The sequence below is a fragment of the Cimex lectularius genome, unplaced genomic scaffold (assembly GCF_000648675.2).
Source record: "Cimex lectularius strain Harlan isolate CLEC.00 unplaced genomic scaffold, Clec_2.1 scaffold134, whole genome shotgun sequence".
NCBI classification, from domain to species: domain Eukaryota; kingdom Metazoa; phylum Arthropoda; class Insecta; order Hemiptera; family Cimicidae; genus Cimex; species Cimex lectularius.
This window is the reverse complement of record NW_019392747.1, coordinates 594-72186: the sequence shown is the minus strand read 5'-3', so window position 1 is coordinate 72186 and position 71593 is coordinate 594. Positions and strand designations below refer to the sequence as shown.

Here is a 71593-nt window from a genome sequence, read left to right as displayed (position 1 = left end):
TAGTTTGAAACAAACAACAAAACACGTCCGGTGTCCGTTTTTTATCTTTAAGTGTATTTTATATATCGTAAATAATACGTGATGTATAATAATTTGTATTAATTTTCCTGATCCGTTCCTATATTGCAGAAAATCAGAGTGATGTTTCATCATCCGAAAATACAAAATATTGAATCGGTCAGCATTTTCATCCTTTTCGAATGTAGAAATCAGCGTATGATATATGCTAGATACACCTCTAGTTATGTGCACTTCATACACCAAAGTTTTTATGTTCACCGTTAAAATCTAGCGGATCTGCTGCCATTGCTTCCATGTCTTCCTTATATTCTTTCTCATACATTTCCTCGTACATTTCGCGAATACTCCTGCGATATGCACTGTTGTATCGTTTGTCGCGTGGCGTGTACTGCGTCGATCAAATGGTCACACCCCACCAACATGCGATAAGGCGTTGGGTCACGTCATGTCGCGTTGCGTTGCGTCGGTAAGTGTACCCAGCTTTATTGTAATGTTTGTTTCTTGAAAACTGTCTGAATGTCTATAAAACACGTTTGTTCTGGTGCCAAAATAAATGTTTTATTATGGTACTGCACCCTCTCGGATTTACTTTTATCTAGGCGCTGCTCTTTTATTCTCTTCTCGCTTTGTCTGTAGTTTTACTTTTCATCTTGAGAATTCCACAATTTTGCCTTATCTCTTGCGATTATCGCACCCAAGGGGGCTCGGGGAGATTGACGTTGTAGCACAGCCTCCCGGAGCGGGCGGAAGGGCGGAATGCACCTTCGAGGGAGGCCGTCCGGATGAAGACGGGGATGCTGGAGAATGTAACGAGGTGCTACCCCGACGGGATCAATACGGCCCGACAGTTCAATATTCCCTGGCCGCAAACCCGCAAGCGCCGACGTCAGCCCGGTCGACCCTTGAATTGTTTAAACAAACATTTCTCCTCGCACATAAACGTCATCCGATTGGAATCCAACAGGTAGGGATAACGACGACCTGGAAATTTTTTCAACTTTTTCCATTTTCGATTTCCAACAGATGCATCCGTCGTTCTCGCCTCATGCTAAATAGTCCTAATAAATTAACCCTGTTGAAAAGAATATAACGTTATAGCCAAACCTGCGAAATTCTACCCATCCAAAACATTTAAGTACTTGGATTAATGCAGATTGAATAGTTACAATAACAATATGAACATTCATGGACCGACCAGAATTACGCACTAAGAACAATCAATCCCCTGCGACTATCCTAATATCCTTACCTATTTTTTTTTAATATTTAAAAACTTTATTCATGCAAACATATCTAGAGGAAGCAACTAAGGTGTAACTTCTTCTTTATAAACGAATCATGATAGAAATTTGCATGATGTTTGTGTGGATGTTATCTCCGGTTCAACTGGTTCAGTCGTTGATGTATGGTGAAATACAGTGGATTATTTTCTTGCAATCAACAACGTTCAACATTCAAATTTTGGTTTAAAAAATCTGACATAATAACACTTGTCTATCTATCTAATTAGCGGATTGGTGGTCCAACAACCAAGAGGAGATGCTGGCAATGAAAATAAAAGGTTTAAAGTTGCTGTTACCCCAAACACCTTTCAGAAATAAAATAGTAATAATATATTTTTACATAACTAAAAATCATATAAAACAATAAAAACTTAAATGAAATGGCCCATGTAATAAGACAGTATATAAATATACTAAATGATAAAGTATGGAGAACAACAATGAAGGATAAAGGCGCACGCAGTTCATCACGGAAATGAGGAAGCAGAAAAACATGTTAAGGAATCTGCCGAGTACTTGGAATTTGAAGTTACCTATGCAAAAATTCTAATCGGTTACATTAAAAAGAAATGTGCCGAAAAGATATTTGAAAATTGGGAAAATATATGGAAAGATTTAGTCAAGGGTAAGCAATCAAAAGAATATTTCTAAACAATTAAACGCTATCTGCTCCAATATTGTTGCACCATAAGCTGACGAAGATGCTAAGCTGCCATGGGAGACACCTTGAATACCTCTATCGGTTTAACACCGTAGAACAACCTAAACCTCAGAGATTCAGAAACTCTTTTTCTCCTCCTCATTTTCTCTTTAGAATAGAATAAAGCGGAAAAGTGTTTATTATTATTTCATTCCAAAAGATACATTTTCTTACAAAAAACAGTTAAATGCTAAATGCAAAATAACTCAAAACACAAATAGGCTGAGCCCGTCTTGTGAGTTGGCTTAATTTAATAAATTATGCTGTTTTATCAATTTTATGATATGATTTAGGAACATATTTGCATTATTATTATTTGTTTTCTGTTTATATCTCCTTACTTTCTCCCATCGATCTCTATTTAATTAAACCTTTTTACCACTTTTCCATTTGTCTTATTTCGTCGCTTAGGAATACCTCCCTTATCTCACGCTCTCCTTTTCACAAACACCATGTCTCTTTCCCTCCCTCTCATTCTCTCAATCCGCATATCTTTTTATCCATTTTAAATCTTAAAACAGCTTTAACCTACTTTTTTTCATTAGTTTTCTTTATCTTCTTTATGTGTCTGTCTATATATGATTTCCTTTCTGACACTTCCTTCTTTCTCTTCCTCTATCTTACCCATAACTATTTCCTTGTCGCTCCCTCTCTTTATCGATCATTTCATTTGTCTAGCCCTCTTTCTACGATTTCTGTAATTATCAATCTTCCTACTTTCCTCCTTTACTTATTGCCCCTCTTGTGGTGTCAAAGATTTTTTCTCTTTCTTTTTTTTTTTAATTTGGACATATTTATGTGAAAAATTGGCCGCTATCTACTCTCATTTCTCCCTATTCAACTTTTTCTCTACGATATTATTTTAATTACAGTTTAATTTTCGTGTCGAAATGTCTTGGTGCAAACAAAACTTAGTAAACTGAATATAGGACGGCTTAATGTCCAATAACACGTTGGCTTCGCCGCGAGGAGTCAGCTCACTGTATAATATATTTTCCATAATAATAATAATAATGCATGGATTAGGTCGGGTTTCGAACTCAGAACCGTTAGGGTGGCATATACTAGTCGGACAACCATCCACTCGGCCACCGCGGTCCTCCAACTTGGCGCCATTGTCGTTTCAATGAAGTCTCCTGAGATGCAGTTATTGCTAGCTGAAAACTTCAACCTACTCAATTTTTTGTCATGTGTAATTTACATTCATTACCAAATTTACACAAGGTTTTTTATTTTATTTATTTGCGTTATTGTCATAATAGAGATTATATTACTGTGTTATTGTTTGATGAAGGGACTCGGACCTCTTTTTACAACCTACGTAACATTTTTATAATATATTCTATACATTTCTGTTTCTTTGCATTTGCCAAATGTCTCGGGCTATAAATGTTATGGTATTCTTTAACTGACTCCCTAGTTTACAGATAAAGGGAATAAATTTAAGAGGTACAAAAAAGGGAAGAAGAAGCATCATACCGCTCCTCGGCTTTAAGTGTTTACCAATCTTTTATTCCTGAAAAACTTTTATAAAAATCCCTGCTCACATTATTGTACTTGTACATCAGGGGTATGTTACAAGCTCGGGTTAAAATCGGCCATAATTATGGTTTTTCCTAGTTGTAAAATTTGCAGGTTTTCAATTAATTATTCTTTTTATCTAAGGCCTTGGTTGAGGTGGAAAAGTCGGTGTCACGAGCGGGATTCAAACTCTCGAACGGCTGAATCCGAAGGTCGTGGGTTCGAATCCCGCTCGCGTGACACTGACTTTTTAATTTCAACCAAGACTTAGACAAAAAAAAATTTAATTGAATAATTAATATGGCCAATTCTGACTGCTAAATATATATGGATCAATTTGTAGTTTTGTTAACCAGTCAGCTAACATTTCGTTTCTGTAGATTTCTTTTTTGTAAACCTAGTCGCTTCAGGAAAAATCTTAAAAAGGTTTACGTCCAAGAAAGTCTTGAACCAAGGATCACTAGGGAGCCTGGTGTGTTGTAAAAACTGCTCCGGTTCTCTTCGATGCATGTTTTTACGGACATTAATAGCGCCAATTCCAGAAAAGGATTTTTACACATGGCTAACACTAATGAGCTTTTAAGAATGCCCGTTAATTCAGTAAATTTAGGTTTCTTTGGTAGGACATCATAGTTTGAACATGTGGCAAAGGGATATCGGCGTGCCTAACCTTACTCACGGCATGACGTGGCTATCATATTGATTTTTCCCTTCAAATCAGACAATCCTGCGCTGACAGCCCGTGAGAAAGCCGTTGAACTGGGTAACGTTTCAATAGCGGTTGCTTTGTTCACTGTATTCAATAGTCAAATCTGATAAAATTATTTCCTTCCCAATAAAAAATATTTGGTAACCTTTACATCATAAATAATTCTTCGAATGACAAAATATTTAAAACTACTAATATGAAAAAATTCATTTAAAAACTATCCAATATTACTTTTGGCTATCTTCTTCGTCTACAGAATACAGGTTCTTTTCTCTTTGATTTCGTGTACAATGAATGAGAATTTGTTTTTAAAAAAATTAGTATAATGAAAGTAATAGACTTTACATAAAAATAATAATTAATTGAAATAAGTAATTTGATCAATTAGACCATTAAACATAAATGGATTAATAGTAAAATATTTGACTATTACAATATTACGGTACAATATTCAAATAGTACGTACATATAGTACATCGAGTTTTGTTTTAATTTCCCGAGCTCATCATTTTACGAAATACCACGAGATAGAAGGACTTACCACAGCCAGATTTTACTTATCAACAGTGTTAACTGTTGGCACATGAAAAAGTAATTGTGCAGAATACCAAATCAGGGTTGTATGCCGGATGGTGAAGAAGTTCGAATTCAGTTCGTTTATTTTTAAATTGGTCTGACGTCGAATTGTGCCTTGCTGTCGTACTGCTTACGAAAACTTGGTATTTTTTGATTAAATGATCTGATTAGTAAAAGATTTCCGAATAAAGCTTGACCCGAGAAGCAACTCAATCCTCCCACCTGACCGTTTTGGCAATCCCTCTTGCCTATTGATTGGAATACCTTTTGAGTTCCAGGGCGGTTAAAATGCTGTACATCTACTTTCCATCTATCTAGGAAATAAATTTATATTATAAAATTTCAATTAGTTGGATATTCCAATGTGTCGTGAGACCTCTTGATGTGATAATTCGTGAGGGTTTCTTCTGCTACAACAAAACAATCCGATGATAGGAGCATGGGAAACGTCAAATTCACCTACCAGTTTCCTAGTATTGCTTCAAGTTACAATAACCATGGATGCTCTAAAAACACCACTGTCAATAATGTGTAGAGATTAGTGACCGTTAATCGATAGTTATTCAGATATCGTGAGATGCGGTCGGGTGTGATGTAGGTTTCAGAAAAACATTTTCTTTATCGTGCCAACGTTTCGATCTTGTATTGAGATCATCTTCAGGGCTCAAAGTGTTTGTCTTCTGTGTAATTGTGCCATCCTTTCGTGTCTTGTTGAGAGTGCCCTACTGTCAATAATCTTGAATTTTCGAGGTTTATATATTGCTGTTTGCCAAAGAAGTAGATTTTTGGTCTTATGTGCACTGTCAAGTTGACATAGAGTTCCAAATCTATCGCTCGAGTACTAGGAATCAACTCATATTGAATCAATCCTTGAACTAGATGCAATATATTTTTGGATGCTCCACTTTACCGCCCCGTCGTCTTGGAGCTCCCATGTCGAAGCAGATATGTTTGTGGCCTTCTCCAAACCCCTCTGTCAACAGCCTAGGCAAGCTCTAATTTACTTGATTTTTAATGTTGATGTCCTACCAAATTGTTGGTGGTCAAAGGTTGACTGAAGTTCCGAATAGCTCGCTGAGTATCAGGAACCAATTGAAATTAAATCAATCCTTCGCCAGACACAACATGACCTTTTCGTTGACCCTTTTCACTTTTCAGGAACAATCCGATGCTCATCAGTGTTAGATTTGCTAGCTAGCTAGCTGAGGCGATAACGATTACTTTACGAACGTAAAAGATGATTCCGCAGATTTTAATAAACGTCTAAATGACTTCACAATGCCTGTTTACCGTAGTGTGAACTTATGAACTACAGTGGTAGATTCCGGAGACTTGATTTTAAATTGCTAAACAGTTTGCCTGACCTATCTTTACATTCATTGTTAGACCGGCACCACACTAGACGGAATGCGACGGGAGTTTACGTGACGGAAATTTCGCGACGAAAAATCCGCCCAACCCGAGAACAAGCCGGAATACAGCGGAAATGAACGGAATGACTGCAACGACTGTTTGGATATGCAGTTGATAACGTGACTCAGTTGATCGTGGACAATACAATGAAACCACTTTTCGTATTGTGTATTTACAAGGCAATGGAGAAGCAGCAGAGAAAGAGAGAACATTGTATTCAACCATTGAATATGAAAAGGGTCAATTCCAATTCTATGGGATGACTGTAACTTCATTTGACGAGCGTCTTTAAAATTACACAGACAGAGCCTGTTCTGAACTTCCACAATAAATTGGTCCAAGTACAACCTAGTTCAGCTTCACTTGCAGTTTGTCTGTCCGACTTTCTACCTCTTCCATTCTACACTTGCCCGTCGTCAGTGTGGCGCACCCCACTTTGCACTGCTTTGATCTGTTTAGACGAACATTCCGTGATTCCGTCGACGGACGTTGGTACACCAACGGAGCTCGACGGAGACGTTACGACGGAGATTTCAGTTAAGGAATTTCCGTTCAGTCTGTCGCTGGGATGGTTGGGTGACAGGATTGACGTTTTCGTGTAGACTATGAGCAGGTCATCGTCGACAGTTTGAATGGATTGAGAGATAAACCAATCCTTGAAGAGATTCAGAAAGGCTTTCTTTTTCGGTGGTCCATTTTTTACTTAAATTTTCTTTACCAGTATATTCATTATGCCACTCGAGGGATCAGAGTCAAATGAATATTTTAACACTGAAACTTTTTTGTTCAAAAATGTCATATTCGAATGGATTAAATTTTGATCATTAAAAAAATCCTGTACAAAATCTCTATCCTCTCCTCTCCTTTCTATTCCCTCCAAACGTGTATTGTGTGACTGGACAACATTCGTTGTAGGATCCTTCAACCGGTATGGATTCTATCTAGGTTCCCCCTTCAAGGCGGGCTGCGTTGCGTGTGAAGTTATCTGTCTGTCGAGGACATCTGAATGTCGTGAGGTAGAAGTCGGATTCCGTGACTCGGCCCCATTCATCAACCTGCCCTTTCCTTACCATGGCACATTCCCCCCCACGTATCGCCCATTCAACCCTTTTCGATCCACGCCCATAATTGATCGAAAAATCTCGAATACTCGGTTCTCACGGGTACCGGCGAAAGTCTGACGGCGGCATGCAGGATGTTCATTTATGGGCTGAACTTTATTGAACTTCAGGCCGGAGAAATTTTCTCCAAGGTTGTTCGATCGGATGAAAGAGTTTGAAAACAGAGTATCAGACAATGGGTTTTTATTTTGAGATATAAAAAATAAACTACTGTTGTGTTCACATAATAAAAATGAGTTAAGTGAGGCTAGAGTCACCCTCTAGCCCCAGGTAAAGGACTGGGGATTATAATTTGCAAAGCAGTGGTTCTTACCTACTGCGTCAGTTGATCATGAAGCTTTAACTTTTAGATATTGTTTAATTAAAACTGTATTTGAACGGTACTACCTAAACGAATCTGCTATACAATGTTCTTGGTGTTAAGTTCTTGAATTACAGAATTATCAGAAAATTGCTCTCGATTACAATTAAAGCTGACAATGAGTCCATTAAAGTAGCCAAGCTCCACTTAAGGGGATGTGAAATACTCTAAACCTTTCTGAATAACTTAATAATAATATGTGTGGTGATTAGTGACCGTTAATCGATATTTATTTAGAAATCGTGAGATGCGGTCTGGTGTGATGTAGATTTCAGAAAAACATTTTCTTTATCGTGCCAACGTTTCGATCTTTATTGAGATCATCTTGAGTTGTTATATGTAAACAATGTTTGTAAATCCCAGGCCCTGAAGATGATCTCAATAAAGATCGAAACGTTGGCACAATAAAGAAAATGTTTTTCTGGAACCTACATCACACCAGACCGCATCTCACGATTTCTAAATAAATATTAATAGTAATAGTTGTACAATTGGAGACCTGAAACATGTGGATCCCGTAGCCACAGATTATTGCAGCTCCTACTCCGTGTTTTTGGATTCCGTATTTATCTGTGGTCAATGTAATTGGCTTGAGTTTAGCAAATTTGTGTTGTTTCTTTTGCTGAAGTGGTTAATGAGAGAAATAATCTGTGCTTTTTAATTATGCAAGGCTCGATGGGAGAAAATAGAACTTTTTATAAAAGTGTACACACATATTAGCAATATAAATTTGCCTCATATCTTAAAAACATGTCCATCTTGAAAAAAATGTCTACCAAGTGGGTGGGCAGTATAGCTTCCTCACATCATGCACATATATTAATCCGTTTATTATGAAATTCAAAGGGTCTAGAACCCAACCCGAACGAGGATTTTTCAAAATTTCATAAAAATTAGTCTCAAGGTTCTGGAGTTTTGCAAGTTATATGGAATTGACTACAGACAGATAGGCATAGAACCAAATAGGTTCGCAAAATGCCGCATACAAAGCTTCCCTACCTTCAGTAATTAGGCAGTAAAAGTGCAAACGTATTGCCAAAAACTCCAAAATGACTTAAATTTGTGCAAAAAGTTCTATTGAAAGTACAATTAGGTGATTATTTATTGTCAAATCCACAGTACCACTTTAAACGGTTTTTATTAACCATACCTTTGGAACTTTGCTAGATTTATCTTTTTTAATACTTCAAAATCCATTTTTTCTCTTTGCAGGCATATAGATGTAGTTTCAAGAAATTCTTCATCTTCAACTGGTGAAAAATTCAGTCATCATTCACACTACCCCCTTGATAAATATTTGGTAAAATGAAGCTTGAATTTTAACTTGAACATCATTTAGATTGATTTGTATTTTTTAGTCTAAAGATGTACTAGCAGATTTACCACAAATCAATGACTTAGCATTAGGTGAAAACAGAACCAAACAACATGAACTTTTTGGTACGCTAAGCATATTGACAAAAGAGCTTGAGAGGCTGAAAGGACCTGTTCTGAGGCGCTCAGTGTCAGACATCACGACAAATTCAATTGGGGACAGGTATAATGCCTAAAATACCAAATATTTATTTATTTTTATTTTTGCACGGTTTAAGAAAGATTTTTGTTGATTTTAGTGAAAGTTGTTATACTGAAGAACTTGTGGAAACACAGTTTCGTAAGGCAACTTATGCTTTTCGCAAGGTAACTTTTAAAATTCCATAAATGTATGTTCTTTCATTATTATTAATATTACGAATTCCTTACAGAAAAATCCTCATGATGTTCATAGGAAAAAGTCACATTTTACTATTGTCAATCAGCATAGTGACAGAACTACAAAGGTACATTTAAGCAAAGAAAATGACAATTTTAGAAGTCCATATCAACGAGAGGCCATGCTGACTGGATACAGCTCTCCCAGCCCTCCATTGCTGAGGTCTGCAGAAATGCCTAGCACTTCTTACCAAAACTTCGATATGAGAACTCAGACTTACGAAAGGCCTCAACAATACACACCGAGGTACGATGAAAAAGATTACAACAGAGATAGCCGCCAGTACAGGACATGCCGTTCTCCTGTGTCTCCAGTCCCGATGACACCGGGCTATGACAATTACTACTCGACTACGGCTCAACCAGGTACAGCGACTTCTCAAGCTCACAATTATCCAATGTGGAGTGCCAATTCGAATGGCTACCCAGTGTCACAAGAAAACTCAGTTGCCACTCCATATCGGCCTGACTCTTACAATAGGCACAGAATGCATAGACACACCCCTCATGAAGCAGGATATCATGAAAATGTGCCAAGAATCAGATCACCCGCTGTGAGGCAGGAACCGCAAAGGCAGTCTCCTAGGGCAAATTTGAGTTTTAAGACAGAGCAGATATTGATACCCCCTGTTCCTTGTGGAAAGATGACAAGTCAGATGTTTAACGAGTTAAGAACTCCTTCGAACAACATGCATTCCCAGTTGAACAGCAAACCAGTTCAAGATGTCTGTGTAAACACAGATTTTATTAATAGCTCTGTGTACAGTTTTAAGTCAAAATTTGACATCGTTGAGAAGGAAGAAGTCAAACCAAGTAATAAAACATTCGGCGTTCAGCAACTGCCAAAATTAAGCATTAGGCCTCAACTTGTTACTCAAGTCGGGCCAAATGTGAACATCTGGCCTCATAGAGTTAGTAAAAGTAAAAACAATGTCGGTGTTTTTGAACTGGTTCATCCTCCTGCTTCCCAAGAACAAAAATCTGAAGACAAAACAAACAAAATACAGAATTTCCAACCAAAAACTGTACCTAATTGCCCAAGAACGAATAAAAAAAGAGACATACTGACGGAGGAAAAACCAGAAGAATCCACGCCAAAACAGAAGGATGAGCCAAAGTTGTTGAGAGTCGCAGAACAGTTTTGTAACACTCTCAGCGTGAAGAAACAGCAAGAATTTGTTGAACTTAAAACCTCTATGCAAAATTTATTGGCCTGTGTGAACGATTTGTATGAAAATCAGCTCTATACAATGGAAGAACTTCAGAAAGCATCTTTAGGTTCCAACCACAACTCAGAAGATTTGCCCCGAAGGATGAACATGGTAGCAGATCTTCTCGAAGACGAAATTGGCAAGTTCGGCACCCAGAACAAGGACCATTACGAGCGATTGGGGAGAGTTATGAATGTTTTGGTTGATGATATTCAAACGACCCTGAACGCTGTGGATGGCCAAAGAAACATAATCAGGTCTCAACAGACTGATTCAAAAGAAATTCCAAAAACAAGTAAACCACTTACTTGAACCTAATAATATCTTTTTCAAAAACAAATCTTTATTGTCTATTTAATTTAATTGCATTTCTTCTAAGGTGCTAATACAGGGAGGACACAATTACGAAGAGGATCTTCACAAGCAGGACTTACAACTTTCAATGAAGAAGAAAAACGTAATTTCTCATTCTCCTGTTTGTTCGCCAGTAATAAATATTCACCTTTAAAAAAAATCAGATTACAACATTCAGCAGTACAGTGTGATTTGGCCATTATTATAAATAAACATGCCGGATTTAGAAAATTTGTTGAAAACTACTCCTTTCTAGCATATTGTATACAGAGCATAAACATTATTTATCAGTAATGTAAAGCATAGTTGAATTATTAAGGAAAAGTTTAACAATGCAATTCAACAAATTACTACACTGTAATTAGTTTTCCAGGGTCTATCAGAATTAATTTAGTGTAATGAAATAGTATAACACTTATGTTTTGTCTGTGTACTACGCGTGCATTTTGTGTATTATTTTGATGTATCTTTTTAAAGTACAGACTAATATATCTACAGTTATTCAGTATGGTTTTTAATAATTTAGTTACTTTATTAGGGACGCTGAGAAGTTACGAAGGTGATTTAAAAAGCAATGACTACAAGACCCAAAAGAACCTGGAGCTTCGTCTTTCCCGCATTGAAAAGTTGTTTGAAATCAACAAAAGTCTAAAGGAAATTATTGCAGAGACATCGCCTGATACTACTGAAACATATGACTCAACGCCTCAAGAGGATACAACGTCCTATGACTTAGATGCAAGCAAAAGTGAGCTAAGCATGGACAAATCTTTCTCTGAAAAGCTTGTCGAAGAAAAACTGAATGAAACATTTATGTAATTATAAATTTTACTAGTGCACAAACGCTTTCTTTTTCTTTGTATCAGTAGAATGTTTAACTTGCACGATGAATATAGTAAATGAGTTTGTCATTATTATTTAGAGTATTCAAGAAGTCAAGATATTAGGATTTTTTATTTTTTCTCATTTATTTATTTTTTTTTTTTTTTCTGAGAGTGACTTTTTTGTTTTAAATGCAATTTTCTGCTAATGTACATATTTGGTATGTAACGTGCATGATTTTATGATGCTTTAAGTGCACATCATTTTTCTTCTCTATTGATTTCAGTGTTGACGAGGAAAACAAGAAAGTTGGTACAGGAGACCCTGATGAAGAATACTTAAAAGAGCTAAAAACAGTGAGTATCTATTAAAATCTCTTCCCATATCATCATGCATTTGCACAACCACATAATTATAAGTTCATCAATAAACTTTTTACAACCTGTGGCAATGATTGTTAGTTATTACAATACACTATGAACAATTATTAGTTATTCTAATATCTGCTGGATATGAATGTATGCACGTATATACATATGCTAATATTTTATGCTTGTTAGATGTACCTGTAAATTGACTGTCTCCAATCGTCAATTATTGTGTGGAGATGAAATTCACCATTCTCACTGGTTTGGTCTGTCATTTTTTTAATTTTTTTATGAGTTCTTCAGTACTTTGTATTATTTTGGCAATTGCAAAAAATTGAGAACAGCACAGGATGTCAAGACTTGTTCGAACTATTTTTTTTAAAAACATCTTCAAGAAGAGGCCTAAAAATAAAAAATATAAATAAATAAACAGTAATTTTTTTAACAATAGTTTACATTCAAACAGTTACATATTTTTGCTTCCATATTTCCATGAAAATGTAAGTACAAGTTTTGTAAATGATGAAGAGTTGAGTTGTTAATAACAACATTATTATTTGAAGATTGTGAGATGCAGTCTGGTGTGACGTAGGTTTTAGAAAAACATTTTCTTTATCGTAATAAATATCGAACGTTGGCACGATAAAGAAAATGTTTTTCTAAAACCTATGTCACACCAGACCGCATCTCATGACCTTCAAATCATCATTAACTAACAGTCACTGCACACCATACATTTCTAAAATTATTTTGTAGAAATTGGCAAACAACTGTAACTTGTCTGTTTTTTAAGGGTGATGGAGGAATATCGAGTACTCCACCACTCCAATTGAGTGAATGATATGCAAATAGGAAAGAATGTATTTAAGTACGAATGAGAGTGCAAATGTATCTAGGAACGGCATGCATTGGGTGCTGATTTACCATTCCCAATTGACCGGTAGACTACAAGAAGTCAGTTATGTACATGTGTGTGTATATATGTACATGTGTAGATTTCAACTTATATAAAACCAAATGCAATGTTTTTTAATTAATATATTTGATACATATTATTAATAGTTATGTCTAATTTATTTTAACAATTTGCATCCTCTTAAAACAAGGATAAAATAACATAGTAAGAAAGTAAAATTTTTTTTCATACACCTTAATTTAACTAATGCAAATTTATAACATATTTTGATTACCTATTTTCAGAAAGCAGACAACATTTTAGATGTCTTTTTGAAAAAACCCAAAGGAATAAAGTTAGAAAGAGAACTGCACGATAATCAGAGACAGATATTTACGCTGCCAAGCGTTCCACAGGGTTTGTCAATTTTGTTTTTATATTTTTACACAAAGGCTTTTTATATGAAATAAAAGTGTTTTTTTCTTTTATTAGCTTTGCCGATCTCACCAAAACAGCCAAATAAAGACATCTTCAAAGAAATTGAAAGGTTGACTGTAGAATTAAGTCTGTGTAATAAGCGTGATGTTCAGGTTGAGACTGACCCAAATGAATTATGTGCTATTGCATTGCAAAATGCTGAACTGAAAGATAAAATTGACTCTCCTAGTTTATTTGCTCTGACAAAACCAAAAGAAACTCAGACTGATCCTATTATTGATTTGATTACTGAACAAACTTCTGTATTTCCTGAGCAACCTGTTACTGGGTCATCTTGTGTAAAAGAGATGGTTGAGCCTGTGGTGAAACAATCCGTCCAGGCTGTAATTGAGCCAGAACCATCCACTTCGGCTCAAAACCCAGCAAAAATTGTTGCATTGTTGCAAAAACTTCCTGAATTTTTACAATCAACAGCTCAAGCTGATGCAGCAAGGACTTGCCAGAGTTTACCTGAATTTCCTTTAGCGATAAGACCATTTTTGAAAGAAGAAGAAACTCATTCTCTTCCTCCTTCGAGGCTTTCTCCATCACCTCCACCATTAATACCCGAAATGCAAATCATAAAGCAATCTGAAGAAGCAGCAGACCTGTTAAACAGCACAGTTCAACCAAGCGCCCTGCAAAAATTAGAATGCATGCCTCCTCAGAGTATTTCAAATGTTGATAAGTCTATGCCATTTTTGAGGTTCTCAAATCCCCAGACAAATTCTCTGCTTGAAGTCAGGTTTCCTGAGGAGCATAAAAAATTCACCAGCTCATTTATTCTTCAGTCGAATTCACAAGGAGACGATATAAAGCTTAGCTATAATAGAGAGGATCATGAATTAGAAAACCAGAATAATTTAAAACCAATTGAGTATGAAGTAAAAAAGGAAGAGCTAAAAGAAGACATATTTCCACAGGTAGTTTGCCAAACTGATGATTTGTCAAAACTTGATGAAAACATGCAAGTAACTGGTAGTGTCAATGCTGAGAAAATTGAATTGAAACCTTGTAGTTCCATAAGTGTTGTTACAATTCCAACAAGTGATGATTCATCAAAAATGAGCAAAAAATTTACTGATGAACCGACTGAAAAAGCATCCCAGGGTGTCCATGAAGCAAGACAAGTACATGACGAAGCTTCTGAGGCTATATACCGTGAAATGGGAAGTGAACAACTACTGGACAGTTTATCATCAAATTTATTGAAACTTTTAGAAGTTAGAATCAATGAAGTTGTATCCATGCACTCAGAAAGCACAAAAGTGACTTCGAGTAAAAAGAAAAGTTCACAAACAGATTTTCGTGATTTAGATGAATTGTCTCTTAGTGAGTTGGAAAAACTTCAACATTTAGAAACAAATACAACACGCAAAATTATCAAACCTGCAATATCTTCTCAAAGTGATACTGATTCAGCAAAGACTGAACCGAGCCCAAGATTACTACCCATACCTCCAATATCTGTACCTTATAAAGTAGTAAAAAATGCGATAATCCAAGTAGACACGTACACTGACAAAAACCCAGAAGAGAAACAAAAATTCACATTTCCAAGATTTTTAAGGCCTTGTCCAAGTTTCTGCAACGAAGCAGAAGATATTCAGAGCATAAAGAAAAAAGTAAGAAAGGACCTTTTAGGAGAGACAATAACAAAAGTGCGTAGTTTAGATTCGGTGAAAGATCATCCCATGACCACTTCTCCCCTGATGTCAAGACTGCAAAAGAAACCACCTCCTCTGCATTTAAAACTGGGAACAAGTGGCGAATCTATACAAATTGAATATTGGGATTCGGTAAGTGAAAGTTTATACTGCTGGAAAGTATTAATTTTGTTTATTTTACTCATTAGTCATACGTCTCGTATGAATGTAGAATTCAGTGGTTAAAAACCATTTATGAGTTCCTGACAAGTTACAATACACCGTTGAGTTCATAAAATAAATTTGTTATAAAAAAAAAGAAGTAATTCCTGTCATGCACGAGGGCTCCAATTACCTATTTTACATTTTGTGAGTGAGGGGTCAGATTTATTTACAACTTTTTTAAAAAAATAATTCTCATATAAAATTCTAAGGGCAAAACCAGGGTATGAACCTAGAATCACAAGCATGACAAATCTAAGAATTAGACACCATAATGATTTAGCCACCTTATTAATTAATTTCTTTTCAAATCCTGTATGAAGATTTTATAGATAGTTTCTGTCCAGTGAATTTTATATTGCCCATTTCCTTTATCTTCAAAGAAAAAATGTTTTGGATAATGTGTATTTCTTTTTAAAAGAAAAGTTTTTGGTTTTGTTAGCATCCTTTTATTTCAAGGGGTTTGTTCATTTATCACCACGATTCCTATACCCTGAAATCAGTGGAATGTAACTGTTTTGCATTCCCACTGGTCATTTCTCATCAACCTGGTCCACCATATTGATTAGATATGTCAAAACTACAGATTCTGATATCCTGCAGATTTCATCAGGAAATCTCACAATATTTGGTTTGCTTTGCTAAGCAGCAATGACTACTCAAACTCCTCATCCTCCTTTTCTTGTGAGGCATACCTTTCCATCTTTTGTTGCCAAGGTGTTAAGCTATCCTCTTAAAGTGGTCCAAACATCTCTACTTTCTAGTTTCACTGCTTATTCAAAGTCATGTTTATAGAACAAATATCACTAAAACACATATATTTGTGCTGTTGTTTCAATTTAATTTTGTACTAACATCAGAATATTATGAATTACAACAATTTTCACCTATAGTATAAATGGTTATTTTCAAAAATATTCAACTGTTGATTCTGTTTAATTATTGTTTTGTTCAATTTCGTTTTTGTCGGTTTTATCTGTTTGCTTAATTTTTAATTCAAAATATTTAACTTGATGTTTGAATAATTGTTAGCTTCAAAGCCCATTTTACACACAAAAATAGATAATTGACTAAATGTTGTTTTATCTTCGTAAGTTGAAATGTATTACTTCCAGGATCAAATGTCTGAAGGCGAGATTGGCTATATTTTCACATCAAACTCATACAGCAGTGGTGAGATAAAGCCGAGGCCACTTAAACCGAAAGATCAAAATGAAGAAAAGTCCAGCCGAGCAAGTTGTTCCTTTTTGACAGATGAAGAATTCATAGCTGGACTCAGACAATTTCAAGATGAAAACCTCCCTGACCAGACTTCTCCAGTAGAAAGTGAAAATTCCAAAGAGAGTAAGTTTCAGTTACATTAGAGAAAATTCAAATTAAAACTGAACTTTATTCATAGGCTCGGTATATAACGAATCAGAAACAACACCAGAAACGACGACTAGTGAGACACCTTCTACAAGTGATACATCAGATAGTGAATATAATTGACTAGCTTTTAATCAATATTTTATACATTTAGTTTTAAATGTGTTCTGTACAATAAATAAAATATTTCTTATGTTTTTTTAACCTTCAGCCTTTCTTTAATTTTTTAAACAAAAATAACATTAACTATGTAGAAATGTTCTACATAAAAATAAGTACATTTAGTTAACAAAGAAATTGTTTGAACAAGAAGACAACTTTTTTTAATATTCAATGTCTGCATGAAATATCCCTTGTCCTCACAAGAAAATATATTTCATTGAAAAAAATTTGTGCCTTGGCCCAGTGCAGAAAGAACCTTAGACTAAAGTTATTATCATTATTGTTATTATTATTTTTTAATAAATCAAAATTGGACTGTTTGAGTTGGTTCCGCATTTGACATTAGACATGAGCATTCAGGTCTCAACATTAATGCCATGACTGATAAATGCCCACAATTGACTCAGAAATTATGAACATAGGATTTGAACTTCTATAAACAGATTTCAGATTGCCTCTTTGTAGGAAACATCGATGGTTGAGTGCTGAATAAATATTTATTCACTGGACAACTAAGGAATTTTCATTAACAGAAGAATGAAAAATTGCTCTTAAAAAGTAGCATAAACTAATATAAAAATATTAAATTACTAAATATAAATCATACAACTTCCAAAAGAGTTTTAATAAAGTGAAATGAATTTATGGAGTTTTCAAAGCAGATACCATTATAGTTAAGATAAATGGGCTAGTTTCTGCATTATTTCAAAAATATTAACTCAATCTTCAAGTCAGTTGACAAAAACATATTTGAACAGTAATAGGCAACAAATTTGAAATGTTAATAAATACAGAAAAGCTTACAAAATTTTACAAATTACAAAACCCAAATGGTTACTTTACAAAACCCAAAGAAATAGGGTGTAAACACAAAACTGAAATGCCAATAAAGCCCAGAAAAGTGAATACCACAAACTATACCAAAAATTAAATTCTTAGAACTTGCAAACAGATAGGTATATGTACAAACAATAATAAAATTAACTGGCATGGGATAACAGTTATACATATTTAGTCAGCTTTAGTGCTGAATTGTCAACTTGGAGGAGAGAAAGAGTGTTGCTGCTCCATACATAATTTAGAATAAGTCATGAACAACAACAACCCCCCACAGTTTTAACCTAACATGCTCACTCTCTCACTCTAAATACATTTTTTCTTATTTATACATGTATGCCCTTTTACTCAAATTCGGTGATGGAATGCTAGGTATTCATCACTCTTTGCCCATTTAAACAACTATACATACAATACCTAGTCTAATTGAGGGTCAATGAGCACCTGACTTATTCCGCCAGTGACGCTATTGTACTACATACACATTTATGCATACATTCTTACGAAACAGTTAAAATATCTAACTCCACTCTTAGTATATATACAATATATTAGCTGCAATAAATAAAAGATCTATATTAGAATTACCCGTTTCCTCTGAAATCAGAATAGCAGCCTCACAGATCGGCTTGACACAATTCTCATATTGAGAGGAATTCCTACTCACTCTCTATATGGAGCCAATATAGGGAATAAATTATTTTGGACACATTGAGCAATGTTTCTCTACATGTTGGACACATTCGTGGGCTTTGGACAAAAATAACAATTCAACGAAATAAAATTTTACAGGAGAGACAAATGGAAGTCTACTTTTTTTGATATGCATTAAGTACATGCTGTTACAGTTGGCAATAAAAACTGTCATGATCCACAATATTGTCTGTTTCTCCAAGACTTAAGCGAAAACACAACACTTCAAAAATCCAGCTGTACTACCCGTTTATGAGTTGTGCCACTTTTCTTGCAAACTTTGGCTCTCAGTAATTTAAGTTAGTCTGTTTGCTCTAACGACAATGGTGGTCTATGAATGACTGTAAGGGTATTAATTTTTTTGTGATAGTAACAACATAAAAACCTAGCAAACAAGCATAAATATCCATGTAGTAAGTTTTACTAAGATTATTTTTGACCAAATGAGTTTTCCTCCTGGACTCAGGCCTAATTAGTTATTTCTAATACAAAATTAATTATTGAAATAAAGGTTAAAAATATTGTAATTAAAACATTAAAAAAATTGTTTAAACTATAAAATAATCTAAAAGTTGAAAGACAACATTGTTAAAAAATTGTGAAAAAAACAATATTATAATTAAGAATTTTATTAAAATAAAAGAAATGTATGATCAAGGTATGGTCTTGAAGAAAAAAGCAAATTCAGTTGTTACTGCCAAGCTTTCAACCTACTTTAAGGTCGACATCAGGGTCTATATTAATTTCACATTATAAAAAACGTTTGTGCAATTGATTTAACAATTGTTTTTCATAATGTGAAAATGTGACTATGGAACAGCATAAAATTCTTGACTAAACAAGAAAAAACACAACTTGAAATGTGCCACTTTTCCTGAAAAATACTGATGCTTTAAAGCTCGACACATACAAACAGGCATTTCAAAACATCAAAAATGCACTACCGATGGTAGGAGCGTAAGGGGGTGTAGGTGCTGCAAAGTGGAAAAAGGAAATATTCATTTTCACTAAATCCCTAGCAGGTAACTATATCGTCAAAATAATAGCCATAAATAAATCTCTCAACATTATCCATTCAGACAAGTAAATAATGGTTATTTGCTCTGACTCCATGAATGTCCTGCACACATTTAATCATCTTTTCAGCAATAACCCTATGGTACTGGATCTATAGTTCTCATTGAGACATCTTACGCAGCAAGGGAAAAGGTTTTTTTTCTGGAATCCTGGTCATTTGGGTATCCATGGCGCTGAGAGAGCAGGTAGGGCTGCCAAGGAGGTAGGTGGAGGTGAAAACGTTGTTGCGGAGGTAAGCAAGGATGACCTCCTTATGGCCTTTAGGGAGAAAATATATTTACAGTGGCAAAAAACCTGCCTTTCCTTTACAAACAACAAGGATTGCCCTTCATCGTTTAGGTTAAAGAGAAGGGAAGGAGTTGAGAATAGGACATTGCCAGACCATCAAGGGTCACTTCCTAACCAGTCCACCTACAGTTGTGTCATTTTTCCTGTAGCATAACACACCCGAATACCTAAAAAAACTAAATAATCCGATTTTTACATTTTTCAGCTTGTGTCGCTTTTCTTGTGGGTGTATGATATCCAATTCTAAGTGAGATTAGGTTAATCCTTTTTTTATTTTACAAATAATAATTGAATTTGTTATCATCATTTATTAAATATATTATAGGAATAAAAACTATAATATTATTTATTACCTTGTGATATGAAATAAAATTTCACCAAGTTGAGAGACGGCCAAAGACCATTCTTAAATGATTTTAACTAATAAGATTATCTTTTTTATAGATTATTATTTTAAAATGTTTATTTTGTGTTGTATATAATTAAGAAATGCATAAAAGCAGTTATTCATCATTCAAGTGGCAAAATGGAGGATAGATTAAGCCTGATGGAAAGGGAATTCCGCTGTATCGCTAGTGGCGACGCTAGACGTTCGTTCACTTCACTTCGATCGAAGCTCCCTTGAACTTGATAAAGAATCATCGATACTTCCAGTCAAATTAATAAAAAGGAAAATTCATATTCACATACAGAAAGCTGTAAGTATCAGTTTGGATAGGAAAAAAAACGGCGAGGAAGAGATCGATCTTCAGCCCGAACGGGAAAAAGTCGAAACTATCATACTGTCGGTGCCTCGGTGGGTCTCGCCGTCGCTAGCTGCGCGTTCGTCGAACCAAGCAGACCGCCGCACAAACTCTCGTCTCGTTCTGTCCGGCCGTCGAAAACGCCGGACTTGAATTGTTTTTCCCCGGCTGGAGCACGTTCATCGCAGCGAGGGAAGCCCAGAAGAAAAGGATGAACTGGAGGAAAATAGGTGAGTGGGTTTATTTAAGAGAATCGGTCGTCGGATTGCCGCCGCCTCGCCTGCTTCAATATAGTTAACCTTTCAGGGCAAACAAGCCGCTTCGGGTTCGTAGATGGAGTTCTTTTTATCTGGAAGACCGTCTTGTCATCCCGGTTTGGCTTATTCTCAGTCTCGCAGACCCCTTCCTTTGCTGAACTGTCTGTTTTCTTCAATTCCCCCAACGGATAAACAATTACGCCTCCGTCGGTCTTGCTTCAGTGAAGGCATCTCGCAAGAAACGCGTCGAGCCCGCTTCGGCATCGGCGTTTGTCTCACTGTCGTTCCTAGATAATTCATAACGATCCCTTGAATTTCTAAAAACTCACGACTCCTGCTCGAATTTCATATGTAATATATTATTTTCTGTTTTGGCATTGTTTAAAGCATTTGGTTGAAGAAATTCCGTTGTTCATTTAGACCAGTGGCCATAAAAAAGGTTGGTTTGTCCAGAGCGAAAGTAGCTAGGCTGGGTCGCTAACCCAGGGTAAACTTTTCCACGACAACACCATGCTCATCTGTCAATACTATTCTCTAGTTAAACTAATTAAATGCAAACATTTCAAAAAGTTCATTTTTGCATTAATTTTACCCATTAAAAAAATGATTAAGCAATTAACATTTTTAATTAATAAAAAAATGAAAGGGCTGCTCCTTTCTAAAGTGCTTTTACATAAATTTGTTTTCTTTGAAATCTGCTGTCCTTGACGACTTGCACACTCGACTCTTTTTACGATTGTAGATTATTCACAGAAAACCTGTGTCCTCACTTGATTAGAAATTTCACATTTTCGGTTTTGATATCATTTGTCATAAGCCGTGAATCGTTTTCATTTAAAAAACCACTTGTCATGATTCAAACTATCTTTCGTTAAAGTTTCAAGTTAACAGTTAAATGTGTGGTGATTAGTGACCGTTAATCGATATTTATTTAGAAATCGTGAGATGCGGTTTGGTAACAGTTAAATGTGTAGTATTTCGTGACCGTAATTAATGACTATTTGGAGAACGTGAGAGCATTCTGGTGTGATGTTGGTTTAGAAAAACCTTTATCATGCCAACATTTCGATCTTTATTGAGATCATCTTTGGGGCCTGGGATTTATAAACATTTGTAAATTATACAAATACATGTAAGATGTGAAAATGAGTTTTTACAATTACGTACACAATATAGAAATTTTAGGTTTAATCAAAGTATTTGTACTCGCTCAAAGCGTGTGTAGATGTGTCACGATTGTGTTTCCGTTGAGAGTATTAGTCAGATATTAATGAGAGATTGTTAGTCAGGTATTAATGATTTTTTCTTTTTGTTTATATAAGTTTGATTTTGAAGGGCACAGAAAACACACTTTGAGTAAGAACAAATATTTTGATTAAACCTAAAATTTCTATCTTGTGTATAAACTGTATATAATTGTATAAACTCATTTTCACATCTTACGTTTTTATAATGCCCTGAAGATGATCTCAATAATGATCGAAACGATGGTCTGGTAAGAAAATGTATTTCTAAACCTACATCGTACCAGACCGCATCTAAATAGTCATTAACAGTTAATTTGGAATTCGTATTTAAAGTTGAGTGTTGTAATGTAGGCGGCATTTGAGGTGAATGTGTATACACGGTGCCCTAGAGATAGTGCAAACCAAATTTTTTTTGGTGATAGTTCACCTCGTTAACAACAATTTTCAATGTTTAGTCCGTATGCCTATCTTCAGTCCCTGACGAGTTAAGATTTTCATTAGTTTTAAGCCATTTATGTTTTAGTGGTCAATTGACCAAGTTACTTTTTTCAATTAATTATTCTTTTTGTGTAAGGTCTTGGTTGAGATAAAAAAGTCACTGTCACGAGCAGGATTCGAACCCACGACCTTCGGCTAAATATGCCACTGCTCTACCACTTGAGCTATTGTGACAAATGTCACGATTTGGTCAATTGACCAATTCACTGACTTTTTTCATCTTAACCAAGACCTTACAAAAAAACAATAATTAATTGAAAGGTAGTTTTAACATCGAAACGTTACCTTACTTGAGGAAAAAAAAACACAAATATCTATCATCAGAGCTACCACAGTTTTGGATTCAGCATTACATTTCTTTTACACTATTTTCATCTGAAATAATTTTCAATTAAAAACTAAAAAAATGCTCCAATTTGAAAAATACCACAAAGTTTGGTTTTTAAGAAATAATATAAACTTAGAGATACCCTTATATTTAATCCTAGAGATTGTCAAACTTCACAAAAAGTTCATGATTTAATAAGCTTTGAAATGGTGTAAGAATGCCCATATTCCCGCCTGATTGTAGTAGACTTATTGCTTATCAATTATTGGAAAATGTACATGAGATCAACACTCACGGTTCAGGTGATGCTTCCGATTGTGAGGCAAAAGAAATAAGTGGGATTATATGAAAGATAATCCTTATACGCTTCAACTGTAGCTTACGGTTGAAATCTAATTCAATCAAATTGATTAATTTTTTGAGATTATACAGCCCGGAGGACTACATGTTGAGCTGGCTCCCTTTTTCAAAAATAAAAATTATTAAAATCAAATAAATTAAAAAAATAGATGAAAGAAAGGAATATGCTATGAACTGAAATAATGGTAAAATAAATAAAAAATAACGAGGGGCCGCAAAAAAAGGGGGGTTACTTATCTGGGGTATCATTACGAGTAGGCGATGGGGTGATGATGGAGTTCACACCCAAGTCCACCAGCTAAGATAATCCTTACAGGTTTCAACTATAGCTTACGATTGAAATTTAATTCAATTAAATTGATTAATTTTTTAGATTGTCTGGCCCGGAGGACCACATGTTGAGCTGACTCCTTTAAAAAAATAAATAAAAATAATGAGGGGTTGTAAAAAAAAGTGAAAAAGTGGTTTCAAGTAGGCAACGGAGTTTAGGCCTGAGTCCACCAGCTCCCGATCATAAAAGCCCATAGTTAAGTAAGCTGGGAGGAAGACGATTTTTACAGGATTAGGGAAGAAAATGTTTCCCGACCTGGACATTTTGAAAACAATTTGTAATGTCTAATGCTTTTAAATCCTTCAATAATTTTTCCAATTTGAGCATCTATTAAGGTTCTAAACTGAAAATTATTTCAGATGAAAGTAGTAGTGTTTTTCTCTAGTAAGGTCAACATTACATCATTACTTGATGTTGTGCTAATGTTTCAGTTATAAATCAATTTTGGATGTTTATTTAAATGTGTGTTGTTCTGTAACTAATCTGAATGTCCATAATTTATATTTACATATTTCTATTTATCTTTTTTTTAAATATTACTTTTTATGAGGTTACAAGATATTTCAGCTATGAGGTTATATGAAAATTGAAAAATGCCATCAGGTTTGAACTCAACTTGTTAGGCTGTTGGATTCAAACATGGGACCATTACCTTATAGTGATGTCAATGCCTAAACCACCAACCATGTAAATCAACACCCCTTTTTATTATTGCTATGATGAATTTAACTTGAACATTCCTGTCGCATATCATAATTTGATGATTGGTAGTACAAAGAAGTAAACTATTCTGAGTTTCATATTCTCAGTTTTACTAGCATTTGTGATGCAACCCATGAATAGTTTTTCTCCTTGAAAACGATACTTTCACCTGTAACTCATATCTCATAGAGTGTTTTCACCAGAATCTTTCATTGCCAAATAATTTGTTGGCTTGACTTTAAAGTTCAGGTATATAAAACTATACTAAAATGTGAATGGAGTGTATATTTTATTATATTGATTCATATACGTATTTAGTAGTCATAATTGACCATATTATTTACATTAAATATTTTTTTATCCAAGGTCTTGGTTGAGATGAAAAAGCAAATATCATGAGTGGAATTTGAACCCACGACCTTTGGCTCAATACACTGCTGCTCTAACCACAGCGTCATGATAGCTCAAGTGGTTAGAGCAGAGATGTATAGAGCCGAACGGGTTCTGGGTTCGAATCCCGTTCGTGACACTTGCTTTTTCATTTCACCCAAGACCTTAGATTAAAAGTGTATATTTTATTATTAAAAAATATTTAGCATTGTCATTAGTGTTTTAGTCACTTTTATATAATTTGTATGAACCAGATTTTTCTCCCTTCAGGTCAGATGACCGAATGGATATTCTCTTGGCTCATCAATGACCCTGTGGTTGTTGGTTTGATTCACACTGTTGCTCCTGGAACTTTTAACTTCCTGCTGTAAAAAAAGTTATTTTTGTAAGAATAATCAAATTTTGGCTAAGCAATAAACATGAACATAAAGCCATTAAAAAAACAGTTCAGGCTCCACAAAAACTTTACAATCTGGCAGACTGCCTTTCAAATAAATTTATTTGATGTTATTAAACAAGTCTCGAAGGTTGTTAAATAACATTAGCATACAGGCGGAATGTGCATATTTTATGTGTTATGAGGTTTGCAACAGCATAGGTTATATGAAACCTCGGGATCCCAGTGTTTTTAGAAAAAGCCCATTTGTAAGTTCTCTGCTTGATTAATAATTCTTTTAAAAAATTCCAAACAAATATTTTGATACTTTTTCAACCGTTACTTTTCTTCTCATCTTTTTTAATCAAATATGTTGTTCGATGATTGTGTCATAACTTGTAAATTTTTAAACTGATTGGAACTTTGCTTGGAATTTTGCTATATTGGGTCTGTCAATTCTCTTGCTTGTTTAGATGTCTCTCAAGCGTATTTAAGCATACCCCATCGTCTTCAGTGAGCAACTGAGGTTCAAACATGCAAAAATGTGTACATATGCCACCGATCAGTTTATGCTAGTTCCCTCGGACCAATCAACCACCACCAACTCATAAATATTTAATACACCCAGCACAAGTTAATTCATTGGCTGAAAACTTATAATTTATAGAAATTGAAGTATACAGTAGACTCATTGTTGCTTTCACTTATCTGCGGTTTCCCCCCTCCCACCCTAGTTTGTTTAGACGAGAGTGGGAACATGATGAGTCACAGAAAAACAACTGAGCACAATAAGTTGCAGTTCCGTCATACAGTTTCATAAGTTCGTGTATAACATGACAATAGGCACACGTGATATAGAATGTGTCTAATTGTTATGCAGATAGAAGAAAATGCTTCCAAGCCTGAAATTTGAGGTGTTTCCTATTATCCGTGGATTTTACATTGAAAAAGTGTGTTTATTTTACATAATGTAATTTTTTTTTTCATCAATACCTAAAATATAAGGGTTGTTTGATGTAAAATTTATTTTAAAACTAGCATCTGACTATTACTTTTTGGTAGCAATTAAAAATAAGATCAAAATAATAATTAAGAATATAAATTTAAAGGATCAAAACAGTATTGGTACAGTACAAAAATTTTTGAAATAAACTTTCATTTACATTTTATTATTTTGTTACCATTCCATTTACATTATTTACAGCTTGAAGTTTTCGTGGCATCAACAAGGTTGTGGATTATTTCAGGTCTTAATCGCATTCTTGTATTACAACAGTTTGACTTTTTGAAGAAATTGTAGTTTTTTGCATCCAGCAAGTATGCTCCGTGGGATTTATATCCAGTGATTGGGGTGGTGTTTTGATCTGCGAACTTACAAAGTTCCCTTCTTTTATTGGTAGTGTGCTTCAAATATTCGTCAAGTTTATTTGTACAAATTTTAACTTGGACAAAGTGTGGCCCAAATCGTATGTACCATCAATAAAGTTTCACGGGAGGGAATCATTAGCGAATGCATGGTGCAGCGATGGTTTTAGAGATTTCAATCTTGAAAACGGGGAAGGTCTAGTGTTGTGGAAGACAACCAACTGAAAACGTTAATTGAAGAAAATTCTCATAAGAAACCACAGGAGAAGAGCTTAGTGTTGATCACTCAACCGTTGTTTGCCAAATGGAGCAAATTGGTGAAGTAAAAAAGCTCAACAAGTGGTTACCGCCCGAACTAAACAAAGCCCAAAGAAATTGACACTTTGAAATTTGCAAGTCTCTTCTGTTGCACAATCAGATGGATCCATTTCTCAATTTAATCATAACATGCGATGAGAATTCTGTACAAAACCGGTCAGTGGTTGGACAAAGATGAAGCGCTAAAACACTTCCCGACACTAAATCTTCACCAAAAAGTTTGCAAAGATGTATAGATTGTCGTGGAAAATATTTTGAATAAGTTTTCTTTATTATATAAAAATTAAAAATAGTTTTGACTGCCTTTTTTTTTTTTTTTTTTTCAAAACCTGCATTATTTTTGCACCAGCCCAATATTTGTTTTGCCGAAGTTTGTACATTCGATTCAGGCTCATGGCACTAGCTTTTTCATCTCAACCAAGACCTTAGATAAAGAGTATAATTAATTAAAATAATTATGTATTATAGTAAAATTTATCTTAATTAACATTATATTATTTTATTATTATTATATTATTAAAAGGAAAAAATGTAGGTATAATACAGTATTAACTGAATTTGCTGGAATTCTTGGCTATGTGTCCACAGATTTATTTTGGTTATTCATTTATTAAGTAGTTTATGGCTGTTTTTCTCCACCAACGATCCTCCCAATCATGGTTGTCTGCAATGTTATTTTCCATTTTGTGAAAAACATTTCATTTTTGCATGTATTTGTAAATTTAAAAAAAGACTAATAATAATAATAATCAATGATTCTCGTTTTTGAAGTTTATTTAGACCGGAGGGAAGTAGTATATCACTTTTTGGCACCTTTGGATTATTAAACTTAGAAATTATCAGTTAAGGTTTTAATAATATGGGGCATTGGTGGCCACAACGGTTTAGGCGCTCATCACTGTAAAGGTTTGAATCCAGTGACCCTGAATTAAAAATGTACCAAACATTTGTTTTCAGTTTTGAACGACATTGTTAATCTAGCAGAGAATTTAAAATCTTTCTCTCTAGTTTACATAGGATTAACGTAGTTGAAGTATTATTACGATTATTAATATAAACAATTTCGGTATGTTTGTTTCTGGGCTGATTATTATAAGGCAGCATAAGAAATTAAACTTCATTTGCTGCTTCTATCGCTAAACTCGACTTCATAGTAAACAAAATCTATAATTTTTTAATAAATTATAAATTGCAAATTGTGCTTTTATAATTTTAAAGCTTATGTGGTTAAGAAACTTGCAATGTTTCCATTTCCAAAAAAAAAAATTAATTTTTTTTCTCTTTTGCAGAATGATCTGTTTGGAATGGTTGTTTTTAAGGAAAACGAAAAGTCGGTTGATGGTGTTAAAATCTCAAGTGACACAATGAGTGAAAGCAATTTGAAGTTGCCAGGCGTAGCCAGCTTGAAGAGCCCCAAGGATGAAGAAAAAGACGACATTCTCTTGAATGGAATTGGTATGAGTTGCTTTCATTTGCCACCTTGACCTACATTGTCTGCTCTCACTCTTCGCTCATTTCAGTTTGACTCAAAAAGCATTTTGGTGAATCATTGAAGCCCGGCTGTCTGAGAAGACCGGAAGTTATTGTTATTTATGTTAGAACAGTCTTGATTTGAGAAATTTGTATAAGAGAACATTCCAATTGTACAGTTACTTAATTATTTTAATTGAAATGAAAGTTCTATGAAACAAAAATGAAAACTTATTTATATGAAAAGTTTATGATTTTATGTTTAAATATACTTAATTTATTTAATTGATTGGGCTTCTCATTGAATATTAAATAAATTCTGGGTAAACGAGGATAAAATTTTTCATTACTTTTTTACTCAAACATCTTTGGTCTGCCATGCTTCTGCTAACATCAGTCTCATTTGTGTGGTTTTTTTTTTTTTTTTTTTTTTTTTTGTTGGGAAAATGAATATTTAATAGATTTTTTTTAATGCTTGTTACCATCTGCATTATGTAATTTTATGGTACATATTTACAATAACATTGACACAGTAAATATCTTGAGAAGGGATTCGTGAAATTAACTATGTACATGCTTAACATGCAATGTTGCAATTTGGGATGAACAAGCCTTTTTTTATAGTGGCAAGGATTTTTTTTTTATTTATTTATTTTTTAATTCCATGGAATTATTTAGAATATTTAACAAAGTATTATTTTTAACACAATTAAAAGGTTTTCCTTTAATTTATGCCTAACGATATTTTTAAGTTGTAGTTTTTTATATTTTGCTATATGAAACGTTATTATTTTAATAATTGCCATGGAATTTTATTTATTCTTGAACTAATTTTCCTTTTATTTTAATGTTAAGCAAATTTTAAATGGTTGCCAGATTTTAGGGACAACAGGTTATTTTTAATGTTACATAGGTTTTTTATTTATATCTATATCACTTGATCTTGTGATTTTTCCTTCTTGAAGGTGGGATAATAGGTCATCTCAAAAAAACCACAACCAATTTTTATCCACAACGTTTCAGATTTATTTTAATCCTTCCTCAGGTGAAAATAAATCCGAAACGAGGATAAAAACTGGTTGTGGTTTTTTTGAGATGACCTATTATCCCACCTTCAAGAAGGAAAAATCACAAGATTAACTGTTGAGGTCAAAATATAAGAAAACATCGTTATATCACTTAAATTAAAATTATAACCAGGGACCACAGAATGATTATTGCCTGACTTGTATTTGCCAAGCGAGTGGCTCTGAGTTCAAATCCCGGTATAACCCATGGAATTTTATTTGAGATTAATTTAGAAAAAGTATCGTAAAATGATTCTGACCCCTTTCCATGACATCCAATGGTAGTTGGACATTAATCCTTATGATATGAATACTACTTATTGATATTTATAAATATCGAAAAATAGTTTAGGTTTTACTACATATAAATAGAGCAGGTTTTTTATTATTTTTTTAACAATAAAATTGCTATTATAATTTTTCTTCAATAAATATATTTATTGTTCATGTTTAATATTTAAACAATAGGACTAAGGTGGAATATTCAAATGTTTAACCTTGCATTGTGGCCTTCAACTTTTCCCCACTTTACTCCAACAAAGCTACAAACGTACAATTGGTTCATTGATTTTGTTATAAAAATAAAATGCGATGAAATTAAAATTTGATTTATTTGACACTTATACCAGTTTTTTATTTAGTTAGATTATACTTTTTTGTTTTCTTTAAAAAAAGTACTTCATATTTTCACTTCATACATTATTGTTTATTAACACATGCTATCGTGGAGATGTCAATTATATCATGGGGGGTAGGGCTTATCACAAAAGCACAATATTATTGGAGTGGAATGACCTTTGAAAAGTTTAACGCATACACAGTATTTTTCATTTAAAATTAAACAAACTTAAACCGTACTGTTCAAAGCATCATACATTTTTACATACACACGTGCAAAGTTTTATGGATAGAGTTGAATTTGAAATATCCAATATTAGGATCTGTATGTGGGATGTTTTTTGTAAAAGAACTGTAGGAGATGAATTGTGGTTAAAATCTTTTTTATAATGCGCTTCAGCCAAGTTTTCCACTTCCAATGCATAGAATTTTCCAAGAAATTTTTTTATGTTTGACATCTGCCAATCTGCTCTGTTCCATCACTTGCAGTTTTCTCACTTTTCGTTTCTCAGTCTAGAAGCATTGATATTTTGAGGAACTATGCTATGCATTATTTAGTATAACTTTTTTACCCGAATTGGCGATGTGAAAAACTTTTTATAATTTTTAAATATTTTTCTTATTTAACCTTGCTAAATTACATTGAAATCCCCCTCCAGTCTTTATTTGTTAACACAACTTTAAAACCCTCTGCTCAAATGTGATGCAGCTTGTAAAACAAAAAACAATAAGATATAAAATATTGAGATAGGTACAACTGGTTTGTTGTTTAGTCCTTTATTATTGCTAACATTCCTGCTTGACAAAATTACTTTAAAGTAATTTGTTAATATAATTCATTATATATGTCTTCATATATATTACACAAACTAACATCTTAGCAGGAGATACTTTGCTTAATAAGTAAAATTATATTCACCTGCAGCTAAAATATCGCTTTTAATTTATTGCTATTTTAAAGTTAATTGTTTATTTGAGCCAATAATAATTTCAGTGTCAGTGAAAGAAGAACAAATAGAAGATGAGGTAGACATTAAGCTAGAAAGTGGCCCAAGTATTTCAAAAGAAATAAAGGTTGAAGTAACTGACCCCATCGACACAGAGGATGCTGACAAAACAGATAGCAATATATCGGTAAATTATCAGTTGGTATTAATAAGTGTCAGCAGTTCATTTATTTAAATTTTATTTTTCTTTTCTTGTTTTTGTTTGCAGCCACAACCAAAAAGTATACCAAAAAGGAAATTCTCGCGATCATCTCTTTCAACCAGGTCGTCACGATCTTCTTCGATGGATTTCACATCTGAAAAACCCGAAGAACCATCGTCAACACAAGACGAGTTTGAAAGAAAACCCGAGAAACTCAAAGAAGAATCTTCAGAAGAAGAGGAAGAAGATTTCCTCGGTTTTGAGACGCCATCAACATTAAAGAGGGACCAATTTGCAAGGGCCATGATGGGTATGCTAATTTAGTCTTATGTTTCTTTCAAAATATTTTCTATGAACCAAACAATCAATCCTCACTTGTTGGTCTGTAGTTATGTTTTTATCCTATGAAATTATATTCTTCAGATTTGACCAAAGATAAACTTTTCCAATTTTAATTAATTTTATTATTTATTTTTTCAAGCTGAGAGCAATTTTTAAGTAGACTTAATTCTTATTGTATAAAGTCGTTTTCTAAAATTAATTTTGCCTTCATTTGCATTGAATTATCAGAAAAAGACGTCGTTGAAGATGAAATCATGAGTCAAGAGGCCTCCTCTGATCATATGAGCACCGATAATCCTCCAAGTGGTATGTAAAAAATGATTTGTTGAAAAAATTGCATTATTTTATTTTCAATGCTTGACAAAATACAATCTCTGCCTTCTGAATTCACCGCCTTCTTGTGTTGACACTTTACGACAAAACATGTGTTAGCCGCCAGCTCAGTCAAAGATTCTATCTCTTAAAAGCTATTTAAAAAAAAAAAAAAAAAAAAAGATTTTAGTCGTTGGTACTCCAATCTTTTATCTGTTACAAAATGAGTGGCTGCGACATTGAGAGTTATCACTTCCCTACATTTGTAAGCCTGTTAAAACGATGTGAGTACCTATTTTATGAGAGTAATTACTATTTAATTTTTGGGAGATGAGGTCAATAAAACCTTTATCCAGGGAAATGGTGGGAGGGTGTGCTCCAGTAATCGAAAAAACCCTAGCCAAACCATCCATCAAATATGTTTAGATAAAGGTTAATTATGAAGGAATGTGTAAAAAATTGAAACTAACAATTATGTAATATACTACATACATTATGTCCGTCCTCATTGCCCTTTAAGTGATAATGTTCACAATACTGGGCTGGTGCAAAAATAATGCAGGTTTTGAAAGGCAGTCAAAATTATTTTTAAATATTATAAAGAAAATTTATGCGAAATATTTTCCATCACAATCTATACATCTTTGCCAACCTGTAATAAGTGCTTTTATTCTGCTGACATAAAAATCTTTTATTTCGACTCACTTTTTTGCTTTACCGTGTACTCTAAAAATTTTGTCCCCCAAGAAGTGATCAAAATGCCTAAAGAAATGGTCGTCTGAAGGTGAGAGGTTGTGAATATGGAGGGTGCAGTAAGGTTTCATATCTTATTATGTGGAATGTGGTTATCGTGAAGAAGAACCAGCCCCTTACGGTTTGCCATTGCTGGACAGAGATGTTGCAATTTCCCTTTCGTTTTGTCAATTTCATGGCAATATTTCTCTCCTGCGATAATTTCTCCATAATTCAGGAAATTATAGTGAACAACTCCAGCAGTTCACCACTAAACAGTCACCATAACGCTCTGTTCCATCACATTTTTTTTCTTTTTTTTTTAAATATTATACAAAAAAGGTCGATGGTCTGTCCTTGTTATGGAGATCTGCCATTTCAGTATTGGTTAGTTTTTTGAAACCCTCTTCGCTTGTATCCAATTCCAGGCAATTTTTCATGCCATCCATCCCTGTCAACATCGATGAAATTGGGGAGAGTTTTGGCAATGACAAGAAAGTCATTTTTATCAACTGACACCATTGGTCAAGAAATTGGAACTCCCTCAGCCATGGTTCTGCATGAACCACTTGGTCACCATCTGTTAATCCATTCCGTGTGAGAATTCCCACCCTATTTCTCACCATGCACAATTAAAACATAATTAAAAAATCAATGTTATTTAGCATTGCATTATCAGAAAAATATTTAAAAAATGGTAAAATGTTTGTTCACCATAAAAAAAATGGACATATTCTATAAGTGCTCCTCAAATTATCATCAACTTCCCTTCTAGATAGGAAATGAGAAATGAGGGAAACGCAAGTGATGAACAGAGCTGATCAGCAAACATAAAACAATTTCTTGGAAAATTCTAGTCAGCGGGAGTGGAAAACTTTGATGGAGCACAATATAAAAAAATTTTACCCTCAATTCGTCTCGGTTTACAGTTCTCGGACAAAAACAACTATACATATCTCAATATTGGGTATTTCAAATTCCAACTCTATCCGTTAAAGTTTGTGCATGTGAATATAAAAATGTATGATGCTTTGCTTGCTTGGTTAGGCTTTTAAAAGGCCACTTATATAAATAATATCAATATGTGGCATTGTTATTTCCAGATTAAATAACAAATGGTAGCATAAGAAACCAAATCAGAATATTACACAACATAGAAGGTTATAGAATTGATCCATGATTCTTACTATAGAATGTGGCTGTTGCCCCAATAGGCTATTAGTTTACAAGCCTGTCGACTGATTCATAAGGTAGTCATCTCGACAAGTCTTTGTCGGTCGTCCCAGCCACAATTGTGAAGCCATACTTGGATGTTCTTTGTTTTGTCATCCCTAGTAAAATTCTCAAGGGAATCAATCGAGTCTTTAAAAGATAATATTCTGTGTCTTCTCTCGTGCTCATCTAACTTCTGGTATTTTGGCATCCCTCATCTTTTTTTTAGGAAAATTGCATCATAACTGGTGTGACACCTTTCTACCCTCGTCCACTCAATACACAAATCGACATTATTTTTTGAGCCCCCCCCCCAGTTCTGTTTACCCAAATTGGCATATTTCATCATATTTTTCTCCTATGTGAGACATTTTATAATTTTTGAAATATAGTTCTTAATAACGCAAGCCAAATAACAATAACAGTGGGACTTTTGGGAAATGGTTGTCATACACGGAATGGTTAAATTGTCCCACTGAAAAATGTGGTATATTGTTTTCATTAATAATGTCATGATATTACCAAAATTTTCATACCTCAACATAATTTTCTTTAAAGGAATTCCAGATGGGCATAAAATCAAGGAATTATGTTTATGACTCAATATATACAGTAGTAAATGATAAAATTATATAAATGACATTGTAAGATTGTATGGGAAATGGATTAAATAAATATTTATAAAATATAAAAAATCAAATTTTTTATTGTCTGCTCTAATTTTATGATTTATAATGAAATAAATAATTGGTTTCATAACAGAGATATTAACAATTGTCTTAGAAGTAAACTTCCATTAATTATTAATACAATTGTTATTTTATTTTAAAAGTTTGTTTACACTACTCACTACAGCAACTATTGTATAACATTGACATAATTAGATTACTCTCAACAATTTTTCCCACCCATTGTCCTTAATTTCTCACAAGTGTAGGCAGTTAGTCCAGGACCACTTGATCAATCTGTTTTCTCTTATTATATCAAAAAATGAAATTGTTTACAGTTGATTCTGATACATATGTTCTTGGAGAGGTGAATCCGTCAAAACGTAGCCTCCGATCACACAAAAAAAGCATTTCAGTTGACTTATCAAACCCTGGATTCAGGAAACCCTTCGATTATGGTATGCATTTAATTAATTAACCATAGTTTTTTAAAATTATTTTTATTTATTTATTTTAAATACAATGCCTTTTCTTTTAGGATGGGTTAGGGAGTTGGTGTTTAGAAGTATTCACGAAGGAAATATGAAAAGGAATGCAGATGTTTATTACTACACCCCATCCGGTAAAAAAGTTCGATCTTGCAGAGAAGTAGCGGATTATCGTAAGTGAATAAATCTCGACTGGTACATTTAAAATGTAAAAAAATTTAATCCAAAATGTTTTTATGACAGTTACTGAAGACTTGACAACGGACAATTTTACATTTTTTAAAGAGCCTATAGGAATAAATGATTCCACCAAGGAAATCATCCGAGAAGCCAAGTCCAAGCCGATGCCTAAGATGAATGAGGTAGGTTTTTACTGGAACTTTTAAAATTAAAAACTTTTTTTTATATGGCTCTTTGTGTTTCAGGATGGCACTCCGGTAGTTAAAAAGTCAACACCAAAACCGAAATCTAGTAAAACACCCAAAGGAGTTTCAGACAGCCCAAAGAGTGTCATGCCAAGGGTTGTTTTGTATAAATCAAATGTGGTTAATAAAAACAAATTCATCCAAGGTAAATCTAAGTTTGGTGAGTGCTCATAATAATTAATTTGGATGTGGTGCATATTAGTATAATAGTGCCAAAAGTAAGATGTCTTTTAATTTTTTTTTTCTTCTTTTTAATATAAGTGTAAACGTTTGAATTTGATGACTGATGTCAGTTGGGCTGGGTGACAGCAGGGATGGGTATCTGAGTATGTTTGTCCTGATCTGGGTGCATAAACTTTCCCCATCAGAAAACTATCCCAAACTTTTATATATANAGCCAGAAAGTCTTTAGATTGTTTAATTTATGGTAAATAGTTACAGCTAGGTTTTTGAAAAGTCGGAAAAAGGTTTAAAAAACAATCATTTGGAAAATTCAAAAAATAGATTTGGAGGCCCAAGTAAGTTAATAAATAAATAAAAAAGATTATGTACATTTGTGGATCAGAAATTATAGGAATATCACTGCACTAAATGGAGAATCACAAATGTGATAAAAACCACAGCCAGTCTTGAAGCAGAATGTTCTGTACACATCCTGGTCGTTCCAGCTCTTATTAAGGTCATAGACTCCTCCTGCATAGGGCATTCCTGCTGGCAGCACACTGCTGAAGAAGCATAGCGTTCTTGACTTAACCTCTATAGCAATTATCTTCATTTTGGCAATCTCGTGGAGGCCGCTCAATCCTGGTCCATCAGGAGGTGACAAACCTCAAAAACTTATTTTGGATCACGTGTAACATGTTGAGGTTTATCTGGCAAGAGATGCTCCAAGCCATACAGAACAACATACAGAAGCATGGGCTTAACAATGCTGCTGTAGAAGATCCTTTAGTTAAAAGCACTCATAATAGTAGAGGAAACAGCAGCCTCATAGCAGTTTTTCCATGGTCTATTCTGTCACATGCTTAGTGAATGTCAGGCTGCCACCCATTGTTAAGCCCCATGCTATTTCCTGCTGCCATGACATTGTCGATTACTGCAGGTCTTCTTTCCTGAAGAGGATGGCTTCAGTTTTGGCAGAGTTGATTTTAAGTTTCCATCTTTGGTAGAAGTGAGCAATTTTTCCAATTTCGGTGCTGAGCCTTCTTGTTACTGTGCGTGGGCTCCATGAAGTTATTAGTAGGGCAAGATCGTCAGCATAGAGAACCATCCTGCATGTCTTGGTCAGAGGTTGAAGTACAGGTCAAACAGAATAGGGCCCAGGATTGATCCTTGTGGGACTCCAATTACAAGCTGAGAGGGCCTTGTGCGATACTCTAAACATTCTGTTTTTTAAGTACGATTATATTGAGTCTTATTTGATAATACGGGAAGTTATAGTCGATTAGCCTGTATATGACTCCCTCATGCCAGAATGTACCAAAAGCCTTTTCGAGGTCTAACAGGGCCATTCCAGTGTGCACCTTTTTGTAGAAGCCATTCGTTATTAGATCCACTCAAGTAAGTCCTCAGTACTAAAAAAAATCTTTATAAATTCTTAAGTCCTCACGCAATAAAAGCGATGTCCAACAATTATTTTATTATTATTGTAATTTTATTTTATTATATTATTTATTTTGTGCCGTGAAAATGTCTGTCCACAGATTGTTGGCCCTTTGAAAGTTTCATACTGGGCATTGGCGGACAATGTTACAGTTCTCCGCCCTTGACCTTGACAGTGAGACCCCTGGCATTTGATGATGTTTTCTGCAATTTTTATTATGTATTAGTGTGGATAGTTCGACTGTCTTATGGTTGGGGGGAATGTGTGGGATGCTGTGAGAAAGGAAAAAATATTTTCTTCTTCCAAATATTAAAATTTCAACAAAAAAAAAAAAAAACCTTAATTTTTCCCTTATATTGATATTATTCATGAATAAAATACTAGAGATTAAATAATGCTATAATAAAACTACTTTTCCATTTTTTTCTAATTAAAAAAATAATATTATAATCATGTTACTGTCATGGAGAATGTTTCAAATCACTGTTTTTTTGTTTGTTTTTTATATGCATTCATTTGCAAAACGTGAGCCTTCTTTATATCATCTTGGTTGTCTGTGTTTTCTAAAAGTTAGTCATACTGAAAACTTTTTGATTACCTTATAGGGCCCGTTAAATCTATGCGCTAGCTTAGCCTGGAAGTTTGCGTCAGATAGTTTGTAAGCTCGAAAGAAAACTTTTTGACCAATTTCAAAGACAACTTTAATGTGTTTACCATCATTTTTTTGTGTGGGCTTTCTGTATGTTGAATAAGGCTATTTTTCACATGTTTGTTTAGCGGTGTACTCACATGACGACCGAGAAATAGCATTGAAGGGGTAAAACCTGTTGATGAATTTTTTGCTGTGTTAAGGGCAAGATTAGTAATAACGATAAGATAAAAATCTGGCATGGCAACGATGACATGTAAATCCGGAATTAATAATTATTATTACCACTTGCTAATTTGTTTTGCCTAAGGGGTGACAAAGTTCAACCTCAAATACTATCATAAAAAATGATTGTGTTCCTTTAAATGTAAATTATAATATGTTTAATTCTATGAGCAGAGCTGTTGAGTGCCATGGAGGAGCACAAGTACAGGGAGTAGAGAAATCATAAAAATCCATATACAGTCCTTAACACTCACTGCTTTGACATTTGCTGTTTTCACTATTCACATATGAAAAAATGATGAAAGTTTTGACATTTGCGGAAGTCTGATTTCTTTATTTGTAGGGGAGGGGGGAAACAGTTTTGTAACAATTTTATTTTTGCATCGAAAATAATTCTTTAAAAAATGGATTGGAGGCTCTAATTGATTCTCAGAAAACTTTTGCCTGCTTTTAACATACTGTTTCTTCTTTCTTCTCAGTTTGTTTTATTCTATAGTTGTGTCGCCAAATGCCTCCTCTTCCAAAACGGAAAAAAAGCGACCTGATCCTTGGTAAAAGAAATTTTTTGGATATGTTATATTTTGTTTGCAGGCCAAAGCTTTCCTTCAAAAAAGCTCAGGGAAATTTTAACCTTGTAACCAACTTATGAGTTATATGTGTGCCAAGCAATGAATTTAGACTCATCTTTAAATCAAAGTTGTAAGTTTAAAAGGGATGTGACCGTTAGTCAATGATTATTTGGAAAACGTGAGATGCGGTCTTGTGTTTGTATTTTTTGATGTGCAAGAAAACAAATAACTTAATTGTTTGCAGTTTCCAAATAATTAATTTCTTTAAGAATTACCACAAGGATTTGAAGCAGCCTCGAATCCCTTTTAAAGATTATTTGGAAATCATGAGATGCGGTCTGGTGTGTCGTAGGTTTCAGAAAAACATTTTCTTTTTCACGCCACCGTTTCGATCTTTATTGAGATCATTTTCAGGGCCTGGGATTTATAAACATTGATTAAATTTAAATTTAATGCAAAAAATATTTTTTATATTCAATCAAAGTCAATTTTACGCAGAAAACATACACTTTGAGTGAGTAGAAATATTTTGATTGAATATAAAAAATATTTTTTGCATTGTGTAAATTCACATTTTTCCACATCCTGGGGGAAACGGGCTTTCTATGTCTGATCTTTATAATTCTAAACATCAGTTCTTGCTTTCTATAATTTGTCAATTATCAAGGTTATTGGGTGCCTATTTTCGCGTCTTTATGCATTCAGTACGTAACGCAGACCCTCAGGGTGTTAGGTACTAATTCACACTCATTTCTGGATCATGGTTGCCCAAATAAAAAATCAAAATGCATCCTGTGTGTGACGTGCTACCAATTTAGAGCTTCTGGTTATCGGCCTAAAATGGCCGATTTACCCTTTTCTGTAACACTAACTCATCATGGATATTTTAAATTTCTATTGTTAGTAAGAAAAGGTTGCGAACCACTAAGAGTTATCTATGTCTTTTTGGTTACAAACCAAAGCATTACTTGGCACTTTTTCATGTTTTATAATCTATTGTGGGTTGCCTACTACAATTCGTTTTGACATGATGTAATTTTGTTAAAGCACCTTTCTAAAAGATAGGATTGTTGAAAACAACAAACTGTGAGAGTAAGATTTATATTTTAATTTTAGAAAGGTGAAAGATACTCACCCCATTAATTTGTAGAAGCTTCTAGCCACTTAAATGAATTTTTAATACAAAATGATTATTAAATATTTGGCCAGTTAACTTATTATATCACTTAGTGTTTCAAGCCCCTTTTGTGCCAAATTTTCTTTTAATGCATCACATTGGATCATCTCTGTATGCGTTTGTTGGCAATGTCAGTGCACATTGTTTCATATCTTTTGACAATGTTGGGCCAAAGAATATGAATTTAAATGCTTTGCACATCATAAACTGCAGGGCCTATTTCATTTGATTTGATTATTTGATGGATATTTTCTAAGAGATTTGAAATAGCTAGGAGCTGGTGAAATAACTTCTGAAGTCGTCCGCAGTTAGCATGTTAATGTGGCCTGTTGGGCTTGTTCTGTTTTTGCATAGAAACATCTACCTGCCTTCTTTTACTACATGCTCTTATGTATAATTTTATATTGATAAAATGCATTATCTAATTTTATAATTAATTTTTCAGACAAGAAACGAAAGTCAGCCGGACCAGATGACATTGACATGTTATCAGATAATAATTGGAGCCCAGAGCAAAAACAGTAAGCATTTTTAAATTAAGAAAAACCACATTTATTTCATATTATTTGCCCATTTTATTTTTTTAAATTTAAAGACACATATATATAAAAATCCATTTTACATCTTAACATTTATAATTATTAGGTTTTTTCCATTTTTGTTTTTCTGAACAATTTTTAAGCATCACATGCTTTCCCCCAAAATAAGAAGCACTAAAGTGTGTTAAAATAATTAAGTCAATATGAATAACTATTTTGGCCTTTTATCTATAATGGTGTATATATGTATATTCCCTTACAACCTGAACACACCTCTCCTGTAAAAGTTCCTTAAGAAAGAAGCTATAGGGTGAATACTGGTCTCCCACAGCCCTACACGAGATGTTTGCTCAATCGACTGCCGCCTTGCTATGGGCCTAATCCCTTCGCTTCAGTGCCACAGTTGCCTCTGCCTCTACCACCCGGAATGCATGGGACTCCAGCGTGAAAAAATAAGACCGTCTAACTTATACGTTTGTAAGGTATTTTACCAAAGTTTACAATTATTTAGAACTATATCATCATCTAGATAGATTAGTAGATAGATTGTCAACAAAAAAAACTTTAAAAATAGTTTATATCAAGTTGTTTTTGTTTTATTGCCCAATTATTTTAAATTATAAATAATTAAAAGCTATTTTTAGAGTTTTAACATGACAATCTTGTTTTGTTATATGCAAAGTATTAGTGGTGTTTTGTCCAATCTTTGCAAAATATGTATTTACATCCTGCTATCATTCTGGACTTTGTTTATCATGTGAAGAGTGGCATTGACTTGAAAAATGAATTTATCTATCCTTAGTTTATTATATGGCTCAGTAATAGTACATAAAACATTTAATAATTAGCTATTATGTCCCACTAAAATGAAACAAGGCTAAAATGTGTCAAAATCATAAACATAGTTGACCAAATACCATCACATAATTTCATCCTTTGCTATTTAAATTGGAAAAATTATTATTTATTTATTAATTCTGAATGGAATCAAGCCAGCCTAGGTGGGATGCAATGAAAACGTACAAGGAGATAAATAGAAATGCTTCAAAACAATGCTCAGCATAAATGTGCTGTTGTCAATCACATATCTATGGAGGAAGTTGGTTATAATTAAAAATAAATGTATTTTTTTAATTTATTATTTATTATATTAATTAAAATATATGTTGGTTTAACAAATATAATAAAAATAATAAGTTAAAAAATAAATTATAAAAATCAAACTTGTTGAAGAAAAAAAGTTATTGATTTAAGAATAAGAAATTAATATAATAATAATTGGTTTTTGTCAGTCATTTTGGTCAGCCTATCCTCACTGGGTTGCTCTGTTGACAATTCTTGTTGTTTCTAAATTTTCAATGTTGAGCCTCTGAAAATGCCGAAATGCATCTGACAGATCAACCCTACAAGGGAGGATATGCAGGTAAACCACACAGAAAAATCTTGCAGTACAATTAGTAAAAATCAAGAAGGTAAATAGTAATGTTGCATTAAATACATGCCAAAATGAGCATGTGTGAACCTGGGTCCCTGTCAAAGTATGACTGTAGTCGATATTGCCAATATATTATATATATTCATGTCGTGAAAATAGGGCAGTATTTAAATTTTATATGCGACTGTTTTTGGGATCAGGAATGTGATCCAGCAGTCATCAAGTTTAATAATAATTATTTGTCAATAATTGAACTCAATTGTTACATGTCACGTCTGTGGAAATGGAAAAAGTAAAATAATACTTTAAACAAATTTTTATTATATTACTTCATCAATAGGTCAAAAAAGTACAAAATAATTTTGTGATCTAAGTTTAATTTTACAATTAAACTATAAAATAGAAGTGAATTTTTTATAAAATTAAAATTAATCTATCGATTATTAATTAGTAAAAGTACAAATTAGTGCCACACAAGGAGAAGGAAAAGAGTAGGAACTCACTCTCCCTACGGGGTTTAGAAAGACACTTAAAAAAAATTACCCAATTCAAAACTGCAGCCCTTTCATAATTCCTGGTTTTAGCCATACTGCATCGAAGTCTACTCTCGTTCTGTTGAATCTTTAGATAGAATTTAATTTAATAAACAATAAAACCTTAGCTAAAACAATGGTATAAAGAAATATTTATTGATAGGTTATAAGTCAAAAGAAAAAAAGAGAAAAAACTTTAAAAGGAAGCAACATCTGACTTGGCCACCTTACCACAAATGGATCGTTAGATTTTCTTTGCTTGCCTTACGTTTGTACCTTCTGCCTGATGATGAATATTTAATACTCAGATAGCTACCTAAAATTTCCGTGAGTAGAACTACCTTTTCCAAAACGTGAATGTTGTTTTTATAACTTTTATTTATATTTTTCAAATTTGTTATTTATTATATGGTATATAGTATATTTATTAAACGGGAACGTTATACATATGTAGGCGCTAGCTAATTCAACTGAACTAGGTAGTGTCTATTGATAAATAAATAAATGTAATGTATATGTCAGAGAACAGTTTTCTTTTTAAAAAGTTTTTCTTCATAAAAAATGGTCTTGTTTTCTTTCGACATGGCTATTCGACACAGTGGGGGGGGGGATCTGAACTCGGAGCCACCATTAATCTGCAAAATAAGTAACAAGAGTATCAACTTCAAAATATTCACAGGCACACATAAGTTAAACTTACAATAATCATGAAAAAATGGTAAGAAAATTGAAAATTAGGTAATGAAATGGAATTCCAGTCAGCATTGCTCAGGTACTTAATAATCAATCTCGCAATAAAATATCACATTGTGTACAACCTCCCACTCTTACCATCAATCATCATCATCCCAAAGCTCATAAAATAAAAACCTCAGATTTTGTTGCTGGAAATAAACACCATTCAAATGACAAATGCATCATATTGGGCAAGAACGGTACACTGCATCACATATACCAAAACTCCATGAACTAATTCAACAAGTGGTCGCATTGTATTGACCAAGTCCCCGTGGAAATGAAATACCTAGTGAAAGTATTTTGTTGATAAAAATTTAAGTTTTGAGTCATTTCAACCATTCAACTTTCTGATGGTAACAAAACCAGAACCAAGTGTTTTTGTGTACAGGGTGAAACCTCTTATTTGGTGGGCGCCTGAATTCGATTTTTCTGTTTTACAAGTAATAACAAAATTTTTAACAAATTGTCAAACCAATGTTGGTGCAGAATTATTAGTTTACATACAGGGGTTTGTGCTTCCCAAACTTTTGCTGTTTCTAGCACCCTTAATATATCATAATTTTTCGGTGGCGTCCCTAGTCAACGGTCGATCTCAGCATGAACTGTTTGATAGTAGTAATTCATTTTCAATTCAGAAAATTGATATATTTAAACCTCTTATTTTCTCTGAAATTTTTTAATTAAATAAAACGACTTTCATGTGATATTGAAAAACTTCAAACCCTTTCAAAAAGCAAGTACACACTTACAGCAAAAAAATATAAAAGCAAATATCTTTATCAGAAATCTTTCTTTGGCAATACTATATATTACACTATTGCAGTTGTCTTGTTAACATCTGTATTGAGATTGGATGTCCATCAAGAACTTAATTTTTAGAGTTTTCTAAAGGGAGGTTTAGTTTTTAGATTTTTTAATAAATATAAAAATAACAATGTTTTTTGGGGGTTTGGGCAGTTTGTGAATCATTTCCCTACTGAAATAATGACTCATGCACATTGTTCATAATGAACCAAGAATGTGGTTCCATGGGTTGCTTGTTTCATTGAATTTTACAACTTACTAATCCAGAATAAAGCCTGTAGATATTTTGGATTTCCTCATCAATTCCATCTGAACTTGATTTACGTCTTAATGGGTAATGGGAATTTTATTAGGTGGACTATTTCTAGTCCGTAATTTTCATTGGTGGTCAGAATTTTCTCTGAGATGTAAAAAAATTAATCTGTTACATTTGAATCGCAAGGAATTAACAAAGAACGATCAAGTTATTACTGTATATAAATAGAACTGTAAATAATTGTGAAACTGCTTTACTATATAGACTACTGCGAGTTGTAATAATTAATACTGGTACGTTGTTCTTTTACTAAAATGACTACATGTGTCATCACTTACAACAATAACTACAGTTCCTCCAAAAACTAGAAATTTGGAGTGAGTATCTTGAATTTCAAAACTAGAATTATATTTTTCAAAATATGAGCCATTTTCATTTCAGAACCATTTGTACCATTTAACTGGATTTGCACAGATTGAGACAATATTTAAATTTTAAATGGTTTTTCCAATTTAAGAATGTTCAGATCCAGTAATTAACATAAAAAAACTGGATGAGAGTAGGAATAAAATGGCCAGGATTTACATAAAACAGATTTCTAACTTTACGTTCATTAAATTAAACATTTGACAAGATATTTACAAATTTTCAGTTGTGGAGAATTAAATTTTAAAAACGTGCCCTCTTTAATTAAATTTAAATTTTAAATTATTAGAGTTTTATCATCCAACCGTACCTCAAAAATTAAAGCTAACTTATTTTCTCTCTTTTTCATTTATTGACATATACAACAGTTTAATTATCTTCACGTGTAGCAGCATTGTTTTTTAATTTTTGATGGCAGTAGCTACACAGGCATTACAATTTTGGTGGTACGTTAATATAATTCATTGGTAATGTCAATTTAACTACAGACGATTCATATGTCAGATGAAGCCCAGGATATAAGTATATAAATCATTATTTTGTCCTCATTACAAAAGCTCTGTAAGGTTTATGAGTTTTTAACATTTGAATTGTTACTTTGTTTAGTTATAAAAATAACTATTAACGACTACAATTTCAGTTTGCTCTCTTCCTTTTGAAATAAGCGACATAAAATGTACGCATGAATTATGCGAGTAAAATTTATTTTCTGATGCAATTGTCTCACAAGTTGATTGGCACATTGAATTTATATATACATATTTAGATATAAAATAAACCTCCAGCACCAATTTTTGCATGAGGATCTCTACAGCCAATATATTAAGGATGGAAAAAAAAAATTCTATCAATGTAGAAACATTTTACAGGATGTCATGTTGATGTTTTAAACTTTTGAATTATTGTTTCAGAATTGTCAAGTTGTGAAACCTACGACTCTTCCTCCCCCGCCTCCACTTACACCTATTGTGAACATACCACGAGCCCAACCATCCAAGCCACCTTCTCCTGTGAAAAGGGATGTTAAAATTATATCCGTGTCTCGTCCACAACCTATTGTCGGTGCTTTGACCACCTGGCTTCCGTCTTCTTCCAGCATTCAGGTTTCTCAAAGCTCCCCAACGCCCAAAACGTCTACAACACTCACGCTAGCAACGACTACCACGACGACCCCCAGTGCAACAACAACATCTAATGTGCAGTCTTCGGAAATAGTCTCCCCACAGGGCCTGATCACTATTAATGGCAGCCCGTATGTCCTAATACAGAAACGTAATGTCGTCAATGTGAGTGATCAGACAAATTCTAATGTACCTTCTACAACACCCGGGAGCTCTGCTGAACAACCTGTTACAAATCTTATACCGACCGCCCCCGGAGCCTTTGTTGTGACCTCCCAGCCCCAAATAGGAAAACCACCCCTAATATTGGTTCCTTATCAAATCCCACCACCTGATCCTTCAAGTGAAGCAGTTCCTCAATTACAGATACCCGTTGTGAACAGCTCAATCCAGGCAATAACACCAGTTCCAGTCCAGCCCATCGGATCTTCCCAGTGAGTCTATTTTAAGGGATACTTTCTCTTAATTATTACTTTAATTTAATATTTTTAAAATACCTCTGGCCTTAGGGGGATGAAAAATGATGCTGTTTCCACACCGTTTTTTAAAATCCTTACGTTTCTTTTTATCCAAATTTCTGTATTGACGCAGTTGTAATTATCTGTTTTGCAATTCTCTAAACAATGCTCTTGGCTTCTTAAATACAACAATTACACATTTCTATGTATTACTACAAATTAAAGTATACTGTCTGAGAAGTACGTGGCCAATTTGTCTATGTTCTCTTCTAAATTCTTCTCTTCCAAAATGATGTAATATTCATCATATGACAGTAGAACCCTGTTGATTTGATTGGAGGTGTGATTATTTAATACTTGAACAAATCTTAAAATGCATTTTAAATTGATATTGCAAGAAAAGGTTTTTTTTAAAATAGGTACTTGAATTACTTTAAAATTAAATTGATATTGTGGTTTTGTTTTAGTTTAAATAAATCAAATTGTATAAATAGTACTATTATAAATTCAGTTGAAAATTTACAAATATTCAACTATTTAGGATAGCCAAGGGAAAATATTTTTAAATGTTTACATTTCAATGGTATGATTCATGCAATATTTCAAGGTTATGATCAGTATGATTCATGGCAATCTAACCATTCTCAGTTGTACAGCAACTTACAGATTTCAAAAAACAAAATCACATTTGTGTACAAATTGGAAATAAATGCTCAGGATAAAATGAGGTTTAAAACATGTCCGCCTCCCAATTAATTCACTAGATCACTTTATCATAATGAGTTTTTATTTTATTATTTAATACAGTGGTGGATGTGTGTATGTTAGGTTTTATGGATTGAAATACATTGAACAGGTAGTGATAATTAAGAAATATTGTTTTATCATTAGGAAAGTAAATGATAATTGCTTTGTAATATTACTTTATGAATTCATTTGTTTGTTCAAAATCAGATTCAGCATTTTATGTATTGGTATGCTTGGATTTTATGTTGCATGCAACTAATCTTTGACATTATTACTATGGTGGGAGGTGGTTCAGCCAAATTGGGATTTTTCTGTAATAACCTCCCTCTCAACTTTGTAATAATTTGATTTGATGAATGAACTGCCAAGTTTTTGTTATAATTAATGGATGATTTTGTTTTCAGATAACTTAAGCAGACCCCCCTCATGCACTTCCTGTGAACTATCCTTTACATTCTTATCTCCTATCCTGTTTTATTCCTTTATGCTTAGCACCAAAAGTTCAAGGCCATTCATTCTGTTCATCCTCCCAAAATTATAAAAAAATTAAATTTTGATGCTTAAAACATTTTTTAAATACTTTCATTTTTTGTTTTAAATAGTAAGAATTTTTACTTGGCCTGTTTCATTCAATACATCTTCATTCACTTTAGGTCTAATGGAGTTAAAAGGTTAAATAGTTCTCCTGCAGAAGGATCTTCACCTCCACCAGAGAAAAGGTTAAAATCTAAAGACTTTGCACAGGAAAATGTGTCGACATATTTGAAGGAAAACTTCATGATGAATTTGAATGCTGGTTTCACCGCACTTCTACATGCGTTCCAATACTTGAAAGTCCACGAGCTTCTGAGAGCGATCTGTGTTTCACAGATGTGGAGGCATATTGCCTCCCACAGATCACTTGTTAGTAAACAGTCAATTTAAAAAAGATATATTTTCGGCATTAAATGATTTTTATTTATTTATTTTATTTTTTCAGTGGGAAACAGTTAGAATGAAAAATTCTAGGGTGAGGGACTGGCAGGGCTTTGGTAGAGCGCTTAGAATGCATAATACAAAAGCCCTTGACCTGCGGAAGATGCTTCTCCCTGAATCACCCGACCAGACCAATAAAATGTGGGTCGAGTTGAGCGAAGCTGTTGCAGACCTTCCTCATCTGAGGAAAATTGATTTTGGAAGGTGTACAGCACAGGCAATTGAAACTGTTGCCAGCACTTGCCCACAACTTGAATCCATCGTTTCCCTCTCTATAAGGTACAAAATAATAACTGTTGTGGAATAACATTTTTTAAATAAAATTGTTTATTTTTACAGGGGGAATGAATTGGATTTGAAAAATATAGGCAATTGTAGGAACCTCGTTGAACTGAAACTAAAAAGTGTTACTGGAATCGACGTTAAAAACCTCTTGGTACTGAAAGAATTGAAATCGCTTAAAGTTTTGGTAATTTTTCTTTTTTATTTAAAAATAATTTTGGTGTAAATTAACATCAACTAATAGAGCTTGTTTTAATTTTCAGGGACTGACTACTGTAAGGAATATGGAAGGAATCGAGGATATTCTGAGTGAGAGTATTGAAAACCTCGAGTTAGGAGAATGTATCAAATTAAATGAGACATTCGCCAAGGAAACGCTGCCGAAGTTGGTCAATTTAAAAAGGCTCAGGCTTGAGAAAGGGCAGATGAGCTGTCCAACGATTCCAATCATCAATTCAATATCCACCCTGCCGAACTTGACCCAGCTGGAGTTGATCAATTTTGACATTAAACCAGGTTTTGAGAAAGCACTGGCAAAATGCACAAACATCAAGATTCTGCTCATTATCCCTACATATGTAACGCAGGTTAGTTTTAAGAACTGGGCTCTGTTGATTTTTTTACAATTTTATGCATTTTTATACGTAACTTATCTTAAGCTGGGTTTCCATGCCAAAACAAGGTGAGCCATCAGTTTACTCAAGACAAGCATGTTTGTCTACTAAACCCACTACCGTCAGTATTTGCAGTCATGGCAATACTTTTCGTCTTTTGTCTCATTTTGTTGCTTATTTTCTTCCATGCATCACATCTCTTTTTCTTGTTATGATGAGTTTTTATCTTTAGAATCCAACCAAAAATCGGTAGCTTTGATACATTTGGATAAATGGAATACAGCCTTCGTTCATTCTCATACTTGAGACAAATGCATTTACACGGAGAGAAACAAACAATGCCAAAAGTTTCACAGTATCGGCTAGGTATCCACAACACGAGACAAGTTTTGTGAAATATTTGCATGAGTGATTTTCACACAATGGAAACCCAGCTCTATGTGATAAACTAGCTTTTTTTATTATTTTGGTCAAAATAATTAATGACTTTTTAAATAATATTTAACTGATTTAATTAATAAAAAATTTAAGTTATCACAGGTGTGACGCATACATGTCTGCCATTTAATAATAATTCCTTGCCAGTTCAAAACTGTCTTGACTTGTACAGAAACAAAAAAGAATGATACTTGAAATTTTTCGCTGGTAAAGGAGAGCAATTAGTCAATACAAATTACGCTTTTACATTGATATATAATAATTATAATAAATACTTTANTGATACGCCGCTGCTCTACCACTTGAGCTATCGTGACCTCAAGTGGTAGAGCAGCGGCGTATCTAACCAAAGATCGTGGGTTCGAATCCCGCTTGTGCCATTAAATTTTTTTTCATCTCAACTAAAAAAAAACAATTAATTGTAATGTTGGTCAAGCGGACCACGAAATTAGTGAATTATAATAAATACTTTTAACTATTATCTTTTATACAAAACATTTTAGTTTATGTTGAATTTTATAAGAGTGAAGACCTGCAAAATTAAATATTTCCAAACGAGATTTTCATCATCAATACAGTTTGGGGGGGGATAGAAGCATTAGCGAATGCATGATGCAGCAATGTTTTCGTAGATTCCGTATGGTAGATTTTGATCTCGAACACAGGGAAGGTCGTGGTAGTCCTTTCGTTGTGGATGACATTCAATTAAAACGTTGAAAATTCACGTAAGACAACATGGGCAAAAGTTTTTATCACTCAACCATTGTTCGCCATCTGGAGCAACTTGGTAAAGTAAAGAAGCTTGACAAGTGGGTACTGCACGAACTAACTGAAGCCCCAAGAAATCAACACTTTGAAATTTGCAACATCTCTTCTGTTGCACCACCAAAATGATCCATCCATCTCTCGATCAAACCATCATGTGTAATGAGAAATGGGTTCTGTACGATAACAGGAGGCATTTTGGTTTGACGCCAAAACTGGTCGTGTACTGCTGGGGTTGTTCATTATAATTTCCTGAATTATGGTGAAACTATCACAACAGAAAAATATTGTCAAGAACCTGAAAATGAAATGAAAGAAAATGCATAGGAAACTGTTACCTCTTTATAAGGGATCGATTCTTCTTCACCATAATGCCAGGCCACATATCACAATGCCAACAACAAAAAAACGAAGCTCTAAAAAAACGACAATCTATTGATGCAACAGTCTTGTACCCGGTACTGGAGCAAAGGGACAAGCAATACAATACATATAGAATGGTTTTACACGGTTGTAATCATGACCTCTTCAAAGGAGGATGTCATTATTGCTTACCGCTACTTAATCAACGGAAATCAATAGTGGAAAATATTGGGTTAACCAATATAATATTAACAATATTTTCTGCTTCAGCTTTTTCCCCAATTCCTTCCACGCTATACTTGCTAAATAAGTTCTTGAATAACTTGTACAAACAATTGTTCCATAAACATGGGTTCTGTTCAACTGTTTTAATAAAAGAAATAGCAGCAGAGACATCCTCCATCATGATTCATTGATGAGTCATGTCATTCTGTCTCCTGGAGTGATTGACAGGTTGTGTCGCTCGCCCCAACCAATACGACGCCGATAATTATCAAATTGCTTATTGCATCACTTATGTGTTGTCGTATCGTGTGTTGCATTGCTCCAGTGGGCCTCAGGTCACAAGGAGGATGTTTTTCATTTTTTGGCTCAATGTTCTATCTTTAGGGAAATTCGCCTGTTACATCTTGGTTTTCACATGTGTTTAGCTTAGAGAGTTTTTTTAAGTGGCACCAATATAAAAAAAGTTTCTTTTGCTCGCAGTGAATGGAGCTACAGGTACGACTTTTTATAAAATTTAAGTTGTTTCTAGTAGAAGTTCTGAATTTTTATTATTTTGTTGCATTTACAAAAAGGTTTTCCCCTTCTTTCTTTGTCCGTTAGTTTTATTTTGGTTTTGTTTAAAATTCTTTCTTTATTGTGTTTTCCCAAAGTTTTGCACAGTTTTAAGTTCTTTGTTGTATACCTATTTCTTTTCCCCCAACTTATTATTTACTAATATAGTTTATAATTTTTTTAAGCCTTCTTCAGAAAATTGTTTTCAACCATGCTGTTTCAATGTGTGAAATATGTATTTCCAACTAATATATGTAACAATTTTCTAACTGAATATTATATAAAGTTTTTATCTATCTACCTGAAAAATGTAATATTTAATAGTTGTTAATAAAATATTGTCTAAAATACGTATCTTTTTAAATTTCAGTCTGCGACTACAAATCATGTTGTTATGGGTGGAGTGAGCAAGCTGAACCAAACACTTGTCTACTTTATATGGGGGCTGACATTGGAGCTGCTCCGGGTGACTGATTTGTTTATCGACCAGGTTGAAGGCCAAAAAGGCAAAACTCCAATCCTCGGTGTCAAGAAGGCCGGAACTGGTGACAGCATCCCGATACTGAAACCAGTTTGCGAGGAAGGAGGAGACGTCAAGGAGGGACAGGGTGCGTCCCAGGTCGACATACTAGGCTTGCCAAAACTCCAGAGGGTTTTATCCACACTTCTGCCTACAACAAAAATCAAGATCCTCAAGGTGCCCTTTAGCGCCACATGGCGCCAGACGGTCACAGACAGCCCCTCTCAGTGAAGTGACTATGAATTTTCCACATATTGGGAAATCATTTTATGACTCAATCTCTGGATCGTTGTTTTCATTTTAGAGTTATTTCGTTTTAATAATCAAATATCACACTGGTGAAACTTTTTATTTTTGCTGTATTAAGGTTTAATTTCTTTTTCTGTTAGCTCTGTATGATTTATTCCCATTTTTTTTTTTACGGGCTTTATGTTTTACAACATGAAGTTTAAGATGGCTATGATTATATGTATATATATGTCTCGTAAACATCAAACCTGTAAGTTTGGTTTGTTCATTTATTTTTTTCTTTTGTAAAGGTTACAATTTGGAAGTGCACACTGTTAAATACACATAATAAATTTTAATAAACGAATAAAAATATTTTCCAAACTGTATATTTGAGGCTATACAATGTGAAAATTTATACATAACCGTAGTTAATAAAGATATTTAAAAAAAATCAATAGATTTTTTTAATATTCAGTAATAATTATTCATATTAGAGGTAGTAAGTTTATGCTGAATTTGATATGTGTAAATAAAAGTTATAAATATAATTTTTATTTTTAATTAACATAGATTTTGCAATGAGGCTGCTTACCTGTTCTTATAAAAAGTACCTTACAATAATGTTGGTTGTTAAGATGCTTCATTTTATAAATACGGTAAGATAAGGTTGAGATGAGGAACATTGTAATTTTGGATTAGCAATTACTCCATATATTTTTTTTATTATTTTATTTTTTTCGTTTTGTATGTAAAATTAGATTCAAATATGTTTCTTTTTATTCATGTTTTATGTAAAGTTTTTGTAAATAAATTAGTTTAATAAATATATAGATTTAAACAAAAATCTAGACAAAAAGATCTTAAGATGTTTCATTTCCTTTGTTGTTTTGTTTAATTTAATTATGTAAGGATCTGTCTTCCAATGGGATATTTAGAACAGAAGATCATCGGTGCATTCTCTTGTAAAATTTCTTAATTTTTGTTTTTGCTTTTAAACAAGCCCAATTGGCCCCCTTGAATTGATAAATTATGGTTTCTATCTTATTATTGATATTTACAATAAATAAATAAAATATGATAAATACTGCCACATTTACTTTATCCTCCAAGATCACTCCTGGTCAACTTTGTTAAACCCAAAATGATAGCAATTAAAGATTTTAAATATATGGAAAAGTCTATTTTTGCAAATTGTATCATTACAATTAATGACGTTTGTCTACAAAATGGTTATTTCCATCTTTATCGTTCTTGCCCATGGGGGTTTATCACTAAAAAAAAATTGATAACATATTTTTCTAAGAAAAGTGAGAAGAAATAAAAAATAATACAAAAGTACACATAAATCCTTTAATTTATTTGACATAAACTATAGATGTAAATTGATAAAATATAGTGATTTTTTAAAAATTATTACTGTAGGAAATAGTGATGTAGTTATAAAATAATTTTCAAAATAGAAAATACTGTTTTGTGATCTTTTCTCATGTATTTTGTACATATCTTTAAGATTAAAATAGTTGTCTGTCTGAACTATTTGAAACTTGTTTTTCACCTTCCTATTTATTCACTGATTCAAATTTAATGCACTACTCAATTTATTTCGATATCTTTGGTAACTATGAACAGGTAATTATGAACTATTGTGGTCAAAATAATAAATAATGCTTTGTTAACTTTAATTTTGTACTAATTAATCCTATTTAAAAAAGTAGCATTCTGCTACACCTAAAGATCGCTTTGAGTTAATCTTTTGCCTTCATTGATTTCATTTGTTATTATTATCCTTAAAACTTTTTTTCAATAGGTCCAGTCAGGCATTTGAGTGAGTATGATAGTGTCAGGGGTAGGGTCATAGAGGAAGAGTACAGCCAGTGTCAAGTAAATTATTCTACGGAAGGATTCTTTGGCGCTTCAGAGAAACGGCTTCACACCAGTAAACCTAGGACTTAGATCCTCGAACGAGATAGATGATAGATTCATTCATCATCAGGCTTTTCAAAACTGCGGTATTATGGGAAATGAGATAAGAAATCTGATTGAATACAAGTCCAAAATGTTTCAATTTCTTCCAGGACTGCAAAAAGAAGGCTCGGTGAAAATAACCTCGGTACCTGACGCATAGACTTCTTACCACAGAGCAGAAAATGGCCAGAAATCAATTTCCTACAGGAGCGTGTGAGTATGATAGATTCATGGACATTGGAAGATTGGGCACAAGTTCTCTTTATAGATGAGGCGAGAGTTGGCCTCAGATCTTCAGATGGAGATTAATTTCTTATGGATACGCTCAGTAGAAAGGTACACTATGGTTTCTCAGGTGGCATTCCACAGTGGATCGTTGATATTGGCATTTCCTTAGACCCTCTCTCCAAACTAGTTGTGCGAGGAAGATTTTTTTAAACGTTACTCAATAATTTGGTAATAAACATTTTTTTAAATGTCTTGTTTTTACAACCAAACCTATTTTTGGTATACAAAATATTACGAATAAACCAAAATAAATCTTGAGCGTTAATTTTGTCCATCAGTGTAATAATAATATAATATATAAAATGATATTAATCCATGTATGTATTGAAAAGTCATAATTGACTGTATTAATTATTCAAAATTATACTTTTTATCTAAGGTCTTGGCTAGTGTCACAAGTTGGATTTGAACCCATGACTTTTGGCTATATATAGTATTATTAATTAAAAATTAATATTTTATAATTTCCTATTGGATTAAGATGGCTTCAATAATATCAATTTTTAGTTCATTGCTTCAGTTGAGAGCAACACATTTCAGCATTGATGTTTCACCAGGATTCAAGAAGCTGTAGTAAAGCGCTCAAATGAAGCCCACCCGTCACAATCACCTTTTTTGATGGGTTTGGAAAATGTGGTACTTACTTGGTAACGTTGTGCAAACTTCATAATGATTTTTTTTATGGTGCGTTCAATGCATGGGGAACCCATCTTTCAAGCTTTTTCACCATTCAAATTGCCTTAAGGTAGTCAGCGATGGTCGATTTGCTAACTGAAAGATTATCTGCAAGTTCTTAAGCAGTTGTTCTGGGATTTTCTTCGACCAAAGCTCACAGAACATCATCATATAGGAAGGAAATCTTACCAAGACCATCTTTGTCTTGGCTAATCGACCCACAGAAATTTTTTACACCATCAATGAAAAGTGCTTTCACTGACACTGCCATTGCCCTAGACTTCATTAATTGGCCACTTGGGCACCGTTATGACCGAGTTTAAACTCGTAAAACGAAATTATGCAAAAATCAAGGGTTGACATCTTAGTAAAGACTGAATTATTCCCAAGTAACAAAATGCCAAGGTAAATATTTTTCTTTCAAAGAGGATTAAAAAGTGTTGACATTCGTACAAAAGAATAATACATAAAACATAAATTGTTTGTTATTTAGAAGGGCAATTGAAAGAAAACATGAAAACCTGCATTATTTTCTGGACAACCCCACAAAAATGCTACCCAGTTTAAATATATAATTTCCTAAACAAAATCAAAAAGTTTTCAAGTAAATGAAATAATGTGTGGTGATTAGTGACCATTAATCGATAATTATTTAGAAATCATGAGATGTGGTCTAGTGTGATGTAGGTAACTCTCAACACGACACGCATGAATGGCACAATTACACAGAAGACAAACACTTTGAGCCCTGAAGATGATCTCAATAAAGATCGAAACGTTGGCACGATAAAGAAAATGTTTTTCTGAAACCTACATCACACCAGACCGCATCTCATGATTTCTGAATAATTAATAATAAATGAAATAAGCTTTTGCAGCAGAAAAGGTGCAAAACTATAGCTTCTCTGACCCATCCAGCCCTCCTTTTGATAAATTATTATTTACTGCTAAACCATGTAATCTAATGTCAGAATCAGAACTAAGTTCAAGAGCATCTGAGCAGCGATTTTGCTCTGTACAATTGCTCACAGAATCCAAGTAATGAATACTGTACTTTCACTTTATATATTGTCAAGCACTTTAAATGCATCATCTTAATTAGACTCTAGGTTAAATTTTAAGTACACATTGATTCTTTGGTTTTGCGACTGAGAAAACTCCTTTATAAATTCAGTGTATTAAGAAAGTCCTAAATTTAAAATTGTTAAAATCAGTTTATTATGCTTTGGTTCAGTCTATAATTTGCTATGGTATTGTTACATGGGATGGAAACAGTAATTGTTATTTCAATCCATTAATCATAAATCAAAATTCTCTTTTGAGAACTATTCTTTCTAAACCTTTTAGATTTAATACCAATCAACTAAATGACAATTTTCAGGTTTTAACATTTAAACAATTGTTTTTAAAATGTTCTTGTATGTATGTCTTTAAAAATAAACTTTTTGCTGAATCAAACAATGAGTATCAAACAAGACAAAAAGTAGTGACTAATATTTAAACACTAATTTTTACTTTAATTTTTCATTAAATGTTGTTTTTAGGTTGCTTTATAATCATAAAATTAATTTTAACAAATTTAATTCCTATTATGATTTCAAAAAAGTTATTACTGTAAAAATTTTAAATTTATAATTTGAACTTTCTTTGTGCAATATTTGGCATCATATGGCAATTATGGTAATCTTTAATTTCTATTTTATCTTTATTTATATTTATTGTATTTTATTTTATTTTTGTTTCCCCCCTTCATCATTTTGTTTTTTCCTTCATTTATTTGGTCTTATACACCTTCTCAGTCCTTTTGATTTAATTTTTAGCAATTTTATTCTCTGACATAACTCCTGCCACCTTACAAGCACTACTTCTAGGTGACAAGCGAAAATGTGCAGATTGGTTAATGACTTACTTTTACTTATGGTTTTATTATTTTACCCTTAAATTTTTTTCTCTATTTATGTTTTTTCTTACTGTAGTACTGTACTTTTCACAAAATAAATTTATTATTATTATATTATCTTGTCTAAATGTCTTTTACTTCTATGATGATGACGTGATTGCACTACTCCATAACTACATATTCCAAACTTTTTAAAATATTCAGGGAGTTGATGTAGGCAATTTTTCAGTTGAGTTTCATTTTATATCAAAAATAACTTTGACAAATAAATAGGTTTTTTAAATATTTTATTGTTTTAGTATTTACAATATAAACAATAAATTTAATAGAAAAAAAATTATTTCACAAAATCAGTCTTCAGGTGTATTTATTGGTTTTCTTTGAGAATCAATTCTTTTTGAACCGCCAACAATACTTTCTCAAGGGAATTGATTTCTGCCTTGGTCTGTTCGACCTGTAGAAAAATAGATTGTAGCAAATTATTTAACTTAAAATATCATAAATAGACTAACTTGGAGTCTGGCAGAATGCATCCTTTCGCCCATCGAAGTGGAAACTAGTTCAGCTCCTGTTAAAAAAGAACTTTCCGCTGCTGATTCTGCGACTTTTTCAACGTACTCTATTAATGAATATAGCTCCTGAATAATAAATTAATAATAATAAATTAAAAATATATAATTAATTGGTAATATTTTCAACTCACATAAAGCTCCTTTTTGAAGGTATTCACTTTCGCTCTTGCTGCAATTATCAAATCTTCTAACTCTTTGTCTACATATTTGTTGCGAGGAGATTGGCTTTCTTCGATCAAACTGATAAGCTTGTTGAGAGAAGTTCTAAAATTTATCCAAGACGATAACACAGAATGATTGCGACAATTAATAATACTTATAAAAAAAAATTAAAAAAAGAACAGACAATTACTTGTACTTTTCAGCAGTATCGACTACTGCAACAACGGTCTGTGTGAGGAGTTGCGAAGCAGCATTGACCACATTAGAAGAAGCTTGTCTTAAGAGAAAGCTGTGAGTCAATTCGTGAGGGTCTGTCAACTTTAATGAATCTATGAATTTCAAAATTACTCCTTAAAGTATTTGTTTTATATACTTACTTCCAATTTCTTTGGTTTCTCATTGCTGAAAAATGAAACGGCCAACAGAGGGGATGTTGGAAGTGTTAATTTTTTTAATTTTCCATTTTTAAAAACACGATGAAAATTTCTGAACTAAACATAGAAATTTGAAGCTTAGGTTTTTTGAATAAAAAGTCACAACTCCAAACTTTAAAACACTTGAAATAATTAACTAACTGTAATTATCTCATTATTAAAAGATTTTTTAAAAAGAATTATATAACGGAAGTTTATATAAGTTTCATTATCTGTAAATCAGAAAATAATCTTAGTTATTTTTTAATTAACATAAAAAATAAAAAAACTCATAATTCAATTAATTAATATTTATGGGAGGTATTGGTTGAGATAAAAAAGTTGTTGTTACGAGCGGGATTCGAACCCACGACCTTCGGCTAGATACGCTGCTGCTCTACCACTTGAGCTATCGTGACTTTGATCAGTAAACGTCCCAAACAATGACCACCATTTTGCCGAGATGCTCTAGTTCGTGGTATCTCTCCAACAAAAGCACTACAAGAGTGTCAACGGAAAAAACCAGTCATGGACTGCACCAACTGCGCTGAGGGAATCGGTGCCGACTAGGTAGACAGAGCCACCTTCATCTCAAATCACCCCAAGCACGCCTGAAGTTTAATTCTAAAGTAAAATTCATTGTGAATATGCAGGAATTGAGGGGAAAATAGGCTTGAGTGATTGTGTGCTTGAGTGACATATGAAGGATAAAATTGAAGAAACCCACTTATTGAAACTGAAAACTGACCAGGATAAAGCCAAGTTATTGCGCAACTCAGATGAGTGGCAGCGACAAAAGTGCTTAAATTTCTAATTAAATACTTTCCAAGGTATAGATATAAAGTGGATTGAACTACATTAGATCTGTTTTATCACATTGGATAGGGAAGTTATTCATCAAGGATCAGGAAATGTCGAATTTGGCTGATCTAAGATGTCTGCTAATAACTTTTTTTGTGATCTATGTACACTAATAAATTCTTGAGTAAAATTGGCTTGCTGGTTAACAAATTTGAAGTTGTTATCAATTATCAACCGGTAAATTGTTGGTTTTTAAAGCATAATTAGCATCAATAATTAATTGTTGAATTTATTACATATACGTTTGAAATAAGTAGGCTTACCATTGTTCTAGCTGTTGTTTTCAATTAAACTTAAAAAAAAAGTTATATGTATTAAAATGAAAATCTAGTATTTACTGGCTTATCAGTAACATGATAAGAACCTTCCGTAAACTGATAATCAATTTTTTCTTATCAATTCATAAACAAATAAACCAAATAAAAAAGTAAAGTAGTAAATATCAGCTATTGTTTAAATAAGATCTTGTAAATCTGAGAAAAAGGAGAGTAAAGCGGCCGGTTTGAAAACTGAAAAAGCGTCTATTTTGTTTGGTTTAATTATAATGGCTTAGAAATCGGATTTCTGGTAGGTTAACAGCCGGTTAAAATAACTTTTGACAGCGAGTGACCGTGTCTGCTGTCTGAGAGATCCAGTTCCAAATACACTCGGACCTCGTTGTTGACGGTCCGCCTCGGTTAACAGAGCTTGAAATGGGAAAAAAAGCTCAGGTGAAACAGCAGAAAAGCAAAGAATCGGAAATGAACAAAGGTAAAGAGGCGAACTTGGATTTGTCGAAACAGAAGAGGAACGAGCTAAATCGCCTCATTGACAAACTGCTCAAAGGTAAGGCGATTTATAAGTTTTTTCGACAGTCCAAAATTCAGTTTTAATCATTGCAACCTCATCCAAAGCGTCATGATGTTGGTGTAGCATCATCAGTGCATTCAGAAAATGGCTTTGAAATACCTTTAAGTGTTTACATTTATCTCTGATAAAAATATTCGTTTTTTTAAATAATAGATTACTTATCTATATTGCCTCGCTTTTATTTATTTATTTTTATTTTTGCGCCAAGATGATTGATCATTTAACCCTTTAACAATACTGTCATATTTTTCATAATCATCATTGATGCAAACGAGTTTTTTTAAATTAGTTCATACTAAAAATGTACATGGCTTATTCTTATTATAGTATCAAGCATAATTGTCGGGACTGGAAAAATACGAGACAGCCACGTCGAAATGGAAAAGCTTTTAGAGAAAATAGTTGAGATTGAAAATGGTAATTTAACTATTCATTCCCATATAGGCACACCTCATATTTCAAAATTGTTCAATTTTCAGAAGTCAATGTCGGCTTTCCAAGCCGTAACAGAGCGACGATGAAATCGTTGACAGATTGGATGCTTGAAAATGGTTCTAAAATTGACGGAGTCGAGATATGCGAATTTGAAGGGTACGATTATGGATTGAGGTCGTTGAAGGACATAAACCAGAATGACTTGATGATATCCGTACCGAGGAAGTTGATGATGACGACGGAGTTTGCTCGCAAAAGTGAATTAGGTACTTTCTCATTTGGCACGTTAAATTTGAAAACCTATCTATGAATATACCTATCAATGGTATTTAATGAAAGGGAGTCTAAATTTAGACTAGTGGGACCGTTGCCAGGCATTGTGAGTATTACTTCAAAGGCAGTGTTCTATTCACATCTTTGACCCTATTTTATTTATTTTTTTCAATGACCCTATTCCAGTTCTACTATTTACATTGGTCCGATTAAATGAACAAAACAAAAGAAATACATTAAATTTTAAATTATTGCTATTTATTTCATTTTCTCTTTACAAGATTGAATTATTAGTAAAACAGTACTTTTATTACAGTACAAAGTACAGACATGTCCGGTTTCAAAGCTGTTAGTATTGAAAAGAAACCCCCTTCTCAAACCTTTTTTAAAAAAAAGTTAAACTGATTATAAGTAAATTGGGAATTTTGATTTAGATCCTGGCTTCTTTATCATTGCCAATTTTTTGGTGATAGCCACATTGACCAAGTGGTTAGGGCATCCAACTCATATTTGCTATGCTAGCGGTTCTGAGGTCAAAGCCAAGCGTAAGACATTTTATTTTAATTGCGAATAATGTGAAAAAATATTGTGAAGTGGTTCTGATCCCTTGACCGTGAAACCCAACGGGTAATTGAATGTTAAGCTCTCCTGTAGGACAGGAATTTCATAAGGTAAGGTTTTGAGTTTGACCAAATCCAGTGATAAACTGTATCTAAAAGGCAAATTGAATTTGCATTTTTTTTTAAATTTATATTTAAACTTTAATTTTCAGATTGAAACATTGGTAAAGGGAATCAGAAAACTTTTTACAAATTCTGAATTCTTGTCTTTGTATATTTAAAATTAAATTATTTCATACATCCTTAAACTTATATCACACAAGATTAAACCTTAATTTTCCAAAAACAAATACAACTAAATACTATATTTTTTCTTATAACAAGGTACTTAAATATATTTATGAAAATGGAATTAATATCAATAATTTCTGAACTTTAATCAGTTACAAAAAGTTTATATACCTTCTTAGCTCAAGACATTAATTTTTTTTCTAAATCAAATTATTTTTGACTTGTTTAATTATAATAAAAAGAGTGTTTAAAAAGTATTCATACTTATGGAAGGCAGGCTGTAATGGAAGAATAACAAATTACTTTTATAATTAAGTGCTATTCCATTTTTTTAAAATTATTATTCGACTTGAATAAAAAAAACTTACAATCTTTTGTATTTTCCAGTATAGCAAAAGAAATATTTATTATTATTAAATAATTATAAGCATTAAAATAAAAAAACTCCCTTGTGGTTTCATTTGAAATAAATGAGCAAATCTGAAAAAAAAATTTAATATAACTACAACAGAATATTATTGTTCTTTATTTAGATTTTATTTCTGTTATATTATCAGCACAGCTACAGAAATATCAGAGCTGCACAAACACAAATTAGATTTTTATTTATTTTTTGAAAACAAGTTTCAAGCCTTAAACATTACCTTATGGCCCAGTTAGACATAAAGTTATCCCTAACCATCCCTAAAAAGGATAAATTTATCTGTCTCAGGGGAAGTGATCTGACCAAGGCAATCGTGAAATCTAGTTGGACAATTTGCATCAACCCTGTAAGACAAAATGCAATCTATAGTTTCTGGCCTGATATGTAATCCGGTTGTACAAAATCTCCCAATCTCCTTTGGGCTGAGAATAAGTTTTCTCATGGTTAAAATGAGTGATCAAACATAAATTCAAAAATCAATAAATAATTAAATATTTAAATAATTCAACATTGATATATCTCTAGTACCTGATTTCTCTCATGTTACTAATGTCATGCACCCAACAATTTTGTATTTTTCTGTGAATTTCGCTAATTTATTATTTGAGCAGGAATTTGGCTGAACTTATGCTCAATAAACAATAGGAAAAAACATCTCTCACACATTGCTTTCTGTTTACCTGGAATATTTCATTTCAGTTCTAAATGTTTTACATTAATGATTGATTAAATATTTTTCTGGGTCCACTTTTAAATTTGAAATCAAATTAAAATTCAATATTTGTAATCCTGGACATATAAGTATGGAGGGTAATGAAAAGGTAGATGAGGTAGTTAAGGCTGGAATGTTCCAACCACTGGACCTAACCAACGTGATCTGGTTTTTTGAAACTAAAATGCATTTTAAAAAACACGATTAAAAGACTGTTGAAGAAATCCTATGTTGTTGGCTGGATCTGAAGAGAAGCTTTTACATACCAAGAGAGCGCTAAGAGAATTTGAATACTAGAATAGAGACCATGCCCACCGTAGGCCATTTACTTTTGGGCCAAAGCTCCAATGACTTTTCTCTATCTTGGGCCTAGTCTGGCAAACCAAAACAGTGAGGGTAAGGAGATCAAAAAGATCGGAAACAACCAAGATGCCCACAAACATGTTTTAGTTATTTTACACTTTATTATTTTATTGCTGCTTTATTGTTTTATTGCTGCTGTAATTGGTCTAAACTGTAAACCTGCTATAGATGGATTATAAATATTCATGTGTGTAATATGCTTTGTAAATAATACAAATCAACATATTAATTGATTAGCCAGTTTTGAGAAGTCAGATTTTCAATTACACCGATGAACAAAATAAATGCATCACCCTTAAATTTTAATGTATTTAGGTTTATTCATATTTTGCACACTCAAAATAGGTTTGGTTGAAAATAAAGACAATGTTTATTACTTAATTCGTAAAGTACAAAAAAAATAAAAAAATAAAAAATTATTTTTTAAATTGTAAAAGCTTTTTTCTTCCCTTTAATTAATATCAAGTATTTCTACCTCTAGTACAAAACAGGTCCATTAAACGCCTTTGCATTCCTTGTAAAAGTTTTCTGATAAAATTGAGAGTAATTCTTTCCCATTCACCAAGAACTGCCATCTTCAACTCTTCCATGGTGTTAGGATTTGGGTTTCGCCGTCGTATTCATAGCTTAAGTTGGCTCCAAACGAGTTTGATTGGGTTTGAATCTGGTCTTCGAGCTGGCCACTCAATTCCAGCCTCATTCAGGTAGTCATCATAGTGCTCTATGTGGCCTGGCATCCTGCATTAGCAAGAAACTCTCAGTGATGGGAGGGGGGGCAAATGGCCCTGCATGTTCTTCGATTACGTCTTGTAATACCTCTGTGATCTTCCTTGCACAACAACCAATGTCCAAGGAAATACTACTCCACAACCATGACCCACCGTCGAATGCCACCTGAGGACTATACAGTATGGGGCGTACCTTTCTTCTGAGCATCTCCATATGAAATTCACCCATCTGAAGATTTCTGGCCAATTCTCACCTAATATGTAAAGAGAACTCGTCCCAAATCTTCCAGTGTCCAATTCACGTATTCCTGTTGAATTGAAGCTTGGCCGCTTTCTGAGCTGTGGTAAAAAGTCCACGAACCGAGTGCTGGGCCTTGAGGTTATTTTTAATGAGCCTTCTTCTTGCAGTTCTGAAGGAAATTGAAACCAGGTTTCTTATCTCATTTCCCATAATGCCGCGGTTTTGTAGTCTGATGATGATGGATGAATCTATCGTCTCTCATCTGTAGACTTAGTTTGAACCTGACCTGGCCTTGTAGTGTGAAGCCCTGTTTCTCTGAAGTGCTAAAGAACCCTGTCTATTTACTGTAGAGTGATTTAATCTTCATCTCCTGGAACTGCCTTGACTTACTCTTCCTCTATGACCCTGACACTGTCATACTCACTCAAATGCCTGATTGGAGCCATTGAAAAAGAATAAGAATAATAGAAATGGAAAAAGAAAAGAATAAGAATAATGGAAAAAGATTTAACTGAAAGTGGTGATCTATTGGTGGAGCAGAATCGAAGGGTATAATGCTACTTTTTGTTCAAATGGGATTAATCAGTAAAAAGTAAATAAAGGAAGTAAACAAAGCATTAGTTACTGTTTATTTTGACTATGATAGCTCATAATTACCTGTAACTAATGTGGGAAGATAATTGATTTAATTTTAAACTAAATAGAATGGTGCATTAAATTTGTCCATCATTGTATTTTATATGAGAATTGTTTAAAATCAGTATAACAAGTATTAACAGTTGAAATGTACAATTTTGTTCTGTTTCAGAATATCTCATGCAAAACGATGCCTTGCTTGCTCACATGCCCAGCATGAGCCTGGCGTTGTTTCTCCTGTTAGAGAAATTCCGTGGCAATTCTTTCTGGGAGCCATATCTCAATTCTCTCCCTTCTTCCTACAATACAGTCATGTATTTTACCCTTGATGAACTGGATGCACTTAAAGGATCACCGACTTATGGTAAAAACAGGTTAACAATTCTATTACTTAAGACATTTCAACAAATTTCATCATTTCAGAACCTGCGTTAAAACAGTGTCAAAATATCGCAAGACAGTATGGTTACCTTTACAGTTTATTTTATGTAAGTGATGATATGATATGATTTTTATACAGTTTAATTAATTTTTGTCATCCACTAGAACTCAAATGATGCTGCTAGTGCAATACTTCGAAAAGTTTTTACTTATGAACAATACAGGTAAGTGCTTTTTTTAAATGTTTATTATATTTTGTATTTTATGGGATGTTTATAAGTTTTAAAAGGATTGATTTAATGTACAAAATTATGGAAGCTCATTTTAAATATTTAAATTTGCTTGATATTTTTCTCATATCTAGATTAATTATACGTTCATAGACTAGATTTGTTGGACCAGTTAACAAAACTACAAAGGAAATTAACTATTGTATATAAACAGGTACTGTTTTATTATTAAAAAAAAATCATAACTTACAATATAAATTAAACAACAGAATGGAAATATGATAAATTATACTGACCAAATTCAAATTTATAACTCATAAGTTAAAGAATTTTTAATTGAATCAAATAACATTGGAAAAAAAAAATACAAAGGTACAAAACCATTTTCAATGGAAAAAATATTTACAGAAACCTTGTCCTTAAAACTTTTTGTTCAGCTGGACTTGAGCATTTTAATCATACTGAAAAGTCTTTCGAAGTGTTCTCCAAAGGTAGTAATGCCTGTTTGAAGTTGTGTTCGAGTGGATCCCCTGAGAGAAGACTGGTCCTCTTTGGTGTTTGTTGAGAACTGGACTCAGACTCTGTTGGCTGGTCATGAAGTCCTCATTTTTCAAATGTTCGCGCAGAATATCCTGTTTGGCCCTTATCCTAGCTTTCTTCTGTCGGACCCTGCATGAAATCAACACTGACATGAACCCAAAGATGGCCAGAGCAAGAATCGCTCCACTTATTATTATTGCTGACTTTATGCTGAATGGAATTTGTTTGAATGTGTTTATGCTGTTGTAGCTTTTCACTGTTTCAGTATTGAAGGAATCAGAAATCTTGGTCCCCTGTGCAATGTCATTGTCTTCTAATAAATAAATTTCCTTGATTTCATTACTGTTCTCAGGGATAATATCAGTAATTTTTATTTCTTCGAAGTTGCCATGGATAGAGACCGGCTTCAATCTTGGATTAGGAATAATCCTCCATGTAGGATTCAATTTATCAGGTGTCTCCAATTTTGTTGAAAACTTGGGCATACTTTCGAAAACCCTCGGTTCTCTGTGTTCTGTATGTCCAGTTTCATTTTCATCACTTTTCTCTTTCTTCTGATGCTGAGTATGTTTATGAATTTGGTCCGATAAGAATTTGGGGAATGATCCTAGGATTTCTTCTTCTGGGAATTGGATTTGCTCTGTTTTATTATCCCTCTCAGTTGTTGATGTCAATTCTTCGTTTTTCTCAGGATTGGCCTTTTTCGAATCAAACATATCTGATAAAATGAATTTGCTGGAACCACGTTCTCTATGTTCTAAAAGCTGATCGAGTGTCATATTCCTCAGCTCTAAGATTTTTGATATTCGAGTACTTTCAGTTTTTAGTAAATCGAGTAAACTGTCATTCAAATTGGTGGCATTTAGTGTATCATCAATTTTATCAGATGGATCAAACAGCCTGGCATTAGTGCTTGGGCTTTCAGTTGTATATATAGTTGTTTCTTCAACATATTTGTCTTCGTTAAGCGTTGTTTGTACTATTGTAGTAGTTTCTTGTTTTTTAAACACTTTTATGACATCCTGCTTTTGAACCGATGGTTCAGTTGTGTGCCTAGAACTTTTTTGAGAATAAATGTGCTTTTCTAGATTAACTCTTTCAAATTCAAATTTTGGATAATTTGGCTCTTCTGTACTTGAAGCAATTATTCGATGTTTAATTTTGTCAATTATTGATTTTGGCGAGATACTTTCAGGAAGTTTGGATATTCCTATTGGTATATTTACTTTTGAAACGATTTCATTTCTGCTAGCATTCTTGTTATACAAATTACTCTCTAAGTTTGCTAGTGGATTGATAATGTGTAAATTAAATGTTTCCGCTTCAGTTTTTTGTGGTACAACACGTTTTCTTAAAATGGCTGACGTTTCTGGAAGCCTTCTTGATTTGGAAAATAGAGTTCTCCTGTCGAAAATCTTGTTTCCAAAAACTTTATCATCATTCTGTTCGATCTTGTCTGTGGAAAGTTTTATGTTGTTTTTGACAATGTATTGTCTTGACCTTTGTGGAGATGTGTTCTTAATGGTTATATGTTCATCTTTCTCCTCTTCATAATAATGTTTTAAAACTGCATTTTCACTTACATCTTCGTATGATTTAGCAGTAGTAGGAGTTGTAGTCGTAGTTGTGGTGGTTGATGTCCTACGAGACGTTGAAGTTGTGATAGTAGGAATTGTCGTGATTTCTTTCATATTGTTCTCTCTGTGCAATAATACATTGGTTTCACTCACATATTGTGGTATTTCAGGCAGAGTAGTTGTTTCTGGAAATTCTTCAACTTCAACTGGCTTTAATCTCTTTCTTCCACCTTTCCTTCTTCTCCTTGGGGGCTTTGGAGCTTCTTCTTGTTCTCTTTCATAAATATACTCAGGGTCTGGGAATCTTCTGTGAGGCCTCCTTCGTCTCTTAGGTGTCCTTCTTTTTGGCAGCTCTTCTGGTTCAGGCGTTGTTTCCTCTTCTGACACTTTCCTCAAATTTATTCCATATTGTTCTTCTGGAACATGTTCACTGTCTGAGACCTCTTCGATTGGCAATTCTGTAGGCCTTGGTCTCTTTCTTCTTCGCCTCCTTTTGTTTCCATTTCTTGATCTGATCCTTTTGGTCATTTCTTCATCTTCACTCACCTCTTCATCTTTCCTTTCGACAATTTTGTCAGTGTCACCAGTCCTCCAGCTCTTTAAAGTAGTATTTTAGTTAAATAAACATTTGTTTTATAAGCTATTTTTAGTAAATTACCTCTCCAGCAGTTAACTGTGTGTCATCATAATCTTGTTGAAGTGACAAAGGGATCAAACAAAAGAACAGGAACAGAGTAAAAACTGTCCATAGTCTCATTCTGAAACATAAAACAAAATCAGATTTACTATTGTGGAAAGATTGGGTTGATTATAAATTATTCTGGTAAACATAAATCTACCTGTCATAATCATACATTATTTTAATTTTCAATAATGCTTACGTCAACAAATATATTTTCCTAAACTTGTAATGTTTAACATAAGCAGTATGTCATTCTGGTTCTATTCTCTGAGGAGTGATAGGACTATTAACTGGTCACTGGCTTCTGAGAAAACTACTCAACATGAGCATATATAATGATGATCCTATCGGCAGGTTATGCAACTTAGCAACGGCTCAATGGAGATTTAACCTAACACAGAAAAAACCTAGGGAATGTAATTGTAGCAGCGACAGTCAATGACCGACCTGATACTTCTGAGAAGAAGGATTGAGTCAGTTGCAATGAACTGGGAAGGTACAATAGGCCAGAAAAGGCTGCACTGCCTGGGGAGCACAAACCCCACTTCCTAGTATCCTCATCACCATCACCACCATGTCAGTCTGATCTAACCGTACCCTTATAAACTTAATTTCATATTTTATAATTATTCCAGCAACAACAAAGTAGTATGATTGGAAGTATGGCATAAGATTGGAATAGTATGCCTTCATGTTTGCTCGCCTCCACTACACGGACAGTTCAAACTGAATAGGTCTGTGTGTTGTCTATTAAAACGTCTGTCTGTACTAGTTTCCCCCTTTCCGTTTTCACTTTGAAAAGCCGACTTAAAAGGATCGACTCACATAACATACACAATACCTGGACCCAAGGGAAGAATTGCGCAAGGCTATGAAAAAGAAAGTCATAAAAGGATTGTTTACACTTGTTATTCAATGGATCTTTGTAAAGCCTTGAAAATTTTGAATGAAACGTTGTTTCCAATTTGTCCTTCCGGCGACAAGCTGAAGCCAATATTCATATAATAAACATTACCATAAAGAATAATAGAAATAATAAAGGTCGGGTGAGTATGTCGATTAACGTGTAAATGATGCTCTACTCACAGAATTTTTGTTCACACGATCCAGCTTTTCAAGCATTAAACGGTCATCATCAGTGGAGCAGTTGCAAGCACGTCCTTTAGCATGAATTGAGAGGGAACCGATCCATCACCAACGCGAAATTCCAATAAGAAGTTGGTTTTTAACGCCGGTCAATTTTGGACTTGCGAAAAACAAATTACAACGCATCTAATTATCCTAATAAATACGTAATAAAAATAATTGGAAATTAATCATTAATTTGTATGTAATTATACATGATTAAAACAGGAGGTAAATCAAAATGTATTATATTATATGTGCATTTATGCCTATGTTTAATTTTACATTTTTTCATTTCAAATTTCTTAAACCAACTACTTCCTCCCTTTGTTAAATTTTTTGCAACACTGATATTTTTAAATTTAAAATTTGTTTTGCTTCATTTAGTGGTCCTTAAATTCAGAAAATTTGTTAAATTTAGACAAGCGTTTTTTAAAGGTAGATGCACACACACCAGTAATGTCACAGTGCAGTGACCGGCATTTTGTTCCATGGGCGGGTGTGAAGATTTTCTTGTAAAATGAATGTTCCCACTCGCACGGCGCGCAGTCAACGGATCGTGATCATCGGATTTCTTGTTGACGATATTTTAGTTTTCACAGCCGTACAACATGAATTTAGAACTCATTGAGTTGGTGCGAAATAACCTGTGTTGTTTGATTCAAGGGCAAATTCAACATACATGTACTCAGATTTTAAGAATACTCTCTGGAGGAAAGTAGTTAAAAATGGGTATTTGAGACAGAAGAGATCCAGTATCAAAATTAAATAATCAGTGAATATTTCTCGTACATTTCGCATTCCCTCCCTGTAAATGTAAATTTTGTAGTGTTTGACTTTCACTCCTCGAATCCATTTGGGAAGTAACGTAATTACACGCTCGTATATCGTATTTCTTAATGTATTAAGAAGTTTAAGTTTTAAGTTACACAACAAGAAAAATTTTGTTCCATTGTCCACTAATTCTTTGTAAAGTGTAGCAAATTCCTCTTCTTTTCCTCTCTTGTTCCATGCTTGATGAACCCACTTCCGTTTTCTCCCTTGAGGTGCCTCTTCTTCATTCGAAATCGGTTCATTAATAAAAAGTTCATCGTCTCATTGTCATTTTGGCCATTCCATTGCAAAGCACGGATGAAATACTGACCAGGGTCCGTCACGACACTGTCACGTCACTGATGTATGTAAATCGACCTTAGCTCGCGTTTTAGTATCTCTGCTGCTCTATATGTTTAATATCGCAAACAGTACAATTAAGTTTGTTAACCCCATTTTTTGACAAGTCAACCTTATCTTTAGGTTTTGAGAGAATGTTTCTAAGTGAACTTGCACCTCTAAAAGCTACTTTACATCCTACTTGTTTAAGAATTTTACCTATTTTGACTGATAGTACACCAATGTATGGCGAGCAACGAAAATCTAAGATTCATTTTTGGTGTGGTTGCTAAGTGTGATTGTTGCTTCTTTTTATTAGCACCTACGGATAAATATTTCTAGATAGCTACTGTTTTTCGTTAAGGTTTTAAGTGTTGCTAATTCTTTTTTATAATTAGCAGGTGCTAATTGGAGTTTCGATATACTTTCTTTGATCCAAATGAATCCAGGAGCTTTTTGAGAGAGAAGTATCTGCTGGTAAGTGTCTGTGGGTTTTAAGTTTAAACAACCATCTTTGTTTATTTCCAATGTAAAATTTATTCTAGGGTGTAAAGAATTAATAAATTGGAGTAATTCTTTTAGATTTTCTAGTGTTCCCGACCATTTACATAACATATCGTCTACATAGCGTTTCCAAAAAAGGACAGATTTAATTAATTTATTTGATTTGAAAAGAATTGTTTCAAAGGCATCCATGAATATTATCGGCACAAAGTAGGTAGTGGATACCCCATTGGTTCGTTTCGTAAAATTTATTATTAAATTTTCAATTATTAGACAGTAGGCATATATTTAAAAGGTCTGTCGTATCATTTTTTACAAATTCGTTGATAGAGTTCTCCTTAGAGTTTTGTTTTATTAGTTTAGTACATTATTTATCAGGGATATTTGTAAATAAATTAGTAATAGCAAATGACACTAAAACATAGTTGTTAGGTATATTTGTGTTCTTCAACTGTAACAACTCTAAAGAATTGTTAACACCGAATGTAGGTTTGAAATTGGTGTGAGTTTTAATTATTTTATGTATTGTAATCGTGAGTTTGTGGCATTGAGAATTTTAAAAGGACACTATTGGTCTTATAGGTTTGTTTTTCTTTGTGGATTTTAACCGTACCGTATAACAATGCTGGTTTTGGGTTCATTGATATAAGTTTTTTAACCGCATATTGGTCATTGGAGAATAGAAAGTCAGTATTTTTTATAGCTGTTCGAACTCTAGTATTGATTTTTAATGTGGGGTCTTCATTTATTTATTTTCGATGGTTATTGTTTAGGAATTCTTCAATTATTAATTTAAAAAAATTAAATCTCTTTTTTTTGGAAACGCTATATGATATTTTATGCATATGGTTCTGAACACCAGAAGATTTAAAAGAATTTCTTCAACTAATTAATTCTTTACACCCTAGCATAAATTTTAAATTGGAAATAAATAAAGATGGTTGTTTAAACTTTTTATGGCTTACTTAAACTGTCCGTAATAAATATCCTAATTGTAATAGACGTACTGTATAGAAAACCCACAACTACAGACACTGACACTAGCACCCATGGACCCAAATAGCTACTGGATTCATTTGGCTCATAGACCGTATGTTAAAACACCCAATAACAACCTGCTAATTATAAAAAAAAGAATGCAAACTATTAAAAAGTTAGCTAAAAGCAATGGATATTAAGAAATATTCATCGATAAGTTGTTAGCAAAAAGAATAAAAAAAGTACAGAAGAAGCAACAATCGGACTCAACCAGCAAACAAAAATGAATCTTTTATGTTTTCGGTGCACGCCATACATAGGTGAACTATCAGACATGTTTACTTCTCAAATGGATTCGAGGAGTCAAAATCGAACACTACAAAATTTATATTTACATGGAGGAAATGCAAAATGTACGCGCGTGTACGAAAAATATTCACTGATTATTTCATTCTGATACTGGATCTCTCCTGTCGCAAATGCCCATTTTTAATTACTTTCCTCCAGAGAGTTTTCTTTAAATCTGAGTCCATGTATGTTGAATTTGCCTGAGCAA

General features: G+C 33.3%; 6 protein-coding genes and 1 long non-coding RNA gene across 11 annotated transcripts in view; 4 read left to right on the top strand and 3 right to left on the bottom strand.

The window, feature by feature from the left end:
• LOC106670168 overlaps positions 1-16992 on the top strand; it is a 276453-nt gene extending 259461 nt beyond the window's left edge. For all 3 annotated transcript variants that reach the window (XM_014400255.2, XM_014400254.2, XM_014400253.2), the window contains 11 exons: positions 8918-9005; positions 9064-9242; positions 9319-9385; positions 9451-10963; positions 11048-11125; positions 11561-11837; positions 12131-12200; positions 13413-13524; positions 13600-15383; positions 16568-16796; positions 16852-16992. In XM_014400255.2, coding sequence (XP_014255741.1) covers positions 8918-9005; positions 9064-9242; positions 9319-9385; positions 9451-10963; positions 11048-11125; positions 11561-11837; positions 12131-12200; positions 13413-13524; positions 13600-15383; positions 16568-16796; positions 16852-16943 — 4489 coding nt within the window. In that variant the 3' untranslated portion in view covers positions 16944-16992. The remainder of the gene's footprint in view (positions 1-8917; positions 9006-9063; positions 9243-9318; positions 9386-9450; positions 10964-11047; positions 11126-11560; positions 11838-12130; positions 12201-13412; positions 13525-13599; positions 15384-16567; positions 16797-16851) is intronic.
• The window catches only part of LOC106670171, a 38299-nt gene extending 17968 nt beyond the window's left edge, over positions 1-20331 (bottom strand). The window contains exons 1-2 of the mRNA XM_014400257.2: positions 20231-20331; positions 12411-12614 (exon numbers count right to left, since the gene is read on the bottom strand). The gene's annotated coding sequence lies outside the window, so the exon portion shown is untranslated. The remainder of the gene's footprint in view (positions 1-12410; positions 12615-20230) is intronic.
• Positions 20332-25935: 5604 nt separating this feature from the next.
• LOC106670151 lies at positions 25936-52602 on the top strand. The gene is made up of 17 exons (XM_024227171.1): positions 25936-26059; positions 28082-28247; positions 30942-31081; positions 31163-31406; positions 31667-31744; positions 34701-34820; positions 34901-35023; positions 35094-35212; positions 35276-35435; positions 39944-40019; positions 40369-40519; positions 45141-45784; positions 47209-47458; positions 47535-47809; positions 47870-47999; positions 48076-48399; positions 51140-52602. Exons 1-17 carry the CDS (start codon positions 26000-26002, stop codon positions 51518-51520), a joined length of 3441 nt encoding a protein of 1146 aa, XP_024082939.1. The 5' UTR covers positions 25936-25999; the 3' UTR covers positions 51521-52602.
• A 310-nt stretch (positions 52603-52912) lies between these two features.
• On the top strand, positions 52913-54824 carry LOC112126999. Of its 2 annotated transcripts, XR_002910341.1 has the most exons (4): positions 52913-53149; positions 53328-53529; positions 53596-53941; positions 54281-54824. It is a non-coding gene; the product is annotated as an uncharacterized LOC112126999 (long non-coding RNA). The 2 variants fall into 2 exon arrangements; XR_002910342.1 differs by lacking the exon at positions 54281-54824 and having other exon boundaries at positions 53596-53961.
• A 1874-nt stretch (positions 54825-56698) lies between these two features.
• LOC106670184 lies at positions 56699-58719 on the bottom strand. The gene is made up of 6 exons (XM_014400283.1): positions 58620-58719; positions 57460-57573; positions 57273-57400; positions 57052-57184; positions 56861-56986; positions 56699-56802 (listed from the first exon to the last, which is right to left on the bottom strand). The coding sequence occupies exons 1-6, from the start codon at positions 58620-58622 to the stop codon at positions 56716-56718; spliced, it is 591 nt and encodes a 196-aa protein (XP_014255769.1). The 5' UTR covers positions 58623-58719; the 3' UTR covers positions 56699-56715.
• A 77-nt stretch (positions 58720-58796) lies between these two features.
• Positions 58797-68547, top strand: LOC106670182 (histone-lysine N-methyltransferase setd3-like). 2 transcript variants are annotated; one of them, XM_014400281.2, is made up of 7 exons: positions 58797-59181; positions 59533-59622; positions 59685-59906; positions 64041-64232; positions 64292-64356; positions 64415-64473; positions 68389-68547. In XM_014400281.2, the coding sequence occupies exons 1-7, from the start codon at positions 59049-59051 to the stop codon at positions 68447-68449; spliced, it is 822 nt and encodes a 273-aa protein (XP_014255767.1). In that variant the 5' UTR covers positions 58797-59048; the 3' UTR covers positions 68450-68547. The 2 variants fall into 2 exon arrangements, with proteins under 2 accessions (XP_014255767.1, XP_014255768.1); XM_014400282.2 differs by having other exon boundaries at positions 58799-59181; positions 68367-68545.
• On the bottom strand, positions 64837-67449 carry LOC106670181. The gene is made up of 2 exons (XM_024227180.1): positions 67255-67449; positions 64837-67193 (listed from the first exon to the last, which is right to left on the bottom strand). The coding sequence occupies exons 1-2, from the start codon at positions 67351-67353 to the stop codon at positions 64932-64934; spliced, it is 2361 nt and encodes a 786-aa protein (XP_024082948.1). The 5' UTR covers positions 67354-67449; the 3' UTR covers positions 64837-64931.
• Positions 68548-71593: the final 3046 nt, after the last annotated feature.

Coding starts and splice junctions, on each gene's coding strand:
- LOC106670151 (XM_024227171.1), top strand. CDS start 26,000: ATGCTTCCAAGCCTGAAATTTGAGGTGTTTCCTATTATCCGTGGATTT. Junction 28,248..30,941: donor CATTCTCTTGAATGGAATTG/GTATGAGTTGCT, acceptor TAATAATTTCAG/TGTCAGTGAAAGAAGAACAA. Junction 35,213..35,275: donor CGATGCCTAAGATGAATGAG/GTAGGTTTTTAC, acceptor TTTGTGTTTCAG/GATGGCACTCCGGTAGTTAA.
- LOC106670184 (XM_014400283.1), bottom strand. Junction 57,185..57,272: donor GATACTGCTGAAAAGTACAA/GTAATTGTCTGT, acceptor GATAAATTTTAG/AACTTCTCTCAACAAGCTTA. Junction 56,803..56,860: donor TGCATTCTGCCAGACTCCAA/GTTAGTCTATTT, acceptor ATTTTTCTACAG/GTCGAACAGACCAAGGCAGA.
- LOC106670182 (XM_014400281.2), top strand. CDS start 59,049: ATGGGAAAAAAAGCTCAGGTGAAACAGCAGAAAAGCAAAGAATCGGAA. Junction 59,182..59,532: donor CATTGACAAACTGCTCAAAG/GTAAGGCGATTT, acceptor TTCTTATTATAG/TATCAAGCATAATTGTCGGG. Junction 64,233..64,291: donor TAAAGGATCACCGACTTATG/GTAAAAACAGGT, acceptor TCATCATTTCAG/AACCTGCGTTAAAACAGTGT.
- LOC106670181 (XM_024227180.1), bottom strand. CDS start 67,353: ATGAGACTATGGACAGTTTTTACTCTGTTCCTGTTCTTTTGTTTGATC. Junction 67,194..67,254: donor CACAGTTAACTGCTGGAGAG/GTAATTTACTAA, acceptor ACTACTTTAAAG/AGCTGGAGGACTGGTGACAC.